This window comes from Gorilla gorilla, chromosome 8, assembly GCF_029281585.2.
Source record: "Gorilla gorilla gorilla isolate KB3781 chromosome 8, NHGRI_mGorGor1-v2.1_pri, whole genome shotgun sequence".
NCBI classification, from domain to species: Eukaryota; Metazoa; Chordata; class Mammalia; order Primates; family Hominidae; genus Gorilla; species Gorilla gorilla.
Window position 1 is genome coordinate 122,747,399 of NC_073232.2, and position 71,721 is coordinate 122,819,119.

The following is a 71,721-nucleotide window of genomic DNA, read 5'->3' on the forward strand; positions in this document are numbered from 1 at the left end:
CATGGGACTGAGGCTAGCCAGCTGGTGCTTGGCTAGAAAAGCTATCAGTTGATCAATGAATATTTGCAGAGAGCCTCCTGCAGGTTCACCCTAGGCCTAAAGTGAAGGCAGAATGCCTTGAAATCTGCTGCTGGGGAGTGTCCCGGGATGACCTGGTAGAGACCAGGCCTGTTGAATTCCCCAGCTGTCCTGAAGCCTCCTCCATGACACTTACTGGATAGTATAAAGTCTAACCCTGAATGACAGTTTGTGATTTCACACTGAAAAATGTCAATGACACACAGTGCGACATTCCAGTTTGCTGGTTAGCATGACCCTTCCTCCCTGAAGGCCACAGCTTTTCAAGGCATGGTCTGTAGACCCTCTGCAATAAACCATAACATGTTTGTGGAACAACGAATAAGATTCCTAGCCAGCCCAGACTTGCTGGTTTGGAATCTCTGCAGTGAGTCTTGGAATATGCGTTTATCTCAACAGTGTATCACTGGTACGACATCACACAACTAGTAATTGGTAGAGAAAGATTCAACCCAGACAGTTGGGCTCCAGAGCCTGTCCTCTTAACTTTTCCTCAGTGGTGGCTCTCAGTTCATCCAGGCTCACAGCCACCTGTCCCACTGGGAATGTCTGGAACAATCACCTCTCTAGTTTCCATTTGCACCCTTCCAACAAGCAGGTCCAGTCCCCCTTCTGGTAGCCACCTTTTTACTTTGGTTACATGTGATGAAATCTCTTGTGAATATGCAGGTATGTATGTCTCCCCCATAAGCTCAGAGGGCAGGAAGTTATTCGATTCACTTCTGCATCCCTGGAAGCCAGGGCAGGGCCTGGCCCAGACCAACATCAGTTTCTGTGGGTTGCAAGAAGTATATATTCATCCAACCAATACTTCTTGTGCCTATGACCTGCCAGGCCCTTTCTAGGCACTTGGAATTCAGCATTATAAAACCAAGCAAAAATCTCTTCCCTTAAGGAGCTTATATTCTATGGGGGAAACGTATCATATGAAATAATGGTTTCTGCAAGGTCTGCTAGGAAGTAAATGAAACAGATTGTAAGTGTATAGAGAAAGGTAAGAGCGCTGCGGACTGAAGCAGTCAGGGAGGGATTCCTGCAAGATGCTTCACTGGCATTGCCTTCTTTGTTGAAATCGACTACAAAGCCTCTTAAATGATTTTCTCCCTCACTCCCATGGCCAATGCCGAGGCCCTAATGTATCAGGCACTATTTGTATGTTCACAGCTCCTTGACTAGGGTCAGCAGGGAAGGTGTGGGGGTAGAGAAACGAGCCAGGAGGTGCAGAGAGACAATTAGTAGTGATGTTATTTCAAGCAAAATCGTTGTTCTGGAATTTGGTCCTGATCTGCTTTTCTCATGTTGCATTATCTTAAGCAAATTAATTAATCCTTTGAGCCACAGCATCTGCATCTGTAAAATGAAAACAAAAAACAAAAAAACAAAAAAAAACCTAACAATGAGGTTGGTGTGAAGATTAAATGCATAACTCAGGGAAAGGGGGACAGGTCAATGAATGGAAGGCATTGTTGCTATTTTGGTAAAAAACACTCTCAAATAGTCCTCAGCCAAGAAGAGGGGCATGGCAGAAAGAGCAGCACCCTGGGGACATCTAAAGCTCATTCAAACTTGGTGGACTCCTGGATCTTCAGTTCCCTGCTGTCGTTATTTTTATTTTTTATTTTTTGTTTTTTATTTGAGACAAGGTCTGGCTCTATTGCCCAGGCTCTAGTGCAGTGGTGTAGTCTCAGCTCACTGCAACCTCCAGCTCCCGGGCTCAAGCCATCCTCCCACCTCAGCCTCTCGAGTAGCTGGAACTACAAGCGCACACCACCATGCCCAGCAATTTTTGTATTTTTTGTAAAGACGGGGTTTTGCCATGTTGCCCAGGCTGGTCTTGAACTCGTGAGCTCAGGCAATCTGCCTGCCTTGGCCTCCCAAAGTGCTGGGATTAGAGGCATGAGCCACTGTGCTGGCCGTCCTGCTGGTGTTATCTTAAAGAAGTAATCTGATCCCTCTGAGCCTCAGTTTACCTATTCACAAATGGGGCTTACAGCTCCCTGCCAGGGTTATTGTAAGGTTTAAAACCACAGATAAAAAGTCTCTAATTTGGTGCTTGGGACTTAGTAGGAGCTAAATAAACATAATAAACATTTCCGTCCCTCTCCCATTTTCCTCCCCACCTAGCCTGGAGGCATCTGAGACAGCCTGATGGGAGTGTCCCTCAGAGTGACAGGGTCTTTGGACTTTCACTCAGGGCAGGCCCATCCAGCTCAGGCCCCACCCAAGTCCCTTAGGCCAAACTAAAGATTCTCTACTTAGGAGAGAAAGGCCAGCTGCCAAAGTTTGCCTGTAACAGGCAGAGAGGACAGGAATTAATCACGGGCCCTGCAGCTCACTCTGGGCCCTGAGGTGATTCGAAGCCTCTCAGATTTAAGTTCCAACTGTAGGCTGAATGCTCTCAGGATTCCAGTGCCAGCCTCTACCCTGGGCTCTGGCCAGTACAGCCTGCCTGCTGCCCACCTGTCTTTCCACCTGGACGTCCGTCAGGCCAATGTGTCCATTTCCTATTGCTTCCGTAACAAATGACCACAAACTTAGTGGCTTAAAACCAACCACACAAATGCATGATTTCACAGTTCTGGAGGTAAGAAGTCCTAATTGGGTTTTCTCTGGGCTAAAAGCAAGGTGTCAGCAAGATTGTGTCCCTTCTAGAGTCTCGATGGGAGAAACCATTTCCTTACCTTTCCCAGTTCCTAGAGGATGTCTTAATTCCTTACCTCGGGGTTCCTTTCCTTCACCTTCAAAGCCAGTTCAAAGCAATGGCAGGTTGCTTCCTTCTCACATCGAAGCACGCTGACTCTCCTGCCTCCCTTTTTCATTTATAAGGCCCCTTGTGTTTACATTGGGTCCTCCAGGATAATCTCCCATCTCAAAATTCTTGACTTAATCAGATTTGCCATGTGAGGTCATATATTCACACGTGCCATCTTTCGAGGACATTATTTGGCCCAGGAGCACACCAGAATGCTTGATTTCACCACCCAAACCTGTTCTTCCTCTATCTTCCCCATCTCAGAAAATGACACCCCCATCTACCTAATCCAAACCAGGGCATCCTTCGTGATTCCTCTTTCCCTCATGCCCCACCCCTGCCACATCCACTACATCTGAAGGTCTTGTCTGTCTACATCTCTCAGCTTCCTCTTCTATTATCTTTGTCCAAGACCCCATCACCTGTCACCACGACCATGGCAGTAATTTCCTAACTGGTCTCTGCCTCCACTCTGTCCTCCCTACAGTCCATTCTCCAAGCAGCTGGGGATCTTTCATCGTCACCCTGCATAAAACCCTCCACTGATTTCCCATCTCGGTTAGAACCAACTCTAATCTCTTCACCATGGTCTGTGAGGAAGGCCCTGCATAATCTGGCCTTGCCAACATCTCCCAGCTCATCTCTGACCTCTCTCTCTTGTCCACTAAATTCCAGCCATAGCTGCATCTGTGAATCCTCAGACAGGCCACAGTGGTCCTGTCTTAGGACTGGAATGCCCTTTCCCTGATTCAGACACAGCTGGCTCATTTTGATTAATCCGTTGTCAGTTCAGATGACACCTTCTCAGAGAGGCCCCTCTGGCCTCCAGTTCTATTTGTTCTCCATCTTCCCCAACCACCACAGTCAAGCTGGCTTTGCTAAGAGTTTGTATGTTACCTGTCTTCCCCACTAGAAGGAAGCCCTGGAGAGCAGGGAACTCATTTACCTTGTTTACCACAGAATTCCTAGTACCTGAGCCAGTGCCTGGCACACATTAGATGCTCAATAAATTAAATACCAATGAATGCAATTTAGAGAAAAAAAATTATTGTCCTTGATTTATATTCACAGAAGTCTGAGATCTGAATGCATATAAATCAGCCCTCCTTGAATTTATTGAGCCTACTATATGCTGCTTTACGGAAGACAGATGGTAAGAAGCCAGCCTTACTACTTCCAGGACCTCACAGCCCAGGAAGAAAGAATATGCCAAAAAGAAGGTAAAGTTGAGAACTCAAATACAAGGCCTTTCTGGTAAGCTCCACAGGGCACGGGGCTTAGAACCCTGGGTGCTAGCAGGGTGCAGTGGTTCATGCCTGTAATCTCAGCACTTTGCAAGGCTAAGACGGGAGGATTGCTTGAGGCCAGGAGTTCAAGACCAGACTGGGTAATGTCTGGTCCATAGTGAGACCCTGTCACTAAAAAAATAAAAATAAAAATAACTTAGCTGGGCATGGTAGTGCACACCTGTGGTCCCAGTTACTCGGAGGGATGGCCTGAGTCTTGGAATTCGAGGCTGTGGTGAGCTATGATCACGCCACTGCACTTCAGCCTGGGTGAATGCAAGAGCCCATCTCTTTAAAGAAAGTCCTTGATTGCCCAGTGGGTTAGGAAATAAATAAATAAATAAATAAATAAATAAATAAATAAATAAATAAATAAAAGAAGAATACCAGGCACAGTGGCTCACACCTGTAACCCCAGCACTTTGGGTGGATTACTTGAGCCCAGGAGTTTGAGACCAACCTGGGCAGCATGGTGAAACACCATCTCTACTGAAAAAAAAAGAAAAAAGAAAATTAGCTGGGCATGGTGGCAGGCACCTCTAATCCCAGCTACTCAGGAGGCCAAGGCATGAGAATTGCATGAACCTGGGAGGCGGAGGTTGCAATGAGCCGAGGTCGCGCCACTGCACTCCAGCCTGGGTGACAGAGACTCTGTCTTGAAAAAAAAAAAAATAAATAAAAAAAAGAACCCTGGGAGCTCACTAAGCTCCCCTCTGGAAGAGAAAGATACTGTTTAAGGGGATTGGGAATCCACAGACCAGGGAGAAGGGTCCAGAAAGAGCTCTCATGACTCTTTTTGAGAAGCAACCCCAGTTATTTCAAGAAAATACTGTCTGAGGAACACAAGCAGCCTAAGATCCAACTTTTGCCCCAAGTAGTTTGCAATCTAGCTGTGGGGACTAGCAGCAGAAAGCACAGGAGGGCATCTGAAGGGAGGCGGTGCAGGAAACTGCTGAAGAGCTTGAGTTTGGGGTCAGGCAAGCCTAGGTCTGTGTCTTAGCTCTACCACTGACTGCTGTGTCTCAGTTTCCTTATAAAAATCTTCCTCTTTGGCCGGGCGTGGTGGCTCACGCCTGTAATCCCAGCATTTTGGGAGGCTAAGGTGGGCGGATCACGAGGTCAGAAGTTCGAGACCCTCCTGGCCAACATGGTGAAACCCCCGTCTCTACTAAAAATACAAAAATTAGCTGGGTGTGGTGGCACATGCCTGTAATCCCAGCTACTTGGGAGGCTGAGACAGGAGAATTGCTTGAACCAGGGAGCCAGAGGTTGCAGCGAGCCGAGATCATGCCACAGCCCTCCACCCTGGCAACAGAGAGAGACCCCATCTCAAACAAACAAACAAACAAACAAACACAAAACTTCCTCCTTTGCCAGGTTGTTGTGAGACTTTTTCTTTTGTTTTTGTTGTTCTTTTTTGTAGAGATAGGGGTCTTGCTTTTGCTGCCCAGGATGGTCTCAAACTCCTGGCTTCAAGTGATCATCCCATCTCAGCCTCCCAAAGTGTTGGGATTACAGGCATGAGCTACTACACCCAGCCTGTTGTGAGACTTAAAGGAAGATTATGAATGTAAAGTGTTCAGCACAGAGTTTTGCACTCAGTAAATGGTCAATAAAAGGCAGCTATTGTGATTAAAATAAATAGATGGGACAGTGTATGGGGCTTTTAGTGTTTTTGAGATTCTAGGGACTGGAGGGGAGCTGTGTGGCCAAAATGTGTCTCAGTTATAGATAGGCCACAGGGCCAGTGAGTCCCCCGGTGGGGTCCCAAACAGATCACCCCAGGAGACTGAGGCAGAGAGTCTATGGTGTGACCAAGATAGATGTTTAACAAGCTTCCCCAGTGATAGGTCACTCAAGGTCGAGAACAACTGACTTCATGTGGCCATGCTTGGCAGGCCAGCCACCCCTGGTTTTTGCCTTTCAAAGCAGCAGCATTTGGACACCTTTCTCTTGGAAGCACCACACTGGGCTGGATGCCTGAACCCTGCCTTCCGTTTCCTGGAGCAGAGCTTTGCAAGGTGCAGAGAAACACCTGGTTTGCAGGTCCCAGGAGCTGTGTAAAATGCAGATTCTTGGACAGGATCCAGGCCTTCTGAATGAGAATCTGCAAGAATGTAAGGCTGGGTGCAGTGGATCATATCTGTAATCCCAGCACTTTGGGAGGCTGAGGCAAGTGGATTGCTTGAGCCCAGGAGTTCAAGATCAGCCTGGTCAACATGGTGAAACCCCATCTCTACCAAAAAAATACAAAAATTAGCTAGGCGTGCCTGTAGTCCCAGCTACCTGGGAGGCTGAGGTGGGAAGATCACTTGAGCCCAGGAGGTGCAGTGAGCCAAGTTAGTGCTATTACATTCTAGCCTAGGCGACAGAGCCAGACTATATATATATACATACACACACACATACATATATAGTGTATATAAAGTATATACCTATATAAAGAATATATGTATATATATAAAGAAAACATATACATACATAAATATACGTGTGTGTGTGTGTGTGTGTGTGTGTGTGTGTGTGTGTGTGTATGTGTATATATATATATGTAAAACAATCCAGAAGGATGTGGTCCAGAAATCTACAGAGGTGAGCTCCTGAGAACACTGGCTCTCTGCCCTTTGCTTGGACACATTTCCCTCATAATTTCACCACCTGCACTCTTTTGTCCTCCAAGGCCTAAACGCCACCTCTTCTGTGCCACTGGCTGCCATGGCTGAGCCAGTCCTTTTGCCCAGTGGCCCCCCTCTGTAACTGCACTTATGTCACCACATGGTGGGATGTGTGCGTATGCCATTTCCTCCCAGAACATCCTCCCTTCCCTACCTGCTTGCATTCATTCCCCCTCTAATCTCAGCAGGTGCTCCGTGAATGTTGGCGGTATCAATCTGGGGGTTAATCTTTCTCTCTTCTCCTATCCTTCATTACATTAAAAATTCTTAGAAGGCGACTCTCACCTGTAATCCCAGCACTTTGAGAGGCCGAGGCAGGTAGATGACTTGAGGTCAGGAGTTTGAGATCAGCCTGGCTAACATGAAGAAACCCCATCTCTACTTAAAATATAAAAATTAGCTGGGCGTGGTGGCGACCGCCTGTAGTTGCATCTACCTGGGAAGCTGAGACAGGAGAATCGCTTGAACCCAGGAGGTGGAGGTTACAATGAGCCGAGATTGTGCCATTGCACTCCAGCCTGGGTGACACAGTGAGACTCCGTCTAAAAAAATAATTCCTAGAAGGCAAGGTTTACATCCAAACACTAACCTTGCACTTCAACCAGCCTTCAGGAAACATTTGGTGAAATGAAACGTTGACTCCTCTGTTGTGATCAAGTCCAGACTATGTATGGTTCCTAGTAATTAAGGGAGGCTGGGCTGGTTATTCTCACAGAATCAAGATTAATGATCTCCCAGCAAAGCAGTGATTTTACCTGCTGATAGAGTCCTGCTTAATGACTAAAAATCACCTATCTTATACTTTCCAGCCCCTGAAGTGTGGCCCCTCCCAGAGGAAGCCAGAGGGAGTCAGCGCCTGGGACCAAGATCAAGGACCACCTGGTATTCCTCTCCCTATGACTTGGAAATTCCACCAGCTAAACACTGCCAACAACCAGTGGCTTCCCATCTGGCCTACAGTAAAAACCTAAGATCCTTAGGATGCCTACAGGGCTCTTGGTGATCTCCTTCTCCACACCCCCTCCTCCATCCCCCACCCCACTTCTTGTTATCTCTTTGACATCATCTCCTACAACTCTTTCTAAGTCTAGATTTGAGCTTCTCAAACTTGGCACTCTGGACGTTTTGGGAAGGATCATTCTTTGGAGAATGTGGAGACCATCCCGTGCATTGTAGGATGTTGAACAGCATCCTTGACTCTCATAGTGCACACTCCCATCCCAGCTGTGACAACCCAAAATGTTTCCAGACATGGCCAGATGTCCCCTGCGGGGAGAGGAGCAAAATGGCCCTGTGAGGACCACTGGTCTAGACCACTCCCGCCAGCCCTGCTGCCCTCCTTGCTGTTCACACTACTACTTCCGGGTCCTTGCACTTGCTCTTCCCTCTACAGGGGTCTCTCCTGCACTTCTTTCTGGTCTTTACTCAAATGTCACCTGCTCAGTGAGATCTTACCCAACCATCCTATTTAAAATTGCAACCCATCCTAATCATCCCTAAAACATTTCCCTCCTTAATTTTTCTCCATAGCATTTATCACTGTTAGGCATTCCACAAGTCTTACTCATTTTTAGTGTCTATTTACTTCCATCCAGTAGGATGTAGCTCTCTGAGGGTGAGATTTTGTTTGTTTGATGTTTTGTTTTGGTCTTCTCTGTCCACTGCTGTATCTCTGGACTTAGAACAATGACTGGCACACAAAAGGCACTCAATAAATATTCAATGGATGGGTGGATGGCTGGGACAGCTCAAATTCCTTTCTACCTCAGAAGCTGGTGGGTCAAGAGAGAAGATAAGCCTGTGTCACTTCTCCAGTGAATCCATGGTGTCATGGATTCGCTGAAGCCATGTGTGGGGGTGGACTCTATACTGGGCCTTTAAGCACTTTACCTCCTCCCACACCAGAGTTTTTTTTCTCTCTCTCTCTCCTTTTTCCTGTCTTTGTTTCTTTTCTTTTTCTTCTCTCCTCTCCTCTTCTCTTTTTCCTTTTCCTTCTCATAGTCTTGCTCTGTCACCCAGGCTGGAATACAATGGCATAATCATGGCTCACTGAAGCCTCAAACTCCTGGGCTCAAATGATCCTCCAGCCTCAGCCTCCAAAGTAGCTGGGACTACAGGTGTACACCACCACGTTCAGCTAATTTTTTTTCCCATCTTTTTAGAGACAGGGTCTCCTATGTTGCCCAGGCCGGTCTTGAACTCCTGGCCTCAAGTGGTCCTCCCACCTCAGCCTCTCAAGTAGCTGGAATTACAGGTGAGAGCCACTGTACCTGGCAAGAGTTTTATTTAATTGCCCTTCTTGAGAGAATAGTGGAAAATTATGTGGGACAGGGGCTTTCAGAGCTGGCTACGAAAAGCAGTCATTTCTTCTTCTCTTTCTTTCTTTCTTTCCCCTCTCACATTCTTTTTATAGCTGTATGTATCATGCATGTGCAACCTCATGTTACCCCTGCCCTTTGGTAAGAAGCCTATGTTTACATATATATATATTTTACTTATATAATAATAATCGTTTATCTTTTCTGAGTGCTTCCTGAATGCCAAGTATTGTGCTAAGTGTAGGGACCCCTTCATTTAACCCTCCAAACAACCCTATAAGTCTAGTTTTATTGTAATTGTCAACTGCTTCTGCAGATAAACTGCCATAGCTTCAGTATCTGATGCAGAAACACATAGACACATATCTGAATTTGAAGCCAAACAAGGCTGAGCATGGTGGCTCATGCCTGTAATCCCAACACTTTAGGAGGCCGAGGCAGGAGGATTGCTTGAGCTCAGGAGTTTGAGACCAGCCTGGCCATGCAGTGAAATCTTCTCTCTGCTTTTTTTTTTTTTTTTGAGATGGAGTTTCGCTCTTGTTTCCCAGGCTGGAGTGCAATGGTGTGATCTCAGCTCACTGTAACCTCCACCTCCTGGGTTCAAGCGATTCTCCTGCCTCAGCCTCCCGAGTAGCTGGGATTACAGGTATCCACCACGCCCAGCTAATTTTGTATTTTTAGTAGAGACGGGATTTCTCCATGTTGGTCAGGCTGGTCTTGAACTCCTGACCTCGTGATCCACCTGCCTCGGCCTCCCAAAGTGCTGGGATTACAGGCGTGAGCCACCACGCCCAGCTCATCTCTGCTTTAAAAACAAAAACAAAACGAAACAAAAAAAAATTAGCCAGCTGTGGTGGTATGTGCCTGTGGTCCCAGCTGCTCTGGCGGGTGAGGTAGAAAGAAGGCTCGAGCCTGGGAGATAGGGACTACAGTGAGCTATGATCACACCACTGCACTCCAGCCTGGGTGACACAGCAAGACCTTATCTGAAACAAACAAACAATAAAAAAGAACAAGATGGTTTGACTCTGGTATTCCTCTCATTCTTAACCACTACAATAACTGCCTCTCTTGAAAGATAAGCTCATATCAGACAGTCAGACACTAAAGAAGGTAAACAGGTAGAGCTCACCACACTCCCCCAAAGGAACAGCTGTTAGCTGATAACACTTATACCAGCAGAATTTTTATACCAGTAAAATGTATAGAAGTATATAAAAATATATGAACACATATACCCATGTAGTTAAGTGGGTTTTTAAAATTTTAATATTTATTTATTTTAGAGACAAGGTCTCATTCTGTTGCTTAGGCTGGAGTGCAGTAGAGCAATCACAGCTTACTGCAGCCTTGAATTCCTGGGCTCAAGCAATCCTCCCAACTCAGCCTCCCGAGTAGCCAGGAATATGCCTAGCTAATTATTTTTATTTTTATTTTTGTTGAGACGGGGTCTCACTGTGTTGACCAGATTGGTCTCAAAATCCTGGCCTCAAGCAATCCTCTTGCCTTGGCCTCCCAAAATGTTGGCATTACAGGAAGTGAGCCACAGCACCCAACTTAAGTGAGTTTTTTCTTTTTCCTACAATAGTAGTGTCAGACATTTTGTCTCCCTTAGTTTTTTCACTCTCCAATAATACATTTTGAACCAGATCTTTAAACTCCATTAAGTTGTTGCCTCTCTTCTTCTTCTTTTTTTTTTTTTTTTTTTTTTTTTTGGTGAGACAGAGATTTACTCTTGTTGCCCAGGCTGGGGTGCAATGGTGCGATCTCGGCTTACCGCATCCTCCGCCTCCCAGGTTCAAGCGATTCTCCTGCCTCAGTCTCCCGAGTAGCTGGGATTACAGGCATGTGCTACCACGCCCGGCTAATTTTGTGTTTTTAGTAGAGTCCCGGTTTGACCGTGTTGCCCAGGCTGATCTTGAACTCCTGACCTCAGGTGATCTGCCCACCTCAGCCTCTCAAAGTGCTGGGATTACAGGCGTGAGCCACTGCACCTGGCGTTGCCTCCCTTGTTAAAAGCCTTATGTGGATGTTCTGGCTGCTGGAGCGAAGCATGAAGGTAAACCTTGGGATGAACTGCCATTTTGCATAATGTGCTGGCTACAACAGCGGCTGGACAGGTTTAGACTCTTACTTGTTCAGGCGCTACCTTCAGTTGGGGTGTTTGTTTATTGTTTTTGTTTTTTAGCTTAGGTAGCTTCAAGGTACCAACCCACCGGCTGAGAAATGAATAGGTTCATCTCTCTAACAGATCAGAGGTGTTCAAAGAAAAGCTTTCCTGGCAGCCCCAGGTAATCCTGGAGATGGGGCTGAAGGAGCCCAGGGGCTCCTTAGATGCCTTAAGGATTGGACCCAGGATGCATCGCTCATTTTCCAGGTATGGACACTGTCCTAGGGGCCAAACTCCTGGTAGCAGTTCATTTAATCTATACAACTGTGCCAGGTAGGTCTCACTGCCTGGTCTTACAGATGAGAAACTGATGCTCAGAGATGTTAATAACTCACCCTGAATCTCACAGCTCATAAGGTGTAGAGCTGCATCTTTCTTACTTAGATCTCATGGAATCACAGCAGAAGGTTGGAGCTGTTTGAAGTCTTCTAACTCCAGCCCCTGATTCCATATAAATGAAGCACAGCAGCCTAGGGCTCTCACAAAGTTGGCTGCAGGCCACGCAGCAGGTGTGAAGAATTGTCTGAGGTTCCCCAGTTTTTCAAACTATATTTGCTATAAAAGACCTCCAGGAAAGGGGTAGAATTGAATGGAGTAGATTCTGCATCCTGAAGCCCCACAGGCATTAGAATAACTGTCTTCCTGAAGAGGATTTGCCCACAGCTCAACCGAATTAAGCTGTATGTCAATATGAATCAAGGGTGGGAACCATAATCTATAACTTCTCCCAAAGAGACAAGCCCTAGCCTGCTGATAGAGCTGGCCCTGGCAGAAAGTGGCAGGAATGAGGGATACTGTTAGAGAACTGAGACTTCAAACACTCCCACTCACACCAGCCCTCCGTTTTTTACCAGCAGGGACTTCTTTGATTCTAGAGCCTCTTAATTAAATCCCTCCATCCGCAATCTCCCAAAGCCAAAAATATAGTCACCCATAAGTACACTTTTTCCCTAGTCCAGTCTTTTCGGTTAAAAACAAACATCAAGGCTGAGCGTGGTGGCTCATGCCTGTAATCCCAGCACTTTGGGAGACCGAGGTGGGCAGATCACAAGGTCAGGAGTTCAAGACCAGCCTGGCCCACATGGTGAAACTCCGTCTCTACTAAAAATACAAAAATTAGCTGGGCATGGTGGTGGGCGCCTGTAATCCCAGCTACTCGGGAAGCTGAGGCAGGAGAATTGCTTGAACCCGGGAGGTGGAGGTTGCAGTGAGCCGAGATTATGCCATTGCACTCCAGCCTGGGCAACAAGAGCGAAAAACTCCGTCTCAAAAAAAAAAACAAACAAAAAACCATCAAAACCCTTTGCCCAAACGGGTGTAACAGGGATGCTCCTTGCAGGATTGACTGTATTCGTGAAGAGTTAGAAACTTGCTAAATGTCCTTCAAGGGGAGATCCGAGTAAATAAATTGTGCCAAATCTGAACTGTGGGGTAGTCTGAGCACCCCCCACCCCTAGAAAAGAATAAATTGCATCCAAAGATAACCAGGTCACCAAGACCTACTAGTAACTGCATCAAACCAAGTTGCAGAATAAGCACAATAAATAACTAAAAATTAGGAAAGAATACAGAAAGGGTATCACAACTTCATAAGGAAAAATTTGAAAAACACAGAAAAATTGGAAGTAGAATCACTCCTCCCTCCACCACCCATTTCTGAAAAGGAATCATTGTTAATATTTAATGCATTTCTCTCAGTTTCCTTGCTGGATGTGGTCCTGTCATAGAAAGTGGTGGTCAGAACACACTGGAGTGTGACCAGGGCTGAATCACACGCAGCTTTTTCACCCCCTACCTAGGTGAGCTTCAGTCTCCAAATCTGTTACATGGAAGTGATTCCACGCTCCAGGGTTGTGGTATGGATTAAATGAAACCAAGTATGGAAAGCACCCAGCCTGGTCCCTAGGAAATAAGATTAATATATGACAGCTATTGTTCCATTTCCCTTAACGTTTTTACATAATTGATTCTGAATGTTCTTCGGAGTCTTTAAAAACATCACATCGAATGGCTAGTTTTGAATGGCTAGATTCTAGTGTCTTTGCCATTCTCTTAGGAGAAATGTTTGGGCTGCTTCCATTTTTACTTTCTTATAAATAGCTCTGTGATGAACACTGTTGTGAATATAGCTTTACCTCCCCCGCATTTTGAAGATTTTCCTTAAGATCATTTCCCAGAAGTGGAATTACTAGGCCAAAGGGTAATAAACATTTTTAGACTTCATATGCATAATGCCTGATTGCACAAAGCAGGTGTTACTTTCCATACTTACCTCCGCCCTGCCCCCACCTTTTTACCATTCCCCAAACCTCCCTGCCCCCTCACCCTCCCTGGAAATGACACCTGGCTGCTTCCTACCTCCCACTTCCTGTGCTTCCGCCTCCCCTGTCTCCTTCAGCTACAGAGCCCTTCCCCCTCCCTCTGCCAGAGTAAATCCTCCCTGGTTTTCAACCCTCATACACCTTTCCCCAGCCCTTCCTGAGGTCAGGAATGAAATCTTGGGCTTCTCTCCCTTCCCTACTCCACCTAGGAATTTCACGTATTCATTGAGCAAAACATCCTACTAGGGACAGGCTAGGGAATGTGGCTGCGGGGCTTTAGGAGCTGACTCTTTGGTCAGGGGGAGAGAGGGAAACATAAATAATCAAATGTAAACACGAAAGTCAGGGGCATTGACAAGTTCATAACAGAGAAGAGAGAAGGGAGGGTCAGCTCAGCCTCATGAGTGATACTTGTTGGTGCTGTGTGACTCTGAGCACGTCACTTAGCCTCTATGAACCTGGGTGCCCCATCTGTACTCATCTCTTCACTGGGAAGCAGAGGTTAAGTAAGTTATTCAGGTGAACTTGCTTAGCCAGACGTATGCAGCAGGTGCTCAATAAATGTGTGTTCATGGTGAGGACTTAGTATAGACTTGTGGGTTAATACACAGACTGGGGCTGGACTGGGAGGGTGCTTGTGGCCAAGAGGCTCACTTATCTCAGGGGTCTGTTCTTCCCGTTTGGGGACTAGGCTGCTGCATGCTCATTTCTTCCACCAAGAGGCAGGTTTCCTGCAGGGTCTGGTTGCTTGGGTCTCAAGTCCCTAGAGTCCAGAGAGACATGCCAAAGGGATGGAATTGGGGGTGAGGGGGAGATGACATGTGCTTACAAGGAAGTGAGTTTACTCATGAATCATCTTTGCCTCTGTGTGTTGAAGTGGTGGGATAGAATGTGCACAATGCCTCCTTTTAACACCATTTTTCTGGACATGCCGCAGACTTGCTCCTGTTCATGCTGCAAATCACTCTGCCTTAACAAGGAGAACTTTGCACGAGGCCCAGAGAACAGAGCCTTCTGGGAGTGATGTCACCCGAGGTTCGAGGAATGCCAAGGGCACCAGGCTGGGCCGTTCAGTTATTCATCCTCCCCATGGTCAAGGCAGGCTCAGAGCAGCCCCATCCCTGCCACAGATGAAGTTCAAGGCTATGGCCAAGGTCAGGCTTGCTAAGTGTCTTTTGGTGGTGGGGATGGAGCAGGGACTATAACCCTCAAATTTCAGCAATTTAAAGCTGAGAGAACCTTTAGTCACCATCTAATTCAAACTTCTCCCCTCTTTTTGTAGAGGGGAAACTGAGGCTCAGAAAGTTTGAGAGACTTACCTAAGCTTACACAGCTCATGGCACAAATTATAAAGCTAGGACTTGAACCTTGGTCTCCTGATTCCTAGCACATTGCTCTTTTCAAACCCCACAGGTACGATCCATCTAGGGTTACCTCTCAACCCACCCCACATCCTATAAACCCATAAATCACTGTAATATTGACAATGAGCTACTATTTATGATAAGTACCTGACATAAGCACCAGGCTAAATGCTTAGGATGTATTGTCTAATTCAAGCCTTTCAACACCTCCAGGAATTTAAGCACTAGAACCCCCTGCTACTCAATGTGTGGTCTACGGACCAGTAGAATCAGCATGACCAGGGAGCTAGTTGGAAATACAGTCTCACCCCCAGAATAGGAACCTGCATTTCAAAGGCTCCTTGGGATTTTATGCACAATAAGGTTTGAGAAGTGCTGCCATAACAATCCCACTTTAGAAGACAGGAAACTGATGCATAGAGAGGGGAAATAACTCCCACCGCAGATCAAGTGGTAAAACTCCGGTGGGACCTTGGGCAAAGCCCTTGCTCTGAACCCTTGAGATTTCGGAAATTTCCCCCCACTAGTTCTAGGCCAGGAAGGATAGGATTTCAGACCCCCAGGAGCAAGGAAGTTACTGGAAAAAGACTATCATGAGCATTTTACAAGGTATTTTCCCGTCTATTACTTTGTTTCTACTTTACAACTTAATAATTATCCTAACTTAAGAGGAAACTGTAATTCGGAAGCATTTAAGCCATGTTTCCAACGCTGGCTGCACTGCTGTTCATTTCTAGAGCCTTCCCCTTTACTCCAGAACCCACTTACTGTTTCCCCAGGCAGCCTTGGAGGCAGAAAAGGCAACTGTAGGTGATGCATAGATAAAAGTCTCCCATTTGAATTGTCATATATTTTACTTTCCACTACCAAACAAACAAACAAAATAATAACAAAAACAAAAAAACTGAACTAGATTAATAAACCACAGATATTAGTGCCTAAGAATAAGAGGTTTGGGGCTTTTTTTTTTTTTTTTTTGAGATAGAGTTTTGCTCCTGTTGCCCAGGCTGGAGTGCAATAGTGTGGATCTCTGGTCTCTGCAACCTCTGCCTCCCGGGTTCAAGTGATTCTCTTGTCTCAGCCTCCCCAGTAGCTGGGATTACAGGCGTGCACCACCACACCCAGCTAATTTTGTATTGTTTAGTAGAGATGGGGTTTCTCTGCTTTGGTCAGGCTGGTCACGAACTCCGGACCTCAGGTGATTCGCCCGCCTCGGTGGCGTGAGCCACCACTCCCGGTGGATGATTTTTTTTTTCTTTTAATGAGTCTCTATAAAGTCAATTTTGGGAATGATAAAGGAGGTGATAATACGATAGCAAAACCCGTGAGGGTGGTAAGAAACTGGAGTCTGGGAAATGCCTCCAGATACCAAAGTAGAGAAAAGGAGAGAAAGGAAAGGAAACCAGCCAGGGGCTCTCTACCCAGAGGCTACTTACATTCAATGTATAGTTCTCTCCCAGTGGCCCACCCAGGCTCTTACTATGGAGAAAATACAATGCTCACTTGATGGCACAGACTTCCCATTTAACAAATAAAGACCTTAAAAAAAAAAGAAAAAGAAAAAAGAGGCCAGCACAGTGGCTCACGCCTGTAATCCCAGCATTTCCAGAGGCCAAGACAGGAGGACTGCTTGAGGTCAGGAATTTGAGACCAGCCCAGGCAACACAGGGAGACTTCATGTCTACCAAAAAAACTTAAAAATTAGTGGAGCTGTGGTCCCAGCTACTCAGGAGGCTGAGGTGAGAGGAATGCTTGAGTCTGGGAGGCTGCGGTGAGCCGCGATCACGCCACTGCACTCCAGCCTGGGCAACAGAACAAGACCCTGTCTCAAAAGAAGAAAAGAAAAGGACCAAGTTGTACTAGCCATTTGTCTTCCTGGCCAGAATCTCTAGGGCAAAACAGGAGAGAAGACAAATATTACCCTAAACTCCTCCCACCCCAGCCTACTTCCCGCCTGAGCACCATCCAAATTGGAGTCAAAGCAGCACAGAAAGGAAGTGCTGCCTGGGGAGGCCGAAGCTGGGGGATAAAACCCTACTCCTATGCTCCAGGGATAGCCGGTGGCTACTCAAGGGAGAGGGAAGACCCGCATCTCTTTCCTTTCAGGTGTTTGCCCTCTTCCATCTCTTGCTTTCTCTAATGCTGTCCAGGACACTTAGTGGCACCACTTTTTATGTTTTATATATTTTTAAAGTTTATTTTATTTTATTTTATTTTAAGATGTGGTCTTGCTTTGTCATCCAGGCTGGAGAGCAGTGGCGTGATCATGGCTCGCTGCAGCCTCAAACTCCTGAGCTCAAGCAATCCTCTTGCCTCAGCCTCCCAGGTAGCTGAGGCTACAGGCACACACCATCATGCCAGGCTAGCAACTATTTTTTGTAGGACCTTTGAACTTTGAAGAAATGGACATTCTCTGCTATACCCCCGGTGTCATTCAGGGATCACAAGTAAAGAGTTATGGAAAATAAGCAAAAAGTCTTCTAAGAATCTGGAAAACAGACATTGTAAGGAACAAGGACTGTTATTTTAGAAAACAGAAAGTGAGGAAGGGATAAGATTACCATCTTCAATATTTCAAAGAGGGTCTAGATTTACATTGCATTTTTCCAGACCTGAAAGCAAAAGGTAGAAGACACACAGAAGTCCGTTTCAGCTATGTGACCTTGGCCAACTGTAAAACAGGGACAAAAGATAGTACTTACATCATAGGGTAGTCATGAGGATTAAGTGCTAAGGACATACCTAGCATCTCGTAAAATCCCAGGATACACTTGTTTCCTTTTTTGGCCTCATTCAAAAATGTCTCATGAGGCAGTCAGCTCCCCTTCTGGCAAATTTCAAGGTAGAATCATAATTCCTTACTGCCAAAATTCTGAGCTTTGGTGCTGCCCATGACTTTTCATTAAAAAATAATAATAATAATGGTTCACATGGAGCCCTTGCCATGCTCCAGGCACGCAGAGAAGGGCTTTATGTAGGTACTTTTTAATCTTCTCATCAGCCCTATGAGGTAGGGAGGTAGGTATTATTATCACCCTTGTTAGTTTTTTTGTTTTGTTTTGTTTTCCAGATGAGAGAATCATTGCTCACAGAGGTGAAGTAACTTTTCCAAGGTCACACAATCAGTAAGTGGCAGGCAAGGACTGAAATCCAAGTTGTTACCCTCCAAAGTCCCTGCTCTGAGAACTGGAGGAATTCTTTATCAAATCTAAAATCCTCTTTTAGGCCTGTCTGCTTTAATATTCCGGTCTTTATTGATCCTTCTCTTCTCTAAAACTTCAGCTGTCAGTATAAAAATCAAGGAATTTAGCACTTGTTATTGTGTGAACAGCTTCTTGTCTCTCCTGCACTGTAAGTGGGTCTAGGGATTTTTATTCTTTAAATATCCCCCATACTCAGTAGATCTTTGGGAGAACAAGCTCATAGGCTTCTAATAATTCTTTCTTTGACTGCCAGCTGAATTAGACAGAAGGTAAGTCCTGCTGCCGTGTCGTGCCTAACCCCATCTTTATTTCCTGTGCTGTTAGAGAACAGTCTTTTCTTGGCTGGAACAAATACTACAGCCTGCTCAACTAGCTAATATGTATTGAGTTCTTAATATGTTCCAAGGACTGCTCTAAGTATTTTATATATATTAACTCACTGAATCTTAAATACCCTATGAGCTAAGTCCTATTTTTATCCCCATTTTACAAAAGAGGAAACTGAATGTACCAGTGCATCAGTATTTGACTGAGTAAATGAATGACTGCTTTGCTGATGGATAGTATTATTAGCAACAACCCTACAAATATGATGTTATGTTTGCATCATGCAATACAGCTTTATGTACCTTATGTCACTGTCACTCATGATTAGCAAATAGGCACGAACATCCCTATTTTATAGAAGAGGAAACCATGACTCTAAGAGGGTGAGTGATTCTCAACAGTCACATGCCATCTGTACCCTTCAGTAAACAAGGTATTTGGTCCATTCCAGGATCGGGGGCAAGAGAGATGGGAGGGCCTCGGTGAGAAACACTCATATTCACAAAAGGTACTAGATAGATAGACAGATAAATAAATAAATAGAGATAAAAGCTAGTAATAGCAGAGATTTGATGGGAATCCAGATCTTTGATTCCTAGTCCAGTGCTCTTTCTTTTATGTAAGGTGATGGGAAGCAAGTCTTAGGTCCAGATCTGGCAGCTGCTTTGATTTAGGATCTTAAGCCAGAAGCAGCAGCACCCTAAACAAAAAGCATCATTTTAACTTCTCTGCATTTCCCACATTTTCAACAATGACCATGCCCTACTTTCATAATTAAAAACAAACAAATAAACAGAGGGGGCAAAATGCATCCTTCTGAGTGGGCTGGGGCTTGTAGAGGGATTCTTGGGTTTGCTCTAGGATGTCTTTGGGCCCCTGCACTTGTGGGCACTCTGATTTATCCCCACAGGCCACCTGGACCACCTTATGGGCTGAGGAGGGCTTGATGGGCGGAGGGAAGCAGAGCTGAGGAGCTGGGGAGGAGCTGGAAAGGACTGCTGGAAGGTTCCACTGAAGCTACAATGAGTAGAACTGGACATGAGAGTTTCCAGGATTCTGTAGACCTGTGAACTCCCTGAATTGTAAGCTGCATGGTGTGTGTGCAGTTTCCAAGGAGAGGGCCCATAATTTTTGCAAAAGGGCACCCCATGACCTTCCAAAAGGTAACCCCAGATTATAACAACAATGATCCAAGACATGAGGGTTAGGACGACTGGTCAAACAAGGGCCAAGAACCCTGAAACACTTCTTGCCCCTCTGAAAATAACTGGTGAGGGGCAAGATTAATGAATAGGACAAGGTCCTGCCTCAGGGACTCACAATATTAATTTAGATTTTGCTTTTTTCCCTGAGCCAATTCTCACCCTCATTCCAAAGTATTTGGGACACAGGCAAGAGATTAGTTGCTCCATTAAGCCCTTCCAGTCTCAGACACTCTCCTCTTCCTCCTAGACCTGTGGCTGATGGACTCCAGGTCCTGAATCTATGGACTGTGCACCCCCAGTTTTCTGTTTCGCCTTTTACCCAGTGTCTAGGGCCCTGATTTGTGCTGTTACCAACTTTTTCCCCAGGTGCCTCCTAAAAAGCGGGCCACTCTCATGTCTCAGCAAGCACTGAATTCCATTCCACCAACACTGATTCAGCCCTCACCATGTGAGGGTGTTGTGAAGGAGACACAGATGGTCAGATAAGGCCCCTAAGTCTAGCCTGGGAGACTGCAGGTTAATGGCAGGACAGATAACACTCACGGACCAGGCTAGGGGGGAAGGGAAGTGAGAACCCCTAGGAGGGTGACAGCTAACAGGCTGGGGGATTAAGGGGTGGCATCCTGAATGTGCGACAGTAGCTCCAGAGCTGTATGAAGGTGGAGAAGGATTGCTTTATAAAGAATGGGGGCGGTGTGGGGAGGGGTGATGAGAAGGAAGGTGAGAAACGTTAGAGGTGGGTTGTGGCCAATTGGCCAGACCGAGGACCTTAGTGTTCACTAAGGAATTTGGATTTTATCAAGACAGTGCGTAGGTGGCATTGAAAATTTTTGAGCAGAGGAGGTGGGCTCTGTGCTTAGACATAAGCTTAAGACCACACTGCAGAGGATGAGAGAGCAAGGAGGGGGCTTTGAGACTGGGATACAGGATGCTAATGTAGGGTCCAGTGGGGATGGGGGATAATGGGGCCCTTTAACTACAGCGATAGGCAGGACCACCTACAGAGTTTGTGGGGCCCAGTGCGAAAGGAAAATGCAGGGTCTCTTGCACAAAATTATTAACAATTTAGTAACAACAGAGCATTAAAACAAGTGGGGGTCCCTTCTAAGTACAGGGCCCCGTTTGGCTGCACAGGTCACATACCTGCAAAGCTGGCCTTGGCCATGGGACAAGACAGGATGAGTCAGATGAGAGCTCTGGGAAGCAGGGTCCCAGGACTTAGTAATCTGTTGGATATGGGATGTGAGGAAGCAATCCAGCTGACAGATGACCCTCCTACACCGGGTGCCAGGCCACCCTTCTGCTTTCCGGGCACCTTCCTTGGTGTGACCAACTCTAGCTTATTAATATGAATAAACTTCACCCACTCCTCCTTTTCCTGCTACCCTCACCCCAGACCTGCTCCTGTAGAGTCCCTATCTAAAGGTTAAAAACTATGGTGTTGGCCGGGCGTGGTGGCTCATGGGTCATACCTGTAATCCCAGCACTTTGGGAGGCCAAGGTGGGCGGAGCACAAGGTCAGGAGTTCAAGACCAGCCCGATGAACATGGTGAAACCCTGTCTCTACTAAAAATACAAAAATTAGCTGGGCGTGGTGGTGCGTGCCTGCAATCCCAGCTACTCAGGAGGTTGAGGCAGAAGAATTGCTTGAACCTGGGAGCCGAGATCATGCCACTGCACTCCCGCCTGGGCGACAGAGCAAGACTCTGTCCTAAAAAAAGAAAAAGAAAAATGCTAACCGGGTGTGGTGGCTCATGTCTGTAATCCCAGCACTTTAGGAGGCTGAGGTGGGAGGATTACTTGAGGCCAGGAGTTTGAGACCACCCTGGCCGACATAGTGAGAACCTATCTTTTTTTTTTTTTTTTTTTTTTGAGACCGAGTTTCGCTTTTGTTGCCCAGGCTGGAGTGCAATGGCGCGATCTCGGCTCACTGCAACCTCTGCCTCCCAGGTTCAAGCGATTCTCCTGCCTCAGCCTCCCGAGTAGCTGAGATTACAGGCATGCGCCACCATGCTCGGCTAATTTTTTTGTATTGTTAGTAGAGACGGGGTTTCTCCATGTTGGTCAGGCTGGTCTCGAACTCCCGTCCTCAGGTGATCCGCCTGCCTCCGCCTCCCAAAGTGCTAGGATTACAGGCGTGAGCCACCGCGCCCGGCCCGAGAACCTATCTAAAAAAAAAAAAAATCCGGAAACAAAAAAATCTTTGGTGTCAGTCTCCAGTTCTCTCTCCCCATCTCACCCCTCCCAGCATCTCACTTCCTCAATGTGCTCCCATTCCTATGGCCTCCCCATAGCTGCTGTCACTGCCAAGTTCTGGCAAGTCCATATCAGCTCATGTCTAGATTACCCATGAAATCCTCCCATCCATCCCCCCGGCTCCGGACCCCACCCCCACTCTCAAATAAAGCACCGATCCCGCACAGAGCCGCCTCAGCGATGTTCCCAACTGCTATCCGGATCTTGTCACCTCGTTGGGGACTGCCCGGCCAAAGACTAAGACCCAAATGACTCAAAACAGCACAAGGCCCTCTGTTGCCTGACCCTGCTTAATCTGCTAATAAATACCAGAAGGGCCTTAGTCTCCCACATACCTCCAGTACGCACCATGCTGGGTTTTGCGTTTTTTGTTTTCTTTACCCCAAGCAGTTTCCTCTGCCTGGAATCTCCCCTCCTGCTTCGCAGCCTGGCTTACAATTCATTCCTCGGAGTTGGCCTCAGCTCTCGTCTCCTCGGGAGGCCTTCTCCAGCCCACGCCCCACCGTGCCACACCCCTGCTGGGCGCTCTTCCCCACGGACTACAGGCCTTCCCCTTCCCTCTGGGCTGGGGGCAGCTGGGGCTGAGTATAATAAGTCTTACTCACGTTGGTGCCGCCAGCCCCAAAACAAAGCCTGGCTGGCCCACGTGGGTGCTCCGCGTACGTGTGTGGCTCTAGGCGGAGATGCCGGGGGTGGAAAGAGCCAGTAACAGAAACAGAACGTGCTGGAGGAAAAGCAGCCTGCAGGGAAAGCTGGCACAGATAACCACAAAAAGAAAGAAGGTCCCCGCATCACGTCTTCACCAAGACCCCACTGGCAAGGCGAGGACAGCGCCTTTGGGTGAATGCATCTGTGACCCAGAGGCAATGCCGGCTGTCCTGGTGTCTGATTTGATTGCATCTGATTTCAGAATTTGACCTCTGCTTCCTTCTGAAAACCTCATTCCCTTATGTCAGTTGTCAACAAGCCCTTGTCTAGTGCGGGCAGACTGTTTTCCATCAAGCAGTCCCAGCCAGGCTAACAATAAAATGGTTGGCAGTGAGCTTGGGGGCAGAAACCTGTTTCCATCCATGTGTCCCCGAAGCTAGCAAAGCCCTGGCACACGGCTGACCCTCAATAAATGCTTGCTGAATGGGTGAATTGTGTCTGCTTCCCCAGGAATAGGGGTGGGAGGCCTGAAGCCCCTGGGGACCGGTGGGGGCAGACAGCCTGAGATTAAACTTGATCCATAGATAATCCCCCAAATCCAGAAGCCACCTGGACAACAGTTGGCTGAACTGAGCTCCATCGTGGGATACATGCTGATGGTACTGCTAAGTTCACCAAGGGTCTCCCCGAGACCAGAAAACAGCTCCTCAAAATACAACTTATTATTCTAATCATTATTGGAGAGTGACAGAGAAAAGAGCGTCAATCCTTTGAGGGCAGAATCCATTTAGGGAGATTAAATGGCTTTTCTCACCGCCGACCCCCAACCCCCGTTTTTACTTTTACAAACTTTATTATGAAAAATATCAAACATACAGAAAAGTGGAGAAAACAGTATAACGAATCCGGCCACCCATCACCCAGCCTCAGCGATGACCAACCCGCGCCCGACCTCGCCAGTCATCTATACCCCACCCCTCGAGGCAAATCTCCGACGTCCTCTCCTTACACGCGCAGACCTCGGTAGCGACGGGAATCCGTTCCGGACTCCTCTGGGGCCCTGGCCGGCTCCCTCGGCCCTGCTCAGCGCGGCGCGGGCGGGTTCTCAGCCCACGTCCGTGAAGCTGAAGGCCGGATCGTGCGGCGCTGCCCCGCCCCCCACGGCGCTTCCTCCTCGGTCCGCACCGCGCGGGTCACCGCGGCCCCGGAGCGCCTCGGACACTCGGCCGGCAGCCGCGGGTGATGCGCGAGTGAGTCCCTCAGCGAAGCGCGGAGGAGAGAACGAGGAGGCGCCTTCCACTTCCTCTCGCTCTAACGCCGGCGCCCGCCCCGCGCGTCCCCCGCCCCCGCTGCCCCGCCCCCGGCAGGGCGTGGCCACGGCCCGAGGGGCGGGGAAACACCCATATTTGGCCTTATATGGGCAGCCGCGTCACGGACCGCACTCATTCACATAAAACGCTGCGCGGCCGGCGGAATCCCCGGCTTTTAGGGCGGCGAGCGGCCGGGCTGGGTATCGAGCGAGCGGGGCGGGAACGCGGAGTTGCGCCGCCGCTCGGGCGCCGGGCTCCGTCGCGGCCGCAGCCCCGCGGGTCGCCCTCCCGTGCCTCGCCCGCGGACACCCTGGCCGTGGACACCCTGGCCGTGGGCACCCGCGGGGCGCGCGGCGCGGGGCCGCTGGCCGGCGGCGGCGGCGGCATGAAGGTCACGTCGCTCGACGGGCGCCAGCTGCGCAAGATGCTCCGCAAGGAGACGGCGGCGCGCTGCGTGGTGCTCGACTGCCGGCCCTATCTGGCCTTCGCTGCCTCGAACGTGCGCGGCTCGCTCAACGTCAACCTCAACTCGGTGGTGCTGCGGCGGGCCCGGGGCGGCGCGGTGTCGGCGCGCTACGTGCTGCCCGACGAGGCGGCGCGCGCGCGGCTCCTGCAGGAGGGCGGCGGCGGCGTCGCGGCCGTGGTGGTGCTGGACCAGGGCAGCCGCCACTGGCAGAAGCTGCGAGAGGAGAGCGCCGCGCGTGTCGTGCTCACCTCGCTGCTCGCTTGCCTGCCCGCCGGCCCGCGGGTCTACTTCCTCAAAGGTGAGCGCTCGGGGTCCCTGCCACGCTCGCCCCTCCGGCGCCCCCGGGTCCCCTCCCTGCGCCGGGGCGCCCTCCTACACCCTGGGACCGGGAGAGTCACCACCTGCCGGAGTCTGCACCCTGGGGCTTGTTGTGCGCTTGGGAGGGCACTGCAAATGTCAGCACTCAGAGCTCCCCCTCTTCCCCACCCGCGTTCCTCGAAAGCGCCCGGCAGCGGGTCTGCCCGCTGGGCTGGGTGGAGTTGGTTATGCTGCGGGGGCTGCTGCTGCTTAGTTTGGGGGCCGTCGGCTCGTGCTGGGCACGAGCCCCCTTTCCAGACGCGAGCTTCGCCGCTGTCGCTGGGGTCAGGGCTCGGGGCCTTCCTGATAGACTGATCCGGCGGGATCAGCAGGTCGCGATCCTCTCCCCCCTGGTGTGGCGCCGTGGTGCCCCCCTTCCTCCCGCCTAGCCAGCTGTGTCTTCACCGACCCCTCTTGCCTTTTTGACCTGGCGAGTCCCTTCCCTTTCCATTTCATTTTATTGCTTTTTATTGTTTCCCTCCGGCCTCTTCTCCCCTCCTAGGTCTTTTCTCTAGCTCAGTTTGGAGCTCACATCCTTTCCACCCTTTTCACCTACTCTCTCCTCCGCCCCAGGATTATCCCTGGGACCCATCCTGAGCTGAGCCTACAGCCAGCCAGCCGCGAAATAGAGGTGTGCGGGGGCAGGGTGGTGTGGAGATTCTGCGGCCTTTGATTTGACACCTCCCGGAGCTACCGCCACAGGCCTGCCCATTTCACCTGCCGGGAAGATAACTTTGGCTTCTGGTGGTGGGTGGGTGATTGACTCTCAAAATCCAAAGCATTGGTTTTTTCTGGGTTACTTCCTATGACTGCTCCTGCTTTGTGTTTGAGTCCTTTGTAACCTCAAATGACACCCGGGGAGACCTGACCCACATGTAGAGATGAGGGCTTAGCCCCAGCAGGGCCCCAAGGCCGTGCCAGCCCTGGCGCGGACACCTTGGGATGTAACAGTGATGGGGATCAGAGCTCGGTGCAGAGAGCCGGCGCCGAGTTAGGAGCCTGTTTTAAAGCCATGTAACTTGAGTTTCACACAGTCCGGGCCAGGAAGATTCTGGAGACAGTTCCCCTCTCTGCTAGCACCTCCTGCTGACTGGTCCCCTGTTGATTTCCTGTTGGAGAGATAACAGAGGTAGATGGTAATCGTCCTTCTTCTAACAGCCTAGCCCCCAGGGGATAGAGGGTTGGCCTTCTGGCTCTGCAGAGGTTTCGGCGTGCCTCCTGATTTCTTTCTCTTCCTAATATGGTTTTTATCTCCTGTGGTTTGGAGAAGTTTCTGCCTCAGTAGTATGAAAGAGGTTCCAGGAGACCCTCCCTGGTCCCCCCTCTCCTCCCCATGCTTCTCTAAGTTGGCCCTGCTGACAGTTTAGAAGTTGTCGCCACAAAGTAGGCAGCTCTGTAGACTCACATCTCAGGAAAGCTGTGTTAAAATGTTTTTTAAAAGAAGGGAACATATACACAGGTACAAATTTGAACAGCATGAAGGCCCTGTGATGAGAGGCGGGTCTTCTGCATATCTTAGAAGCCAGTTCCACTCCCCAGAGACAGTCGTCAACTATTTCTTGTTTACCTTTAGATAATTTTTCGTAAGTATCTTAGAAATAGATTGATTTTGTATAGTCCCTGTCCTGCCTCTTGTATCTATCTAGATCTTGGAGACTTGTCCATATCTGATCATACATGTGTGTTTCACATTGAACCGGTCTCCTGTAATGACCATTAGGTTGCGTCCCGCCTCACTGCTCCAAGCAATGCGGTAGATGTCCTTCTCCATGTGCTCTTGCGTGTGCTGTGCCTTTCAGTAAATCATGAGAATTGCCAGGTCAAGAATTACATGCATTTTAAGTTTCAGTAGAAACTGCTTCATGCCTACCCTTATAACACTACTAAACTTCAAATTGTTGCCAGAGAAAATTTTTATTTCTTTACGTAATTCATGTGTAGATAGGAGTTCAGGTTTTAATCTGGTGGCATCTCAGATCTTGGCGGGGGCAATGCCTTTTGACACTTTCCATAATCCCCTGTCTCCCAAACAACCACTAAAATGAAATGGTGATGACTGAATTGCGTGGTCAGTGCTTATTTATATATAGTTTCTGTGCTCTCTCTGTTCCCTGGTAATGTGGTGGTGATTGAAAGCAGACTCACTCCAAAAGAAGTAGCTCTAAGAATTGCCATGGCTTTTGCCACTCGAGTGAGGCACCAGCGAGGAATGTTCTGTCTCTCCACACCTCTGATGGGAGTGGGTGAAAGACTGAGACCATTTAATCTGGAGGATTCCTCTGAATCCCAGCTTGAAGAGGCAGGACCCTGTTTATCTGTCCCTCAACTAAATTTTGTCAACAGCATGCAGGATCCAGCCCACACCCGAACCTCTTATCTGAACTGATAGCCAACTCTGAAGTAATATATTTAAAGCCAAAAGATGGGGTAGCCTGAAGATTCCTATGTCCCCAACCTTCGTCCTGAAGTTTGGGAGGGCCCAGGTCATTCTGAACTCCAAATTCCCATCCAAATCCTTGTTTGTCTCCTGGAACCCATAATGTCGAGGTCCAGGCACGGGAAGTGATCAGGTGGTTTACTGACTAGGGATGCCTCTTCCAAGGAAGCTGTGGGTCATTGTGAGCCTGCGTCATTCTCTCTTGACTGCTGGAAGGGAAGGGGCCCAGGGGCTATGGCAGAGCATGGGAAGCTAAGCTGCCTATAGCACCATCTTGCACCTCTGCCGTGGCCTCCCGTTGTGGTGGGGAGCATGGTCATTGAGGAGGACCAGGAGCTCATGGGCAGGCGCAATGGGCTGCTCGTGAGGTGACCACAGGGGAGATCTGGGTGTACTAAGTGGGGGCGGGGCAGTTCCAGCGAGCTGAGAGGAAGCAGTAATGGCAAGATGACTCATTCTAGGAATTGGCTGCAGCTTCTGGGAGGGAGTTGGAGACTGCCTTGTAATCCATTAACCATTTGTCTACTGCAGGGCTTTAAAAGAGCCAGCATCACAACACCCAAAGTCAGAAAAGAAAAAGGGGGTTCTTTGGAAAATTCATGGTCTCAGAATGCATGTTTAATGGATTTGACTCCCGGTGAATTCTCTGGGCCAGAAAAAGACAAGTGGGCTTTCTGGAGGCCCTAGGAAATGTCTCAGGTTGCTCTCTGGGTTACCAGCAAAGGAGTTTCCCAAGCAAGGCTGGCCTGTTGCACCTGGCAGCCCTCGGCATTCTGAGGGTTCCAAGGCCACCTTTTCATTCGGTTCTTCCCCACTGAAATGGGCCCAAGAAGGCTTACTTATATTTGCAAGTCTCCGTGACTTGCTCAGAGGGTCGTTTTTACCTTATTATATCCATTTGGAGAGGTGTAAATGTAATATTAAGGATTCTGAGAGTCCCACATGCCGTAAGTTGACTTATTGATTGGGAGGGGGGGTGCAGGAGGAGTAGGAGAGAAGTAAGAAAAGTGGGGATAAGAAGATAGGGTGGGCCGGGCGCGGTGGCTCACGCCTGTAATCCCAGCACTTTGGGAGGCCGAGGCGGGCGGATCACGAGGTCAGGAGATCGAGACCATCCTGGCTAACACGGTGAAACCCCGTCTCTACTAAAAATACAAAAAATTAGCCGGGCGTGGTAGTGGGCGCCTGTAGTCCCAGCTACTCGGGAGGCTGAGGCAGGAGAATGGCGTGAACCCGGGAGGTGGAGCTTGCAGTGAGCCGAGATCGCGCCACTGCACTCCAGCCTGGGCGACAAAGCAAGACTCCGTCTCAAAAAAAAAAAAAAAAAAAAAAAAAAAAAAAAAAAAAAAAAGAAGATAGGGTGGTCATGAAGGGGACAGAGACAGTTTTTGCTCATGAGGGCTGAGAATTAAATTCAGAAGTCTTTATTCTTTCAGTTGATTTAGAAGGTAATTAACTGGATTGATGACTCCAAATTGGACCTAGAAAGGATTGTCAGCAGTGTTCTTAGCACCTTGGGAGTGAGAAGCAGTGAGGCTGTTTTACTGCCCTGAGTTGAAATGAAACCTCGTATCAGCCCCCATTTCCTTATAAATGGAGGAGGTTCCAGCTAGAATCCTGCTTAGAGCAGATGGGCTGGGGAAGAAGCCACTTCAGGAGCCTGTCTTCTCGCCAATTAATGAAATTTTGGGTAATCACACCTTCCTTTTAGATAAACAAGAGAGAAAATAGCCTTTGTTTTCTGGAGGGATTTGGTTAATATTTGCCAGATGCTAGACACTTTCTTTCACAGTTTAATCTGCTTCTGATAGACACAAAAAGTTAATCATTGCCTCTGAAAGAGTTCTTTTTAGAGGTTTGTATGTGTGTACAGCCCCTTTCTATTCTAAATCTGTTTGCTGGTTTTGCTCAATTTTTAATGACCAGAATCTGTACTGGCTTATTTTTTTTCTTAACTGTGTAACACTCAGAGTATTGATTAACTATGGGTATTTTCTGACAGCGTGAGAAATTGATGCTTACCATCTGTCTCACCTTTTTGTTTGTTTTTGTAGGGGGTTATGAGACTTTCTACTCGGAATATCCCGAGTGTTGCGTGGATGTAAAACCCATTTCACAAGAGAAGATTGAGAGTGAGAGAAACCTCATCAGCCAGTGTGGAAAACCAGTGGTAAATGTCAGCTACAGGCCAGCTTATGACCAGGTAGGTGATGTGATGGGGAAGAGGTATCCTGAGTGGTATTCTGGGCTCCTGTCTCCCTTCCTTCCTCAGCACCTGACTGTTCTCTCCCCACTCAGCAATGATGGTTAGTTCTTTTGTGGATCAGGGTGTTGGCAAAATCCCCTGGCTTTAGGGAGCTTCTGTTGCTTGCCAGCTTGAGCTTCCATCCAAGAGTAAATGGGCTTCCTTCCAGCAAACAAGCTGACAAGAGCAAACCAGCCACAGGATGCTTGGCAGCTTCTGGGGAAAAGGGGAAGTGAAAGATACATTATTGTCATCTGGCTTTGGAGGTTCAGAGAAGCTTTGAAATACTGGTCTAGGTTTCCCTGAAGACATTTCAGAGTTGACTTTCAGGCTTCCTGTGTTGCTTTTCTTTGTAATTGTCCATGCTCTGCAGTTTCTGCAAACCATCCCGGTACCTGTCAAGGTGTGTCTTGTTGGTATGTTTAACTGAAACTGGTGTTGGTGGGGGTGCTACAGAGAAAGTCCTGTTTGGGTGGCTAAGTAGGCTCCTCTAAGGGGTTCTTATGCTTACAATTCCACAGATAACTGAAACCAGAGGAAATCAAAAGATACTAGAGGGCTTCATGTTTCTGTAAACTAGTGAGTTTTTGTTTTTCTTCTAAAAATGAGTGCTTTGTGATAACTCATTAAAGGGAAAAATAAAGTGGAAGGGGGTTACGTAGCACCATCCAGGAAGATGAAAAAGCAGGTGAGAATCCAAATCTGGCAGAAACCAGAGATCAAAACCTAACCATTTTACGGAAGGGAAAAGAAGTGTTCTGTGACAAGTGAGATGATTGATTTTGCAGAGTCCTGCAGCTGGTTCAAGGCAGCATCAGGCTCAGAACCCCTTTCTCTCAGCTCCCTGTTCTGATTATTTCAGGACCTTGTTCTGTTTTCCACATGGCCTCTAATCTAGACACCTGACCTGGTGGGAGTAACCTTTCAGACTTTTCACATAAACCAAGAACATACCCAAATCATAAGAAGAAAGATTGCTAGATGCTAAAATGCCAGCTCCCTGCCATGAACAAAACCCTGTCCCTGGGGATAAACTTCGAAGTAAAGCCAGATGACCTTTTCTTGAACGGGCTCCTTGGTCAGGAATCCTATTAGCTTGTCCAGATGCCAGGGTTAGGATTTTGTTTGTTTTCCTTTAATAAACATCCTTACAGTATATGACGAGCCCGTGGCTTTCAAGCTGTGGACATCTGGCCTAGCTAGATTTCTACTTTTGTTTGTTTGTTTGGGTTGTGTTTTCCCCCCATTTCTCAGAAAGTGAAAGAGAAATAAGAATTGGCAGAATGTTGCGAAAGCACGGCACATCTTTGGCCAAGTGAGGGGTGAGAAAGCCCTGATGTGTCTTCAAGATTCATCTGGGGAACCCCCTAATGCTACTTCTTAGAAATGCTTCTGCATTTAGAGCAGCCAGATGAGGTTGTGTTAACTTTTGGGGTTTCTGAAGGCCTTTGGCTTCTTCCTCTTGGTCTAAACAGAAGTTCAAAAAGGGAAAGAAATGTAGTTTCAGGGGTGTGTTGGGCTGAGCTCCAAAAGAAACTGGATAGGATCCCAGGTCTGGTGTATCAGCAATTTCCAGGCACTCAGGAGAGGAAGAGATCTTGAGTCAACCATCCAGCCTGCTCCTTAAAGGGCGAGCCTGTTAGTGTCCATTGGTGGGGACCCATAAGTCATCAGTGGCCACGTGAATCTGGACTTGGAACTCTGACTCCTTTCCAAAGAACTTTGTACCACCTCTGCTGTTTTCCTGGTTTCTAGCTGGTGGGGATGCTGTGCCCAGGGAGTGGGTCCAACTCAGGTCAGGACTAGACCTGCTTGGATTGCCTAAAAACCTGTGTCTTCCCCATGGAGAGAAGCCATGTTCTGTTCATTCTTCAATCTCTATGACAGTGGCAGCTATGTAACGTGCCAGGTTTTAATGCATTCATTATCCCATTTACACCTTACCAATTATCCAGAGAGGATAGGTATTATCCCCAGTTTAGAGACAAAGGGTCGTCGGTTAAAGAAGCTATCCAAGATCACATCAGGTAGTAAGCATGGAGCTCTGGAACTTAACCAAGAGCTCCGCTGTCTGACGCCCAAGCCCAAGTTGTTAACCACTGCACCACTTTGCCACCAGGAAGGCTGCTCTGTACGCATGGAAGTTTGGGAGGTTTCGAGGAGGTGATGCAGATGGACATTTTATCTCTAGAGGAAGAGAGGAAAGAGGGAATTTTTTCCTTCCTGTCTTTACCTGAAATACTTACTTTCTCATATCGATCACTATTGAAATGGAGTCAGACAAGGCCTTGCATCTCATGCCACGCGATCAGTTTTGGGTTTCAGCCCAGCTCTACCACTGACTAGCTCTGACTTGGACAAGTTATTAAATGCATCTGAGCCTCAAGTTGCCCATCCGTAAAATGGGAATAATGTTACCTACCTCACAGATTTTGTGAAATTGGTATGATGTAGGCACATCTGAGGGGTTAAGCCCCCAGAGGCCAGCCATAGTAGATGCTGATAAAAATACCAGTTGTTATTACCGTATGTAAAATCTTGTGTAATTTTCTTTCAGGTGACTGAACTGGCCTTTGCTTAAACACTTGACTTCTCAGGAAACAAAAAGCTAACGCCGGGTGTGGGGTAAACTGAGAATTGCCTGTGGCTGGCCCCTGTCCCACGCACCCTTCCCTGTTAGGGATCTGGCTGAGAGTTTCCAGTCCGTTCTTATTCCAGAGCAGGAAATGGAAACACAGGAAGCAGATGGTTGGCATGGGAAAGGCTCCCAAAGACACAGCCACTGTCACCCAGCCCCTTGTTTCCCTCTCAGTCTCTAAGGGCTCCCATTTTTCCAACCATCACTAGCTTTTCTGCCACCTTTAGAGCCCTGTAAATGCTGTGACTGCCAGAGTCTAACCAGCGGTTCATTTTAGTTTTGCCTCAAGGTGGATGGTCTCTGGTTCCCCCTTGACTAGAAATCTGGGGTGTGGGTAGCCTCCCAAAAGGATGGCTCTGTAAGCGGGTCTCACCAGCACCTTCAACAAAACCCCGTGTGAAGAAGGTCAGAGGCGGGGAAGCCCCTCTGCTTGTGGCCTGACAACATTTTTTATCTAAAGATTCTGAGTAGGTAGTGGTTATTTTCATTTCTAAAAAGCATACTTTTTTGTGGAGGTGGAGGTGCATTTTAACATCTCTAAAACCTGGGTGCATCTTAGGATCAACAGTGTCTTAGGTTTGATGAAATACACTATATAGGCTAGGCTTGGTAGCTCATGCCTATAATCCCAGCACTTCAGGAGGCTGAGGTAGGAAGATCGCTTGAGGCCAGGAGTTGAAGACCATTCTGGGCAACATAGCAAGAACTCATCTCTACCAAAAAAATTATAAAATTAGCCAGGCATGGTGGTACATACCTGTAGTCCCAGCTACTTGGGAGACTGAGACGGTAGGATCTCTTCAGCGTAGATCATAGCTACAGTGAGCTATGATTGTGCCGCTGCACTGCAGCCTGGGTGACTTTCCAAAAAGGAAAAAAAAAATACACTATGTAAAATGTCAAGGCTGTAAAGGAGGACACACACCATGTTGAGTCCTGGTCCATTTTATCTGTAAAGAAAGCAAGACTGTCCCAAGGCATAGGAGATTGCCCTGGTACTCTCAGGGCAGCTGTAACTTCAACACAGGCCCGTCAGTTTTTCCCATGTTACCACATGGCTTCTCATCCTTGTCAGCGCAGGAAGGCTGTCTGCATATCCTACCTCCTGGATATGTGCAAAAAAGTGAACTCTTTGCTGTGTGGATTTTGCTGTCATTGAGTCACAAGGCAGTCACATAAGGTAGAGAGTTGGCCAGGATGGAGATACAACCACACTTGGTTGAACTGCCCTGGCTCTGAACTCCACGTGGAAACCAGAAAGGGAACCACCCATCTTAAGAAACAAATAGGTCGGAGTTGTTTTTTCCTCTCTCAAATGAACAAGCTAATCCAATATTTCCTGATTGTCCTTTGTCCCTGCTTCCAGGGTGGCCCAGTTGAAATCCTTCCCTTCCTCTACCTTGGAAGTGCCTACCATGCATCCAAGTGCGAGTTCCTCGCCAACCTGCACATCACAGCCCTGCTGAATGTCTCCCGACGGACCTCCGAGGCCTGCACGACCCACCTGCACTACAAATGGATCCCTGTGGAAGACAGCCACACGGCTGACATTAGCTCCCACTTTCAAGAAGCAATAGACTTCATTGGTAGGTTTAGCCATTCCCCTTCAGTTATTTTGGGAGCCCCTTTGGGGCATGTGTTCTTGACTTTTGATGCCCTGAAGGAAGCTACCTTCACTGAAAGAAAAGTGTCTTGTATATACCGCTGCTAAGAGTTGGAGCCAACATGGGATGCAGCTACCAAAAAGGTGGAAGGGAGGATTTAAGTTGCTATGAATAGGAGCTTTAATTTGCAAGATAAATGAATTAATATAATTTTATGGCAGTACTCACTGTCGATCTTGTTATTGTTTCTAGCTGGGCAGGAGCTGAGTGCATCCCTGCGTAATGCTCCACACAAGGAAAGCAGGGGGAAGAACCTCCCTAACTGTGCTTGTACGTAGGTTGGGTTTATTTTTAAAAGCAAACAGAAGGATTCAGAGAGCACTACTTACGCACTGAGCCCCAAGGGTCCCCAGCAGCTTTCCATACTCTTGGTGAACGGCTTGGGGTAATTTGTTTTGCATTTTCAGCTAATTTTGGATTAAAGATAGCACTTGACTCAAGCTCCATGCTGTATGCACAGAAAAGTTGGCATCTTTTGCCTGCTTTCTGCATTCTTGTTAGGCAGTTATTTATTCCATTGCGTAGACCTGAAAACCGAGGCCTTGGCCTCTGGTCCCTCTGCCAGGAAAGGGCTGTGGCCTTAGGGTTTCCAGGTCCTCTGTGTTGCCTGGATTGTTCTCCCATTTGGCATCTTTTCCTCCCCCATCCATCTTCCTAGGAGGCTGGCCTGACTTTTTTCTGTTTCAAATTTGCAAGTACCAGTCTCTAACCTTGTGGTCATGCCCCGCTTTCCAGCTCCCATCTTCCTCTTTAACATACGTAGTTGCTGAAACTGACGCGTGATTTTCCTGTATCTTGTTCCGAGGGATGTTGGCGGAGGAAAGGCAGGTGTTAGCACAGCAATAATTACTTAGTGCAGGTAGCAATTAAAGGTCCCCCTTGGGCCACATAGTGGCCCTCTGTTCACCACACAATTTCTGCTCCCCAGGAAACCCTGACGAGAAACTCGTCAGAGGCAAAAGGCCGAGCCTGTCCTGCTTGTCCCCTGAGCCTCTGGGCTGAGATGATTCCTTTGGAGCTTGAAAGGCAGCCAAATGATGGGTTCAGGGTGGGAAACCCTTGACTTGTTCTCCCTGTCCCTGGGAATGCCTTGCCCTTCTCAGCCTGTTATTTAATTACCTGGGTAGCTACTTCATGAGGTCATGAAACACACCCTCATCCAGTTCTCAGAACCCTCCCTCCCCATGCTGTGTGTGTATTGTGTCTGTGTACGCACAATCCACAAACCCACAGCAGTTTGAAAGCACAGGATGCTTTTTCTCCGATTGCTTGCCCTGCTAATGGAAGGAGAGACTGGGTCTCCCCAGTGAGCCATGTGCTGAATATACGCTGAGCCCTTCCAAGGGAAGAGGGCCATGTGGAAGGCAGGCTCCGAGGTGTCGAGTGGGCTCCAGAGGCAATACACTCTGGATGGACCCTTTGCATTCTTGGATGTGGCACTAGGCCAGTTAAAAGCTAAACTTTGAAGGAGGCCAACAGAGGAGCGAAGGGAAATAGGAGCCCGACTCTGTAATTCTAGGGACTTGGGGGTCTCCCCTTTGAACTAATTTAAAGAGACTGTTTTGTTGTTTCTTTTGAGTCAGACTGAATTGGAGGACACCCCTATTGAACTGCTTTGGGGTATGCTGTGGGGTTTTTGTTCAGATGGGGAAACTCTAGGATTCCTCCCTGATGCCTCAGAAATTTTATCTTTTAGATCTTGCAGATTGATTTGCATACTTTGACCTTGGGGCAGGGAAGTGGAGGGTGGTAAGGGGAATGACTTTTTGTTTTGGCCCTTCAAAATCGTAAATGTTTTTGCGTATTGTAGCCTGCGTAGTGCCAGCTACATCTAACTTCCTGTGATGTAATTGTTTCCTCACTAGCAAGAGAGGGAATTGGAAAGACTGTATTTTTTGTGGATTTGATGTGTACGTATCTTTAACCTTTCACCCCTTCCCATTTTTAATAGTTGTAGCTGGTTTTCTGGGGGCAGGGGCTGGGAGGTAGAGCAGGAAGGGAGGCATCCTCCCCTTTTTGTCATATTGAGCTAAAGAATGCTAACTGATGGTGGTAGCTTTATAGCAGCGACTCCCATTGTTGAGCAAGATGGAATTTGTGAAAGCCATTTATATCCTCCGTCTAGTAGGCGTCACTTAGCCAGGGCTATAATTAGTGGCCATGCGCTATTTATTGTGTGTTTGGTGGTGAGAACCCTGGGAGCTGAGCCAAGCATCCTGCCCTGGCACAGCCGGACAGGGTGCCCAGAGAGACCGGAAGGCCTCTACCAGGATCGGGGTTAGGTTGTTACCCTTAGAATCAGACCTGGAGAGACAAGAGTTGCTTCTCCAAGTCAGTCTTTGAGCCTGGGATGCTCTCCTTAGAAAAATGTATGTGCCCAATAAAAATGTGCACAATTTCAAGGATTTTCCAATGCCCTCTTGGAACCATCAGTGGAACCTAGGTTAAGATGGCATCCCCAGGAAGGGACTGCTCCAGGTCCGTCGCCTCCGGAGGCAGAATCTGCAAGTATCCGGGGAACTGTAAAGCTGCTGTAAGGAATATAAAGGTCCTACTTGGGGATAGTCTTTGCTGGGACCCCAAAAGCTCTGTCCTCACCAGTGGGGATTAAAGACTGGCAGAAGTGTAGCGTAGGGCCGTGGCTCTTAGGCAGGCACAACAGTTTCATATCTAGGTTACTCCAGTGTTTGATTCTTGTGTTTTGCCATTGCCCTTAGATTCTAATCCCAACTCACTCCCACCATCTTTTCTTCCTTCCAGACTGTGTCAGGGAAAAGGGAGGCAAGGTCCTGGTCCACTGTGAGGCTGGGATCTCCCGTTCACCCACCATCTGCATGGCTTACCTTATGAAGACCAATCAGTTCCGCCTGAAGGAGGCCTTCGATTACATCAAGCAGAGGAGGAGCATGGTCTCGCCCAACTTTGGCTTCATGGGCCAGCTCCTGCAGTACGAATCTGAGATCCTGCCCTCCACGCCCAATCCCCAGCCTCCCTCCTGCCAAGGGGAGGCAGCAGGCTCTTCACTGATAGGCCATTTGCAGACACTGAGCCCTGACATGCAGGGTGCCTACTGCACATTCCCTGCCTCGGTGCTGGCACCGGTGCCTACCCACTCAACAGTCTCAGAGCTCAGCAGAAGCCCTGTGGCAACGGCCACATCCTGCTAAAACTGGGATGGAGGAATCAGCCCAGCCCCAAGAGCAACTGTGATTTTTGGTTTTAAGACTCATGGACATTTCATACCTGTGCAATACTGAAGACCTCATTCTGTCATGCTGCCCCAGTGAGATAGTGAGTGGTCACCAGGCTTGCAAATGAACTTCAGACGGACCTCAGGGTAGGTTATCGGGACTGAAGGAAGGCCAAGCCATTAAGGGAGCACAGCATGTGCTGACTACTGTACTTCCAGACCCCTGCCCTCTTGGGACTGCCCAGTCCTTGCACCTCAGAGTTCGCCTTTTCATTTCAAGCATAAGGCAATAAATACCTGCAGCAACGTGGGAGAAAGAAGTTGCTGGACCAGGAGAAAAGGCAGTTACGAAGCCAATTCATTTTGAAGGAAGCACAATTTCCACCTTATTTTTTGAACTTTGGCAGTTTCAATGTCTGTCTCTTTTGCTTCAGGGCATAAGCTGATCACCGTCTAGTTGGGAAAGTAACCCTACAGGGTTTGTAGGGACATGATCAGCATCCTGATTTGAACCCTGAAATGTTGTGTAGATACCCTCTTGGGTCCAATGAGGCAGTTGGTTGAAGTAGCAAGATATTGGCTTTTCTGGATTTTTTTTGCCATGGGTTCTTCACTGACCTTGGACTTTGGCATGATTCTTAGTCATACTTGAACTTGTCTCATTCCACCTCTTCTCAGAGCAACTCTTCCTTTGTGAAAAGAGTTCTTCAGATCATAGACCAAAAAAGTCATACCTTCGAGGTGGTAGCAGTAGATTCCAGGAGGAAAAGGGTACTTGCTAGGTATCCTGGGTCAGTGGTGTTGAAAACTGGTTTCCTCAGCTTCCTGTCCTTCTGTGTGCTTATGTCTCTTGTGACAATTGTTTTCCTCCCTGCCCCTGGAGGTTGTCTTCAAGCTGTGGACTTCTGGGATTTGCAGATTTTGCAATGTGGTACTACTTTTTTTTTCTTTTTGTCTGTTAGTTATTTCTCCAGGGGAAAAGGCAATAATTTTCTAAGACCCGTGTGAATGTGAAGAAAAGCAGTATGTTACTGGTTGTTGTTGTTGTTCTTGTTTTTTATAGTGTAAAATAAAAATAGTAAAAGGAGAAAAGCACTTCTTCATGTTGTTGGTGAATTGGCATAAGGTAGGAATACCCTTGGGTGGGGACCCAGCCTGCTTCATTGGGATTTATTTGTAAATGAACAACAGGGTGATGGTGGTGGAGGTGCAGCTATAGGCATGACGATACAGAATGTTGCTTTCCAACTGAGGGGTTTCCCTAAGCTAACCGGCAAGAGAATTCCTTAGTGCAGGCCTCATAGGGAGGTGGTGAGAGTATCTGCCCACTCAGGGCCCTTCACTGCCATCGCACTAGGCAAAGAGCTCTACTTGAACCTCAGATTCCTCACCTGTGAAGAGTGAGCTGAGTTAGATGATCCCAAGAGTCCCTTAAAGCATAAGGCCCTTGGTTCCAGTAAGCCTGAGTGCCAAGCTTGTGGCCAGCTTCCTGCCTCCAGTGCCTGGCATATGGCAGACTCAGAAAAGGCTGGGTAAGTGGCCAAGGGATGGAGAAGTGAATGAGGTGAAAGTTTGCCCTGCCAGCCTGCCTGACCCCCTCTTTCCACTCTTGCAACTGATTCTAGATAATTCCCCAGGAGTTCCAAGGTAAATCCCTCAATGAGTAGGTTTAAATCCAAGGCTGAATCGACTTGCTTTGTGAGTAACTTCCTCTGCGTAGGTGAAGGAAGGAAGGGGCAGTTGTCAGCTTCTCCCCATGATTGGCTCTGCCTGGGCTCCAGCCTAACTCCTGGGGCCTGTTCCTAATCTGAGGGAACAGGGAGCTGGTTGGGGTTTATGCCATCCCAGTCAGCTGATAAATAACAGGGATTCCAGCCATACTTCTCAATGCTGGAGGGTCCAAAGGGTGTCCAGTTCTCCCGACATGCATTGTGTCAACAAATAGCAAGATGGTGGCGGAGCACAGGCAGCCCAGCTCTCTAAATTCCTCACCTCAAAGGCTTTGTGTGAGGTCTTTCTCTCCACCTGTCTTTCCTTTCCCCAACTCTGTTCAGAGGTTCCTTGGAAAGTCCACAGATGAGACGGTCACCCAGGGTTAGGATGCTGAATTTCTTTCAGCCCACTCCCCTCATCTGTGTAACCAAACAGCTTCCACAGTGAAGAGCACTAGACCAGATGGTGAAGTTGTGGGTTCTAGCCCTTGCCCTTCCCCCAGCTCTCCAGTGGTTTGGAGCTAATCTCCAACCTCTGTGGACTAGATTTCTCCAGGGCTCTATCTAGCTGGTGCCTAATCCCTCATGGTGTCCCATCTCTGAGCCTCTGACCAGCCTTGGAGTGTGTCCCTGAAGCCTGCCCATTGTGTGGGCCTATGCAGGTGCTGAGTGGCTAAAGGAACCTTGGGTAGGGAGAGCCAGGGAGTAGGAAGCTGGATGCAGGCTGGGGTGATGTGCTAAGCTCAGCCCACTTGCTGACATTTGCTTTATTTCATTAAAGTCTTTCTCTGAAGGGTGAGTAAGTCCTCTAAATCAGGCATATGAGGATTGCTCATCGGCGGGTGAGTCACTGGAGGGTAAGCCAAGTGAAGCCCCACAGCTGGGGATGGCTCTAGAACCCTCACTCCACTTAATAGTCTCTTCATTAATTACATCTCCATTCTTGCCAAGACCGACTCTACACTGGCTTCCAGTGCCAGATGGGGAATTCAAGCTGATGGCATTTAAATCCTTCATCCCCAGGTTTTGAGAAACACCTCTGTCGGTCTCCAAGCATCATCGCACATAGAGATGTGTTCAGGAGAAGAAAGATGTTAGTTCTCTCTTTCCCAGCTGTACCTGTAGGAAGCCCCCTCAGATCCACCCTAGCTAATGAGCTAGGCCTGATGGGGCAGGAGTTGTGTGAGCAGTCTCTAACCAGGATCCAGTGTGCTGGCAGGAGTCCTGGGTACTGTGGATCTTCACTGTGTGAGGCCCTCAGGAAAGTGCCTCACCAATTTCAATACTCTGAACAGCTCTATCTCTTTGAGTTACTGGTAGTTCTTCTGAACACCATAAAGCTCATGACTGCTCCTGTTTCCCTTCCTTGCTAAGGCCACCAGGCAGCTCAGAACTAAACTCTTAGCCCACTTCTGGCAGTTTTGTAGGAACTTAACATGAATTTTGGGTGTTGATTCCACCGTTTAAAGTTTCCCATCTTTATTTTTCTTTTACTTCCATTTCCTCATCATTCTTAAAAAGAACAGCAAAACTTTTACACCCTCTTTAAATAGACTCCAATACATTTATGGAATGAAATAGGGTATAAATATATAGAGAGTAGCCTGTGCATCCTCAGTGTTACTATTGTTCAACTCACTCTGAAGGGTTCATCCATAAGACTGGGTTCCTTTACCTTTTCAGTGAGTCTGCCAAGTCCTGTATTACTTCTGAAATAGATTCTGTACAGAGCCCAAACCTCATAGCTGGGGCCCTGGATCCTTGCCTCAGAATCAGTAGGACTGCCCTATACTTTCAGCCTTGTATTCTGCTGCCGGTACCATTCTATGGAGAGTGTTGGCGCTGATGGACGGATGCTCAAAGCTACAGCGCAGGCCCTCCTGACCCCTAACCACTGGATGGGATGGAGGGGACTCCCATGCTTAGATAACCATCACCCTTCCATCCACTTGACAACCCCTCCTAGAACCTGGAACTCAGGGGAAAACAGCCAAACAGCCATATGGCCCCACCTTCATGGGTCCATGAGTACTGATGACTGTTCACTGGCTTTCTGTCCCTGCCTGGAGCCGACCTCCTTAGTCGGACCAATGTCGTTAGCCCCACACAATCCCCTTCTCCAGCTCCCCTCTTCTAGGCTCTAGCTTCATCTTCTATCTGTGGTTCAGCACAACCTCGTACCCAAGCTCCTCAGATTTGCCAGCCTGTGGTTATGGCTGTGTTACTGTGCCAGCAATCCACACCCTACTCAGCCCATCCCTTAGCCTCTCTTGCATTGTTCATTAACTTTTTTTTTTTTTTTTTTTTTTTTTTTAGAGGGAGTCTTGCCCTGTCGCCCAGGCTGGAGCACAGTGGCGCCATCTCAGCTCACTGCAACCTCCACCTCCTGGGTTCAAGCAATTCTCCTGCCTCAGCCTCCCAAGTAGCTGGGATTACAGGCATGTGCCACCATGCCTGGCTAATTTTTGTATTTTTAGTAGAGACAGGGTTTCTCCATGTTGGCCAGGCTGGTTTTAAACTCCTGACCTCAGGTGATACACCCGCCTTGGCCTTCCAAAGTGCTGGAATTACAGGTGTGAGCCACCACGCCTGGCCGTTCGTTAACTTTTTTATGAATACCCCACCTCCACCTCCCACCTCAGAGTTCAAAAAGAAATGAGCTCTTATTGAGCCCTAGTCTTTTCTGGGCTATTTGGTTAGCATCAGAAATGTTTATAAAGCACCTACTGTGTGCCACAGACCAACCTAGGCACACAGGCATCATGTCTGATTCTCATCACAGCCTTGTATAATTTTTTTTTTGTCTCGCTCTGTCACACAGGCTGAAGTGCAGTGGCACTATCTCGGCTCACTGCAGCCTCTGCCTCCTGGATTCAAGCAATTATCTGCCTCAGCCTCCCGAGTAGCTGGGATTACAGGCGCCCACCACCACACCCAGCTAATTTTTGTATTTTTAGTAGAGACAAGGTTTTACCATGTTGGCCAGGCTGGTCTTGAACTCCTGACCTTGTGATCCACCCGCCTCAGCCTCCCAAAGTGCTGGGATTACAGGCGTGAGCCACCACGCCTGCCTATAAATGTTTTTATATCTCATTTGTACAGATGCACAAACTGAACCTCAGAAATATTAAGTAACTTGCCCAAAGTCACACAGTTAGCAAAAGGTAGAGCTCGAATGAAGCTATTTCACTGATCTTGTACCCCTCTGAACACCTGGGGTATATAATAGGTACTTCTGTCCATTGGGCTTTTGTTTGCAAGGAAGTCTCCTCAGTCTACATTAAGGAAAAGTGTTTGTGGATAAATGCAAATAGCACTGAATCCCCCGTTACACTCCATTCCAGCCACATTGGCTTTCTGACAATCCCTTAAACATGCCAACCTCCCTCCTGCCTCAGGACCTTTGCACATGCTGGTCCCTCTGACTGGAATCTTTCTCCTATAAATTCCCCCTCCAACCGATTAACTCATACTGGTTTTTCGCCTCTCAGTTCAAAATTCACCTTCCCAGGAAAGCCCTCCCAGACTAGGTCAGATGTCCCTATTGGCTCTCTCATAGTCTTCTATATCTTCATATTTCATCAAAGTTTAAAAATTTTTCATTCCTCTGTGATTATTTTATTAACATCATCTCCTTCAGACTAGAAGCACCGGGAGAACAGAGATTACATTGCATTTCAAGAGTAACCAAGCACAGGGTCTGACTTATCCTAGGTATTCAATGAGTACTGGTTGAGTGAAGGAGTGAAGAAGTGACAAACAGAATGAAACGCTGGTCAGAAGCAGAAGCTGTTCTCTCCGTTTCTCTCAGAGCCCCTATGACCCTCCAAACGTGAGTTCCTTTATCCTGGGCCTATTTGCCAGTTCCTCCCCAATCCTGGAGGAAGCAGATTCCCAGCCTTAGCTAATTACTGCTACCTTATTGGTCAGAGGCCATGGTACCCCCTCACCTCGTTGGTCACTGGTCAGCCTACGGCTGGGCTGCCCTTGGGTCAGATGCCCACCCTGGGATCAATCGGTTTCCTCTAAGTTCAGAGACCTGCCTCGCTCAGACTCTGAGACTTGAGCGTTCCATAAGAAGTCCCCAGAAAACTGCCATGAAGAAAAACCCTGCCGAACACTTGAGCCCAGGAGGTTGAGGCTGCAGTGAACCATGATCACACCACTGCACTCTAACCTGGGCGATAGAGCGAGGCCTTGTCTCAAAATAAATAATAAAACAACCCTTCCCTGCTTGCCCCAAAGTGAGCAATTGTGGTAACTAAATTTTATTTTGTTTTCTTTTTTTATTTTTTATGTATTTATTTTTGAGATGGAGTCCTGCTCTGTCATCGAGGCTGGAGTGCAGTGGCACAATCTTGGCTGACTGCAGCCTCCGCCTCCCAGGTTCAGGTGATTCTCATGCCTCAGCCTCCCGAGTAGCTGGGATTACAGGCGTGTAGCACCATGCCTGGCCTTTTTTTTTTTTTTTTCGGTATTTTTAGTAGAGACGAGGTTTCACCATGTTAGCCAGTCTGGTCTCGAACTCCCGACCTCAAGTGATACACCTGCCTTGGCCTCCCAAAGTGCTGGGATTACAGGTGTAAGCCACTGTGCCCGGCCATGGTAACTGAAATTTAAATCCTGGTTCATTTGTACTAGTAGGTCCGATCCCTTCCCACTATTCCATCACCCATCCCCAGTACACACCCGTTCACTTACGAAGTTTACAGAAACCAAGAAGCCACCAAACAGGGGCTTAAAGCAGGCCCTTGAAGTATCTGTGCATTTTTCATTCTGGGCTTCTTCCAGAGGTGAGGAGAAAATGTATTGCTTAAAAGGAACTAACCTCCCAAATGGTGAAGCCTCAAGTATGTCACCATGGTAGAAAGATGAAAAACTATCCCCACAAGGAAACAACAGTGGACTTAGAATCAGGAAGCATGGCTTCTGGTGCCAGACATGAGGGAACCCTACTGTCTGGGACCCACAAGGGAAGCTGCTCCCAAAGGCAACCTGTATGTACGTGAGTGTAAGTGTGAAGGTTGTAGAAGGAGGAGGGGGAGCCAGGAGCAGGTCCTGTAATGCCCTAGAGTTGCCAGACTGCAAGTAATTTCAAAAGTTCACATAGTTCTATCTCCTGCTTCAGAAGAACCATCCCCAAACTAGGCCAGAATGACCTGTTTTCTATAGAAAAGCAGGGGAGAGAGATAACGTATTGAGCATTTACTATGGTCCAGCTGTGTGCTGGGTGCTTTGCATATGTTCTCTCACTTAAGATCTGCAAGAACCCTGCAAGATGGATATTGTTAGCCCTGTTTTACAGATGACCTATCCTGCCCAAGGCTACATAGCTAGAGTCTGTGAATTTTAGAGCCAGGATACCCAACTTGCAATGGACTTCCAGGGCTATACTCTTTCCCATAGACCAGGGTTCCCCAACCCCTGGGCTGGAGACTGGATACCAGTCAGAGGCCTGTTAGGAACTGGGCCGCACAGCAGTAGGTGAGCGGTGGGCAAGTGAGAATTACTACCTGAGTCCCGCCTCCTGTCAGATCAGGGGCGGCATTAGATTCTCATAGGAGTTCAAACGCTATTGTGAATTGTACATTCGAGGGATCTAGGTTGTGCGCTCCTTATGAGATCTTATGCCTGATCTGAGGTGGAACAGTTTCATCCCGAAACCATTCACCAGCCCCGAACCCCGTCTGTGGGAAAATTGTCTTCCACAAAACTGGTCCCTGGTGCCAAAAAGGTTGGAGACCGCTGATCTAGACTACAGTGTGTTCCAGAAAAGGAAATTTAACAGCTTCTCAGTATGTGTCTCCATGTCTATACCCCTTAAATGTGGTTATGAAATCTGTTAGGCCAGGTGTGGTGGCGCATCCCTGTAGCACTTTGGGAGGCCAAGGCAGGGGGATTACTTGACAGACACCAAGAGTTTGAGACCAGCCTGGGCAACATAGTGACACCTCATCTCTATAAAGAATTAAATTTTAATTCTACAAAGAATTTTTAAAAATTAGGCATAGTAGCACACACCTGTAATCTCGGCTACTTGGGAGGCTAAGGTGGGAGAATGGCTTGATCACGCCACTGCACTCCAGCCTAGGCAACAGAGCAAGACTCTATAACACTGAGCATTGAGGATTGGACAAGCAGAAGTGGGATTTCTATGGGAAAGGCTGTTGTGGGAAGGATTCAAGCCTCGGAGACTTTGCACAACTCCCTCCCTCTGTCTCATTGCTTCCCCTCATCACCCTGCTCATTTATAGCTGTCCTTTGGTCTCACTCTTTATTCCCCTCCTCAGCCTTCTTGGATTTCAGGATTCCATATTACATGTCTTTCTGGTACCTATACCTTTCCTTCACAGTACTATCATGTGGGAATTAAATAATGATGCCTGTAATTTTTAAAAATCTGCTTTATTGAGGTATAATTTTCCTACAATAAAAATTTACTCATTTTACCTTACAGTATAAAGTAAATTAAGTAAACAATATTAACTCTTCTGATCTATGAATGTGGATGTCTTTCCATTTATTCAAGTCTTCTTTAGTTTCTCAACAATATTTTGTAGTTTTCAGTGTACAAGTCTTTCACTTCCATTGTCAAATTATTCCTAAATATTTTTGGATGTTACTGTAAATGGATTAATTCATTTACATGTAATTTCATACATAAATTGATTTTTGAGTGTTGATCAAACCCTGCATTTCTGGGATAAATCTCACTTTACCATGACTTTTTTCGTTTGTTTGTTTGTTTGTTTTTTGAGACAGGGTCTCGCTCTGTCACCCAGGCTGGAGTGCAGTGGTGAGATCAGGGCTCCCTGCAGCCTCCACTTCCCGGGTTCAAGAGATTCTCCTGCCTCAGCCTCCCTAGCTGGGACTACAGGCGTACGCCACCATGCCCGGCTATTTCTTTTGTATTTTTAGTAGAGACAGGGTTTCGCCACGTTGGCCAGGCTGGTCTCAAACTCCAAGAATCAAGTGATTCACCCTCCTCGGCTTCCCAAAGTGCTGGGGTTACAGGCGTGAGCCACCGTGCCCGGCCTATCTTTTTAACTTATTTCTGGGTTTGATATGCTGATATTTTGTTAAAGATTTTTGTACTTATGGTTGTGAGGAATATTTGTCTTTGGTCTTTTTTTTGTGATGTATTTGTCTGGTTTTGGTATCAGGATAATGCTGCCCCCATGAAATGATTAAGAGTTCTTTCCTCTTCCAAGTTTTTGTAAGAGATTGTATAGAATTGGTAGTATTTCTTCCATAAATATTTGAGAACTTACCAAGAAGTCATTTGGGACTGAGCTTTTCTTTTTGTGAAGCTTTTTAGCTATAAATTTGATTTTTTATAGATAGATAAATAGAGATAGAGAGCTATTCCAGTTACTTAGTGTTTCCTTGAGTGAGCTTTTTTCTTTTCTTTCTTTCTTTTTGAGATGGAGTCTTGCTCTGTCACCCAGGTTGGAGTGCAGTGGCACGATCTCAGCTCACTGAAACCTCTGCCTGCTGGATTCAAGCAATTCTCCTGCCTCAGGCTTCCAAGTAGCTGGGATTACAGGCATGCGTCATGATGCCTGGCTATTTTTTGTATTTTTTTTTTAGTAGAGATGGGGTTTCACCATGTTGGCCAGGCTGATCTCCAACTCCCGACCACAAGTGATCCGCCCACCTTGGCCTCCCAAAGTGCTGGGATTATAGGTATGTGCCACTGCACCCAGCCTCCTTGAGTAAGCTTTGGTAATTTGTGTCTTTCAAATAATTTGTTCATTTCACTGAAGTTGCTGAATTTGTTTAACATAAAGTTTTTAATATTTCCTTGTTATCCTTGGAGGTCTTAGGATCTATATTGATGTTCTCTGTCTCATTCCTGGTAATGGTAATTCTTGTCTTTTCTGTTTTTTTCTCCTGATAAGTCTGGATAGAAATTTGCCAATTAACTAGCACTTGGTTTCATTGATTATTCTGTATTGTCTATTTTCTACTTACTAATTTTCAGTCTTTATTTTTTCCTTCTTCCTGTTTACTTTGGGTTTAATTTGCTCTTCTTTTTAATAGTTTCTTATTTATTTATTTATTTATTTATTTGAGACGGAGTCTCGCTCTGTCACCCAGGCTGGAGTGCAGTGGCGTGATCTCGGCTCACTGCAAGCTCTGCCTCCCTGGTTCACACCATTCTCCTGCCTCAGCCTAGCTGGGATTACAAGCGCCCGCCACCACACCCGGCTAATATTTTTTGTATTTTTAGTAGAGACGGGGTTTCACCGTTTTAGGCAGGATGGTCTCGAACTCCTGACCTTGTGATCCGCCTGCCTCGGCCTCCCAAAGTGCTGAGGTTACAGGCATGAGCCACCGAGCCTGGCCCCCTTTAATAGTTTCTTAAGGTGGAAACTTATCATTCATTTTCTACTTTCTTCTTTTATAATATAAGCACTCAAAGGTAAAACTTTTCCTCTAAGCCCCCATACATTTTGATATGTATATTTTCATTTTTATTCAGTTCAAACTATGTTCTAATTTCCCGTATAATCTCTTTTTTGATCTACCTGATTAATTACAAAAATTGAGGCATTTTCCAGGTATCATTCTGTTGCTGATGTCTAATTTAATTCCGTGGTGATTAGGGAACGTAATTTGTGTGATTTCAGTACCTTCAAATTTACTGAGACTAATTTGATGGCTCAAAACATAGTCTGTCTTGGTGAGTATTTCATGTGCCCATGGAAAACAAATGTATAATATTCTGGTTTAGGGTAGAATGTTATGAAATGTCAATGAGGCCAAGCTGATTGATGATGTGGTTCAAGTCTTCTATACACTTACTGATTTTATGTCTACTTTTCCATCGATTACCAAGAAAGGAGTATCTTCAACCAAAATTGGGATTTGCCTATCTCTCCTTGCAGTTATATCAGTTTTTGTTTCGTGTATTCTGAAGTTGTTAGGTGCAGCAATGTTTAGGGTTGGTGTGTCCTCCTGATAAATTGACCCCTTTATGATTATGAAATACCCTTCTCTTATTTAAACATTTTTTTAAAACTTTTTTTTAGTTTTTTGAAACGGGATCTCACTATGTTGCCTGGGCTGGTCTTGAAGTCCTAGGCTCAAGTGATCCCCTGCCTCGGCCTCCCAAAGTGCTGGGATTACAAGTGTGAGCCATTGTGCCTGGCCTGAAATGTCCTTCTTTGTCCCTGGTAATATTCCTTGTTCTGTTGTCTATATTGCCTGATATTAATATTGCTACTCTTTTTTTCATTTTATTTTGTTATTTTATTTTATGAGACAGAGTCTTGCTCTGTTGTCCAGGCTACAGTGCAGTGGTGAGATCACAGCTCATTGCAGCCTCTGCCTCCTGGGCTCAAGCCGTCCTCCCTTCACATCCCAAGACCTGGGATTACAGGCACACATCACAGTGCCAGGCTAATTTAAAACAAAATTTGTAGTGATGAGGTCTCACTATATTGCCTAGGCTGATCCTGAACTCCTGGGCTCAAGCAATCCTCCTACCTTGGCCTGATGATAGGCACGAGCCAACCATGCCTAGCCCTTATATTAATAAATTGAGGTCGGGCACGGTGGCTCACGCCCGTAATCCCAGCACTTTGGGAGCCTGAGGCGGGTGGATTGCCTGAGGACAGGAGTTCGAGACCAGCCTGACCAACATGGTGAAACCCTGTCTCTACTAAAAATGCAAAAAAATTAGCCGGGCGTGGTGGCATGTGCCTGTAATCCCAGCTACTCAGAAGGCTGAGGCAGGGGAATCGCTCGAAGCAGGGAGGTGGAGGTTGCAGTGAGCCGAGATCGGGCCACTGCACTCCAGCCTGGGTGACAGAGCGAGACTCCATCTCAAAAGAAAAAAAAAATTGATTGGAAAATGAAGAAAAATGTTTCTTCACCCTTGATTTGTATAATAAGTGGCTGGCCCAAGTAATATGAGGATGGCCTCACTGTGGCGTCTTGGGGGTGACTTCCAGTGAGAGTACTGAACAGTCCCTGAGTCTCTGGCTGCTTACAGCTCCATCCTGGGCCACATGTCCTCCTTTGGATGATGATGATGTCTCTTAGTTACTGTACTTTGTTGGGCTTCCTTCTGAGTCCCCTTTCCCTATAGATGTCTGCAGCCAAGGACAGCTATCATATGACCTTAAACTCCTTTTAAAGTTTACAAGGACATTGGCCTTTATGCCAGAGCATTAATAATCGTGATGGCTCACATTTATTGAGCCCTTTCTATATGCCAAGCACCTTGTTAAGCCCTTTGTGTGCATTTTCTCTTAATTCTCACTGCAACCTGATGAGGTAGATACCACTCTTATCTCCTTTTTACAGATAAGAACATGGAGGCTAAAAAGTTTATGTAAATTGCCCAAAGGTACAGCAAGATCAATAAGCGAACATCAGGGCCAACCACTCCTCACTACTGAACTCTGCTGTCTCGTCAGTGGCCTGCCCAGGGACACTTTGCTGCTCTCTTAACACACACCCCTTCGCCAATGTTATACACCCAGAGAACCACTGGATCTAGGGCCGCATCACTCCCTGTTCCGTTCTGCACATCAGTTCATGTAGCTGAAGTGCACATACATTGTTGATCAGTGTGGTTTGGTGGTAAGAGCACTGGACTGGGAGTCAGGGGACTTGGCTGTCATCCTGGCTCTGTGGTTTACCAGTCATAGCACTTTAGGCATGTTATTCAATGTCTCTGGGTGTGTAGTTTCTCAATGCTGAAGGTAAGGGGATTGAATTAGATAACCTCAAAGGCACCTTCAAGAACCAACATCCTATGAGTCTATGAATTAGTGGCCTTGCTGATAGGGAGCTAATCATTACCTAACCTGGCAGGGCATTTAAGATTTATTTACTTTAACAGTATTTATCAAAACCACAGAGCTTAGCTGCTCATTTTATGTTCATATATCTTCTCTGGCTTCCTGTTTATCCCAAAGGTTGTCTTTTCAAACTGCCCTTTGGGCTTATAAAAACTCCTTTGTGTTCATAACATGTTATTAAGTGAACAAAAGCAGGTTACAAAACTGTATGTATCTCATTTTATTAACAACAGATTGTGTGTATGCTAGTGTATATATATTATATATATACACACACACAAGTATATATACACAAGTATATACATGATACGTATATTGTAATATATATACTATAATATATAAAATATAGGTGCCTCTACTTATTTTACATTTATGATTACTTACATAGTCTGAAAAGATATATATCAAAATATTAGAATGACATTTTCTGGTTGGTGCAATAACTGGTGATTTTAATTTTATTTTTTATACTTTTTTTGTCCTTTATAATTTTTGCCCAGGGGAATTGCTTATATTTTTAATACTTATTGCTTATAAGTAATGAACTCACAAACTGATAGGAAATATCTCCTTTGGATTCAGAACTTCCCTGCCCCTTTAACTTTGTCTCTGGCATCTTCTCCTGGGTTGGCTACCTGACTTTCTGTCTTATATTAGAAGACAGTGGGACACAGAGTAATCTAATCCCTGCGGGGTTGTCCTCTCCAGGCCCAGCTTTTAGTTACCCCCTCTTCCCCCACTTCCATTCACTTGTTTTCCTGTTCTTTTCTGTCCTTTTGTGTCAACATGGTCTTCCCTTTTTCAGTTCTTCCTCTACAATCACTCTTGAGTACTCTTTCATTCATTCATCATAAATTATGGACAAATCAGAACAACAGTGGAATGAGAATAACAACAGTAAGTTGTTTAGAGTTGAAGACTGTTACAAGTCCTGAATCTGCCCTAGGTAGAGCAAGATGATGTGAAAAATTCTTGGAAAATTATAAAGGCTGGATCAGTGAGAATTGTCATTGCCAAGACCCTATGCTGAGCCCCATGGGGGAAATGTCGGTGAGGAGCCTCTGTTCCCAAGGAGCTTAGAGAGTAGAAGTGGAAACGCAAAGGGGGAGGGCAGGGAGGGATGCAGAGATAATCTCCATAGACATGGAAATTACTAGATTCTGCAGAGGAGGAAGAAGGATGAGTCAAGTATCACCATGGGGTTGGGGACCAGGTAACTGAGAAAAGTGGTGTCATGAATCCATTTATCAATCCATCTATCCATTCATTCCACAAATACACACTGAGCATCTGCCATCAGCCTGGTACTATCAGAGGTGCTAGAGATGTAACAGTGAAGAAAACAGGTAACAACCCCCGACCTACCCCATTTTGTTTACATTCTATGAGATGACAGAGAAAAAGGAAGCAAACAAGTACATAAACAAAATCATTTCCGAAGGTGACAAGTGCTATGAGAAAAATAGAATTGGATAGTGTGTCAGAGAGCACCAGGGGAGGTGACATTGGTGCTGATGTGTCATTAGCTGAAATAGAAGTCAGGGGCTGGTCTGAGGAGGAAGATGATGATTCCCTGTTAGAGCTGCTGACTCAGAGAGGCTAAGATTTACCTTCTGGTGAGATATTTTAACCTCCTCTCAAACTCTACATCCTATCAATCTCTGGCTGGGAAACTTCCAGTGGGTTTTCACTGCCCTCTGGACAAAAATCCCAGTTATTTAACTTGGCGTTCAAGGGCCTCCACAATCTTGCCCAGTCTGCTTTCCTGCCCCCATCCCCAGGTGAACCTTCAATTCTGGCTGTGATGGGCTCCTCACAGTCTCCACCTAGGCTACATCCCTTTGTGCCTCCTTACCTGGGTCCTAGGAGAGTCTCCTGAACTCTCCAGTCCACAGCCGTCCTGCTCTTCTCAGGACCCATGCCTCTTTTTCTGCCTGCTTGCCCTCTTAGATTGTTTAAGTGTCTTATAAGCAAGGGCCCAACTCTCCAATAAGAATGCAGTCTCCTCGAGTGATAGGCTGGCCCCTTCAGGATCCTCTCTTCATTGGATTTGCTCCATACACTTGCCCAGAATTGCACTGAGGGGCTTTACAGATAAGTATCTTCTTGTATGAAATGAAGAAGGAGAGACAAAACGGAAAGAACCCAGAAGACAAAAGAGCTTCCCACCCAAATTCAGGAGTCAGATGACAGAATTCAGCCGTGGTCAAAAGTGTTTGGAAGCTGGCCAGGTGTGGTGGCTCAAGTCTGTAATCCCAGCACTTTGGGAGGCCAAGGGGCAAAGATCACTTGAGGCCAGCAGTTCGAGACCAGCCTGAACAACACAGTGAGACTCCCATATCGACATTAGTTAAAAAATAATTTTTAAAACATAAAAAATTACAAAAATGTGTTCTGAAGCAATTAGCAAAGAATTGATTCATTTTGCTGGAGGAATCAGCAATTGGAATGAATTCTATTTGCCTTGAGCATATAGGGATAAACCTGCCTAACACTGGTGAGCAGAGCAATGGCCTGAGACCAGAAGTCCTAGAATTCCTCCCAGCCCTCTATCCAAAAGAAAGACAGAGTCCTGGGCTCCAAGATGATGGCACAATCAGGAACTGGCCCAGAGTAATCCATTACCCTTCTCTCCAAGGCTTCCTTCCTCTGCTTCCTAGGCTTTGTCACAATTTCCTCCATTTAATCTGTGGGGGGATGGAACACCTGTTTACCCATCTGAAATGCAGGATGATAGGAGATCACCTGCCCTCTGCTCTTCCCTCCTTCCCTGTCAGGACTGAGTCAATACCAATGTTCAACTTCTGGTGCTTAGAAGTCAGGATGTTCAGGTGGTGGGAGGTTAGGTGAGGGACACGTGATTGTCATGACGGGCATTTGGGATGAAAGTCAGAACCATAAACACATATTCATTATGACTCTCCTTCTGCCGGGTCTTTCATCTGGGGAATCTCAAAGCCCTGGACAAATGGTAATTAATTTTCACAACAGCTTCCACAAGAGGATGCAGTGGTGTCTGCCAAAGGCCCGTGGGTATTTTCCCAGTATTCTTCCCTCAACCTTTCCTGCTCACTCCCAGCCCCTGCCAGCCCCAAGGTGACGATGAAGGGTGGGTAGGATGCCTGGGCTAAAGACTCCTTCCTGGGACCTCTCTGTCCAGAAGGCTACAGGGGCAGATGGAGACTCCTCCCAACTAGCCTCCTGCCCCTACACCCTACCCTACTCTCCCAGAGCGTGACTAAGAGTGAACCAGGCAGGAGTGGGAGCATTTCCTGCCTCCACTGGCAGGCTGGGACCAGACAACAAGTTAGTTGACTCAGGAGGAACCACATGGCTCCAAAAATACATCTGCCTCTGCCCGGTTCCATCTCATGCTCCCTTCGCCCTTTAGATACAGTCACTTGCTCCTTCCCCCAATCCCACCCCTGGGGAGCCACTTGAAGTCATTTTTGCCCTTAATTGTGATTATAAAAGAACTATAAGTGCATCATAGGAAACCTAGAGAATGTAGAAAAATACAAACAAGCATTTGAATAATCCTATAATTCCACTACTCCCAAAATAACCACTGCTGAAGTCTTGTTATATTTCCTTTGTATTTTTCTGTCCTCTGAGTTTCATTTATTTATTTATTTATTTATTTTTGAGACGGAGTCTTGCTTTGTCGCCCAGGCTGGAGTGCAGTGGCGTGATCACCTTGGCGCACTGCAAATTCCGCCTCCCGGGTTCACGCCATTCTCTCGCCTCAGCCTCTGGAGTAGCTGGGACTACAGGCGCCCGCCACCACACCTGGCTAATTTTTTGTATTTTTGATAGAGATGGGGTTTCACCGTGTTAGACAAGATGGTCTCTATCTCCTGACCTCGTGATCCACTCGCCTTGGCCTCCCAAAGTGCTGGGATTAGAGGCGTGAGCCACTGTGCCCGGCCCTTTGAGTTTCATTTAAATATTAATATATACTCACAGCAAAACCACAATTATACATACATATATGTATGTATACATGTGTGTGTATATATTATATATACGTATATATTATATATAGTATATATAATATATATATATAATATATATATGCTCAAATAGAACAAAAAGTTATAAAGTGAAAAGTCAAAGTCCACCTCCAACTTTCTACTCCCATGCAGGGGGAATCCATGGTTAAGAGTTTCTTGTGTATCTTCCAGAAATTGTCTATTACATGTTCAAGCATGCAAATGTTATTCATTTTACATGGCTGAGGTCATACTGTATGAACAATTTGGTCTTTTCTTCACTTTACATGAATATATGAGCACTTTCTATGCCATTAAAAATTATTGGTTGAACTATTTTTATAGGCCAAATAACATTTTATCTTATTGATATGCCATAGTTTATTTAACCTTTCCCTCTTGCTGGACATTTACTCAGGAGAGGAGCAGGAAGAAGGAATTGAGTCAAGATGAAGTGTTGGAGGAGGAAGGGGGCTAGCCTGTACTGAGGGCCTACTGTGTGCCAACCACTTTTCACATCTTCCCAATTGCTTGGTTTTAGAGTTAGGCACTGTCCCCATTCTTCAGATGAGAAAGCTGAGGTTCAGAGAGGTTAAGGAGGAATTTGCTCATATGTAAGAGAGCCAGGGTTTGAAGCAAGATTTATCAACTCCAAAGCCCATGGCTGTTCTATTTTGCCAAGATGCTTCGGAAAAGTCCCAGGGTTCATGGTTGCACACTGCTTGGCATGGGGATGGGGAGAGCCCTTCTGGCATTCCTTCTCTCATTCACTCTAATAACATTTATATGCCTGGCATCAAGAATTTGGGTGAAAAAGCTGCAGTCCTTGTCCTCTAGAAGTTCACAGTCACATGGGGGTGGACATGAAAACAAGCTCTCACCACCTAGAGGAACATGCAAGGTACAAGGGGGTCCAACCAGAGTTTCCACTCCCAGACTCCAAAGGTCGAGAGGCTTCCTGGGGGAGGAGACCCTAGGCTGAGTCAGTCCTCTGGCACCGGTCAGGAAGTGCCAGGGAGGCCTGAAACGCCTCTGCGTCCTCTCCTCCCCAGATCCAGTCTATGCTCCAGTCACTGGAGCCTGGGTTGGTTCCTCCCTGACCCAGGTTTCGCCTCAGCTTCCTGCCTTTCGCAAGATGGTTTTCCAGGCTCCCACGACAGTAGGGTGGGCAGTGGGCCGCCAATTTCTGAGAAAATCTTCAAGAACATGTTTCTGGTTTGTTTTCCAGAAGTTCAGGAAATGTTTATCATACTTTTGGGGAAGAGTGGGCAGCACGGGAGGTTTGGGTCAATGCTTCGGGCTCTGGATGGACGGATCGGGATTGGGGTCCTGCTCCTGCCATTTGCTCTGGGACTGCTGGAAAGTCACCGAGAGTTGTCAGAACCCTGGGTAACAAGCCATAGAAAATGGACCCTGACTATCTTAAACAAAGAAGGGAATCCACTGCAATAGAATTGGCAGAGGTTCAGGAGGGAACAGTCTTGAGAAAGGGGCAGAAACTTAAGCAGCTCTCCAGGCCTGGAGCAGCAGGAGGCAGAAAACCATCATTTGAGCTGGAAGAGTCTAGTCATGACGCTGCTGCCACTGCAGCCAGATATCACAGCAAATGGAGTGCTAACCCCCCAGCATGCAGTGGGTCCAGGAGCCAGGCCTCAGGCAGGTGCATCTGATGGACTGAGCCTTGGTCATGCACTCATACCCATTGCCAGGAAACAGGACGGGGAGGATTTGCCTTTGGGCTTCAGTGGTATGAGGCAGGTGCTCCTCCCTCCAAGTCAATACCCAAGGGGTGTTCTGCCCCCTGGATGAGGGGCTTTAGAACCTGTACAGCCAAAAACTCAATGCCTACGACATGGCCTAATCTCTCAGAGCCTTTATAAAACACAGACAATAATCATATCTATTTCACAGGATTACTACGAGGGTTTTTTTAAAAAGCAAATAAAGTGCTTAGTGTCGAACACCCCATAAATTCTCAGTAAATGTTAATTTACTACTACTACTATTAATATTGTTATTACTAGTGTTATTCACTTTCTCTCTTTTCAAATAAAATCCAGATAGTTTTCACTTTAAAAGTAATAGATGTCATACATAGAAAAGTTGAAAAATGCAGAAAAGTTGAAAGAAGAAAAGAAATCACCTAACACCCACAGAAAACCACTGTCAGCATTTTGGTATTTCCTGCCAATCTATTTTCTATGTACTGGTGTTGGTTGTTTTGTTCTTTCTTCCTTTTTTCCTTTCAAACAGCTGTGATCATGTGTACAGTTGTGTACCCTACCTTGTAGTATATGCATTTCTTTTTTGGGGGAGAGGGGGACTTTCCCTCTGTCACCTAGGCTGGAGTATAGTGATGCAATCTTGACTCACTGCAACCTCTGCCTCCTAGGCTCAAGCGATCCTCCCACCTCAGCCTCTTGAGTAGCTGGGACTACAGATGCACACCACCATGTCCGGCTAACTTTTTGTAGAGATGGGGTTTCACCATGTTGGCCAGGCCGGTCTTGAACTCCTGAGCTCAAGAGATCCGCCTGCCTCGGCCTCCCAAAGTGCTGGAATACAGGCATGAGCCTGTAATTATTCTTAACGGCTGCGAAATATCCTGTGGAATGGATAGTGTTGTTTCCACTGTTTGGCGGGTGTGTGTTGGGCGGCGGAGTTCATATGCATTTATAAATTATGAGCGTTTTTTTCAAAAACGTTTTCTGATTCTGGAATGCTTCTTTGAATACTGATGAATGCTTAACTGACATCAGTTAAGCACTTTGTTCCGAAGGGCCCTTAGGAAGCCATTAGCCATTTCCTAAAATTCTCACAATTCCGATGCAGGTGGGGGGTGGGGCATGGCCCACATGGATGCCTATCACCTCATTGTGTTTTGAGGGGGGCATTCTCACTGCTGCTGTGAACGTGAGAGTCCCATAGTCCCGTGACGCCTTGACACCACTCGTCTGCCCACAGCTTTCTCACGTTCCCAATTTGCTCAACCACCGATTAGGCTGGGGTGGTTTATCCTGCCTGTGAAATTACCTGCCATTAGTGTAGTGGAAAGTGCCCCAGCTCTGCCTCTTGCCAGCTTAGGACTTGAGGCAATTTTCTTACATTTCTCAACCTCTTCTGTAAAGTGAAGAGTCATGTCTATCTTCCAGGATTAAAGAGAGAGGGATACATGCGCCTAGATAGTAAGCTTTTCTTCTTTCTTCCTCGACGGTTCTATAGTCTCGTCCTCTCCCTTACTCCCACCCCCCAGCCCCGCCCCACCCCCGACCAGCCTCCCTGCCTCTTCAGGTCCCAGGCTGGGTTCCAGGAAGTGGCTCGCGCCTGACGCTGGCTCCCAGCGCCTGGGGTATCAGGTGACCCGGCTCCCCACCGAGGTGACTAAAATCCCAGTGATGCTGATTATTTGGATTTCCTGGGCAGGGCCGGGCACCCGCCGCTGGTGGGGCTTTGGATGCAACAATAATTAGTATTTTGACGATGCGATTCCGATCGCCCCACCAAGTAGGAGGTCCCACCCTGAGTAGGGAGCCCCGTGGGAACTGACCCGGCCACATTCCCAACTGCAGCGATTGTGAAATGGGCGCCCGGGCCCAGCCAGGGCGGGCTCCGAGGGAGGAGCGGGGCGGGGCGCGCAGAGGATGCTCCAGGAGGGCGGAGCGCTCACCCTTGCTCCGGGATCTCCTGGCTCGGGACAACCAACGTGGTCCTGAATCCACCCTGGACCTGCCCAGGATCTCAGGCTGGGCGGCCTGGCTCTGCTCTGGCCACGGATGCGGGAGTGAAGTGACCAGGGCAGAAAGGACATCTGAGGGGGCACAGGGAAATGAAATCGTCCTTTCCCCTTCCACTCACCCCTCCCGGCCCTTCCAAAGCACCATTAGAAATTGAAAGGTGCAAGGCCAGGAAAGACGCAGGGGCCAGTGCAGAGTCTCCTTTCATGGAGGTCCAAGGAGAAGTGAATTGCTCTACCCCAGGTTTCTATGAGAAATAACCAGGCTGGGCAAGGTGGCTCACACCTGTAATCTCAGCACTTTGGCAGGACCAGGCAGGAGGATTGCTTGATCCCAGGAGTTCGAGACCAGCCTGAGCAACATATGAGACCCTGTCTCTATTAAAACAAACAAACAAACAAAAAAGAAACAAACTTTAAAAATTAGCCGGTTGTGGCAGTGCAAGCCTGTAGTCCCTGCTACTGGAGAGGCTGGGTTGGGAGGATTGCTTGAGCCTTAGGAGGTCAAGGCTGCAGTGTGCCGTGATTGCACTACTGCAATCCAGCCTGGGCGACAGAGCAAGACCCTGTCTCAATTTTAAAAAAAGAAAAAGAAGGAAAGAAATAGCCAAACAAAGAGAACAGCTGGAGCTTTAGAAAGCACTGTCCCTAACACTGTGTGATTTCAATGACTCCAAAAGACTCTCTGACCCCCAGGTTCTCCTGTGACTCACCTGAAATTCCTCCACAGGCCGGACGCGGTGGCTCAAGCCTGTAATCCCAACACTTTGGGGGGCCGAGGCAGGCGGATCACGAGGTCAGGAGATCGAGACCATCCTGGCTAACATGGTGAAACCCCGTCTCTACTAAAAATACAAAAAATTAGCCGGGCATGGTGGCGGGCACCTGTAGTCCCAGCTACTCAGGAGGCTGAGGCAGGAGAATGGCATGAACCCGGGAGGCGGAGCTTGCAGTGAGCTGAGATCGCGCCACTGCACTCCAGCCTGGGCGACAGAGCGAGACTCTGTTTCAAAAAAAAAAAAAAAGAAAAAAGAAATTCCTCCACACATCCTTTACTTTAAGGTTTTGATGCCAAGTAAAAACTTGCCTCAGCTTCCACAGGCAAGGATCAATCCTGTGACGGAAAGAGGGGAAGAGAGTGTATAAAACCTCAAGGTGGCAGGAGCCCTCCTATGGCCTCCCAAGTACAGCTGTATTCTGTTTTTAAGGCACTTGTACTGCAATCTCCAGTGGCCTTTGAAACAATGCTGTGAGCTGGGGGTACTGTTAGCTGTCATTCCCATTCAACAGAGCAGGAAATGAAGGCTCAGAGAGGTTAAGTAACTTGCCCAAGGACACACAGTAAGTGCCCACGTACAGTTGAAATCATGGCACTCAGCTGCTTCCCACAGCCCAGCATTAACAGTGTGGTGTTCGTATTTTGGTCAACTAGTTTTTTTAAAGTATGAAACAAGTCTTTGGCTAAAGTTCTTATTTTTTCTTTCTTTTAGAAAATATTTTGTAGAGACAGGGTCTCACTATGTTGCCCAGGCTGATCTCGAACTCCTGGTCTCAAGCAATCCTCCCAGTTCAGCCTCCCAAAATGCTGGGATTAACAGGCATGAGCAACCATGCCTGGCCCTTTGGCTCAGGTTTTGAGAAGACTTTTAGTAATACAAGCTGAGGCAAGTAATACAAGGCAGAACACTTACTGTCTCTCATAAGCTTCACAACAGCCCTAAGCAAATAGCACCCTGTTTTACAGGAGTAAAAACCCAAGGCTCAGAGATTTATTGCATCCACTCAGTTGTGAGTACCTCCAGGGTAAGGAATGAAGTCGTGTCCATCTTTCTATGTATGATCCATAACTTTATCTATGAATGTTCGTTGAGTATTTGCAGAGAGAGCCGTGCCAGATCATCTAATAAGGCCTGTGTGTTTTACAGATGAAAAAACTGAGGCCTGCAACAGGTAAGGGATATGACTGGATCACATAATTATGGCAGAACCTGGACCTCAGATCTCCCAATTCTGTCTGCTGTCCTTTCCGGACAGTCACTCATTTATCCAACTACAGGAACTGAGCTGACATACCTCCATATGCTGGGCTCTAAGAACAAAAACAGTAGGGAGAGGATAGGGACACACTTGCTTTGAAGGAGGGTTCCAAAAACCTCAGTATTCAAAACACATGATATTTTATTTTACTTTATTTTCGAGACATGGTCTCACTTTGTCACCCAGGCTGGAGTGCAGTGTCGCAATCACAACTCATTGCAGCCTCGACCTTCTGGGCCCAAGTGATCCTCCCGCCTCTATCTCCCAGGTAGCTGGTACTATAGGCACATGCCACCATGCCCAGCTAATTTTTTTATTTTCTGTAGAGATGGAGTTTTGCCATGTTGCCCAGGCTGTTTTCAAACTCCTGATCTCAAGCAATTCACCCACCTTAGCCTCCCAAAGTGCTGGGATTACAGGTGTGAATCACTGCGCCTGGCCCAAAATAACATAATATTGTAATGCAATATTTTAAAAAATCAAATTAGGAAATGATATCCCACAGGCCTGCAGCCTAGTTTTTTTTTTTAATTTTAAATTTAAATTTTACTTTAACATCTGCATGCACAAGGCAAGTTGCAGCCTGTTTTTATAAATAAAGTTTTATTAAGAGTAAATCTCAGTCCTTGTTTTGAGGAGCCACAGTTTACTCTGGGGAGACAGACTTGAATAGGGTATATGTAATTCTCTGTGATTATCCTCAGGCAGCAAGCAGGGGCTGAGGGGAAGCCTTTGAAGCAGGGAGGGAAATGTGCAGAGTCCCAGCTGTGTGGGCTCATTGCAGCAAAACTCGTTGGTGTAGGAAAAACAGGGGCAGGAGCCAAGGGAGGAAGTGGTGAGTGACCAGGTCTCAGAGATTAGGGGGAGGACATGGGGACGGTGGAGAGATCACCAGGCTGAGAATGTCCCATAAAGGTTTTGGACTTGACACCATAGACATGGCTAACTCCGGCTGACACTGAAACTGGGGAAATCAAACACAAACCGAGGGGTATTTAAAATATATTTAGAAATATATTTCTATATATTATAAAATATATTTCTATATATTATAAAATATATTCAGAAATACATTTAAAACCACAATGATAGAAAGTAATAAAAGAAGCTGAACCTGGTGGCTCACGCTTGTAATCCCAGCACTTTGGGAGGGCAAGATAGGTGGATCACATGAGGTCAGGAGTTCAAGACCAGCCTGGCCAGCATGGTGAAACCCCGTCTCTGCTAAAAATACAAAAAGTAGCCGGGCATGGTGGCGCGCTTCTGTAGTCCCAGCTACTCTGGAAGCTGAGGAATGACAGTCACTTGAACCTGGGAGGCGGAGGTTATAGTGAGCTGAGATCGTGCCACTGCACTCCAGCCTGGAGGACACAGCAAGACTCTGTCTCAAAAAAAAAAAAAAAAAAAAAAAAAAAGAAAGAAAGAAAGAAAGAAAAAGAAATCAAGTCATAAAAGACTACTGAACCTTAAAAAATGATAATAATAATAATAATAGGAAAGAAAAAAAATCTCACAATGAATGTGTTTGGCTGGTTGGTCCCTCCATGTACTGGGGACATTTGCCCACCTGTAGTCCTTTGCCCCCAGCCTTGTGCTCTGGAGGTCTCACCCGTGACTGGACCCTTCCTAAAGGTAAAAGCTGCCCCAAGCTGCTACTGCCTTGGTTGAACTGCTGGAAGCCAGGGAAACCCTCGGCAGGACATAAGCTGCCAAGGAATTCTCTTCATTTCTTGAGAATATTATAGGATGCATATTTAAAGATATCCCATGTAAATCACTTAGAAGAGAGGCTGGCAGAAAATAAATACTCAGAAAACTTTCTGTTATTATGTTCTGTTTATTATTAAAGTACTTTTTATAATTTTCTAGAAAGAGTTATGGTTTGAAAGACCCTTCCTTATGTTTAAAGGACACTGTCGCCTTCTCCATATGTCTGTGGCAATTGTTGATGGTTGTAGAAGTATCTGCCAGATCAGGATGTGGGCTGACAGCTGAGAGGGTGTGATGTTTGGGAGAGATTAAAGTCCTGTGGGGAGGTTTAATCCAGGAGGCCTTCCCGGAGGTGGAGGAGAGTTGAGGGCAGAGTTTTAAAAGGATACTGTTGACAAGATGAATGGAAGCATTACGAATGGCATGACATCTGGAAAATGGAGCAATTTTGCCTACCTGGTGTGAGAATTAACTGATATATCACAAACGTAAAATGATTGGCACATAACAAGGACCCAGTGAAGGTCGATGATGAAGAAGGAGGAGGAGGGGAGGGGGCAGAGAAAAAGAGAAAGGGGCTGAGCAGGAGACCCTTGTTCTAGGTACAGCTGTGCCTCTGGTTAGCTATGTGAGACCTTGGGGACATCATGCCCCTCTTGACACCTCAGATTTCTTTTCTTTTCTTTCTTCCTTTTTTTTGAGATGGAGTTTCGCTCTTGTTGCCCAGGCTGGAGTGCAATGGCATGATCTTGCCTCACTGCAACCTCCGGCTCCTAGGTTCAATCGATTCTCCTGCCTCAGCCTCCTGAGTAGCTGAGATTACAGGCGCTTGCCACCATGCCTGGCTAATCTTTGTATTTTTAGTGGAGACGGGGTTTCACCATTTTGGCCAGACTGGTCTCGAACTCCTGACCTCAGGTGATCTACCCACCTCTGCCTCCCAAAGTGCTGGGATCACAGGCATGAGCCACCGTGCCCAGCTTCTTTTCTTTAAAATGGATGACTTACGCCTAAGGTTTCCACCTCTGAGAGTCTCTGATTATAAATATAAAATAATGACAGTCTCTGGGCGCAGTAGATCATGCTTGTAATCCCAGCACTTTGGGAGGCAGGTGGATCACCTGAGATCAGGAGTTCGCGACCAGCCTGGCCAACATGGTGAAACCCCGTCTCTACTAAAAATACAAAAAATTAGCCGGGCATGGTGGCGGGCGCCTTTAATCCCAGCCACTCCGGAGGCTGAGGCAGGAGAATCACTTGAACCTGGGTGGCAAAGGTTTCAGTGAGCTGAGATCACGCCATTGCACCCCAGCCTAGGCAACAAGAGTGAAACTCTATCTCAAAGAATATATATAAATAAATAAATAAACATAAGATAAAATGACAGTCATTGTTTATTGCCACTTACTTTATACCAGTCTCTCTTATAAGCCATGTACATGTAACATCTCATTTGATTTTCTCAGTGACCCCATTCATGGATTCCAGTAGTATTCTCATTATATTGTTAAGAAAACAGAGGCTCAGAGAAGTAAGGTAACCTGTCCAAATGGTTGATCGAGTAAGCAAGGTTCCCGACTGCAGGAAGGCAGAGAGATGCTGCCTCCTGGGGGCTGTCCCTTTCTACAGAGAAGCATTTTCTTCATGACTGAGATCGGGGGTGGCCCCAGTTCCCTGGAGACACCAGTGTTGCAGGAGGCTACTCTTCTTCCTGATTTCACTGCCCAGTTCTGTGGCAGCTCCAACCCATAACTTGAATGTCCCCCCACCCACACACACACCCCCACCTCAGCACAGTGACTTTCCCCCAAGGCTGTGTCACGCTTAACAGATGACACTCAGGGAAAGGCTCTGTGGTTGAATCACAGTGACCACTTCCTGTTCCACTCAGGGTCCCTTGTTCTCCAGAGCCCTCACTCTGCCATGCCCTATTTAGTAAATGCCACAAAGTTTATGACTCCTGGACTGCTAGGGGGGCTTAGTCACCCCTTCCTAGACCCTGATTCTACTAGACTTAGAAGCATCAACTCTCAGTTTCTGCACCATTTCACTACCTTGCAACAGGAGCCTGGTGGGACACCCCGTTTGTCCCGGGGCTGCACAAGTAGGCAAAAGGACGATCTCCATTCCTCTAGACTGGTGATGTAAGGCTGACTGGACAGGTGGGCAGACGTCCAAACCTCAGCCATGAAGTAAGGGAGGTAGTCACTGACCCGGTGGGCTCCTCAGAGGCACCTACTCACTGGATGTTGTTGTCTCCAAGCACATGGGTCAGAACACCAAGTGGAAAGAAATGCCAAGGGGGTTATATGTCTTTGAGGGAAACCCCAATTCTCTTTCATTTGCTCAGAAATGCCTTCCTGGAGGCTGACAGCTGTAGCTAATGTTGAGTCTGAGAGCCGAGGGAGTCATTAGATACTGGGGGCCATCCGGAAGAGGAGACTTCCTCTGGGTAAATACACAGAGCAAAATCTAGGACCATCATGGCTGGATTAAGATCTTTAGCAGTACTCAACCTCTAAAGATTATGCTACAAGTATTTCTTGCCCCACATAAACCCTCATAGATAACATAAAATAAAACAATCTAAATCCTAAAAATAAGTGTGTCCTTATGAAAATATCAATGATGTTACTTATGAAAATGGAAAAAAAAATCTAAAATTCATATGGAACCCAGGAGACTCCAAATAGCCAAAGCAATTTGGAACAAAAAGAACAAAGCTGAAGGCATCACACTACCTGACTTCAAAATTTACTACAAAGCTATAGTATGGTACTGGCATAAAAAGAGACACATAGATCACTGGAACAGAATAGAGAACTCAGATATAAATCGACACATTTGTAGCCAACTCATTTCGACAAAGGTGCCAGGAGCAAACACTAAGGATCATCCCTTTAATAAATGGTGCTGGGAAAACTGTATGCAGAAAAATGAAACCAGACCCCTATCTCTCCCCATACACAAAAATCAAAACAAAGTGGATTAAATACTTAAATCTAAGACATGAAACTATGAAACTATTAGAAGAAAACATTGGGGAAGTGTTCCAAGCATTGGTCTGGGCAAAGATTTTCCGTGTAATCTTTTCCTGTAACCTCAAAAGCAACAGGAAACCAAAGCAAAAGTAGACAAATGGGATTACATTAAGCTAAAAAGCTTTTGTACAGCAAAGGAAATTATCGACAAAGTGAAGAGACAACCTACAGAATGGGAGAAGATACCTGCAACAATCCACCTGACAGAACATATAAAAAGCTCAAACAACTCAATAGGAAAAAAACAAATAATCCCATTTAAAAATGGGCAAAATAGGCCAGGCACGGTGGGTCACACCTGTAATCTCAGCACTTTGGGAGGCCGAGGTGGGTGGATCACGAGGTCAGGAGATCGAGACCATCCTGGCTAACACAGTGAAACCCTGTCTCTACTAAAAATACAAAAAATTAGCCGAGCGTGGTGGCGGGCACCTGCAGTCCCAGCTACTCTGGAGGCTGAGGCAGTAGAATGGCGTGAACCCGGGAGGCAGAGCTTGCAGTGAGCCGAGATGGCACCACTGCACTCCAGCCTGGGTGAGAGAGCGAGACTCCGTCTTAAAAAAAAAAAAAAAAAAAAAAAAGGGCAAAATATCTGAATAGACATTTCTCAAAAGAAGGCATACAAATGGCCAACAGGTATGTGCTCAACATCATTAATTATGAGAGAAATGCAAATCAAAACAATGAAATATCATCTCACTCCAGTTAAAGTGGCTTTTATTTATTTAAAAAAAAAAGCAATAACAGATGCTAGCAAGGATATAGAGAAAGGTGAATCCTCATACACTGCTAGTGGGAATGCACATGAGAACAGCCACTATGGAAAATAGTATGGAGGTTCCTCAAAAAACTAAAAATAGAATTACCATATGATCCAGGAATTCCACTGCTAGGTGTGCATCCAAAAGGAAGGAAATCAATATATGGAAGAGATATCTGCACTCCCATGCTTCCTGCAGCACTATTCACCATAACCAACATATGGCATCAACCTAAGTGCCCATCAACAGATGAATGGATGAAGAAAATATGGTACATACACCCAATGGAATATTATTCAGCCATAAAAAGAATGAAATCCTGTCATTTGCAGCAACATAGATGGAACTGGAGGACATTATGTTAAGCGAAATAAGCCAGGCACAGAAAAACAAACACTGCATGATCTCACTCAAATGTTGGAGCTACAAAAGTGGATCTCATAAAGAGAGAGTAGATTGGTGGTTACTAGAGGCTGGGAAGGCAAAGGGAACTGGGGATGAAGAGAAATTGATTAATGGGTACAAATATACCATTTGATAGAATACATAAGACCTAGTGTTTGATACATAAGGAGGGCAACTATAATTTATTATAATCTATTGTACATTTCAAAATAGCTAGAAGAGAATCATTCGAATGCTTCCAGCGTAAGGAAAAGATAAACATTTAAGGTGATGGACATCACAAGTACACTGATTTATCTTTATAAATTACGTGAATGTGTGAAATTATCACATGTCCCAAAACTATTTACATGTTATACATTAATATGTAAATATCATAGATTAATACACAATAAAAAGTTTAAAAAAGAAAAAATAAATAAAAACAAGCATAAGGAAGTCCAGTAATGTTCTGATTATTTCCATAATGACCACTTCAGTCCTTTTTTATCAGTGTCTTTTTTTCTCACTTTCTGTTGCCTCCACTTTGCTGGTGCCATTGCCCCGTATGGTCTACCCGTTGGATAATCCTGCAGTGAATAGAAGTGACTGGACCACATGTGTTGGCTAATATAGGGAAGATCTTTCTAATGATTTATGTTGTGTGACCACTAAGTGGGCTTCCCAGGGAGGAAGTGCCCAGTCACTCTTGTGTTCTCACAGAGGCCAGAAGTCCCTACGATGGGGACAAGATGTGTGAGAATCTGGAAAGAAAGTGGCTTACCCTATAAAGTCTTTTCTGGTCTGATGATGCTAGGGTGGGCATTCCAAGTACTTTGGAAGGAACTGCAAAGGCCTGCTCCAGGCTGGGGGGAGTCACAGGCTGTGGGATGGGCCTCTGGGGTCTTTTTGGGGACTTTGAGGAGAAGAGTTACCCTTTTCTCCAGGAAGGCAAGCTTACCCCTGCCTTGGAGGTCTTGGACCAGCCCTGCAGCTACATCTGGAAAACCAGCCACATTGTCACAAGATAGCACCAGGGATGACTGGATTAGGACCAACTGGGGGGCACCAAGGGCATTTTAGCCACCAATCAGAGCACTCTGTGTTCAGTCCCATTTACACATATGTTCCCCTGTGCTCAACTATGAGCTCCTTGAAAGGCACGACTGCCTTATTGGTTCTTGTATCCCTGGTGCTGGCCCTTGGGTGAATTAATTCAATGAATAAAGTCAGGAAGAATGAAATGGCGTATTTCTTTAAGGCAGTATATAAATGCACATTCTATAAATAATAAATAAAATGCCTTCCAGTTGTTTAGTGACTTTGCACAAGGATACTCAGGATATTGGTTATGTGTTCACTTCTGGAGAGGCAGGCCAGAGGACGAGGGTCTTGGGTGAGAGGGACACTATTCATCACTTAATGCCATTTTTATCATGTATATGTATTAGTTATAGAAACTAAAATAAAAACACTGGGGTTAAAAAGTTCCCAAAGTGCTTCCAGCAACACAGTAGGTGATTTAAGTGGCGTAACAGAGTACTGGATGTTGCAAGTGTGTGATGCTTCTTAGAAGAGGCTCTTGACCTTTCTCTCAGATTTATAGACTTTCAGTTTACAAACCCTTTGCATAGCACTGAAATGTTTACTTTCCAGTATAGAGCTCAGGAAACTCATCAATTAAAATGAAACTTAGGCTGGTGATAAGGGCAGGCAAGAACACTATCCGCCAAGAGAGGAGTCAGAGAAACAACTCTGTTTCATTTTGGGTGCAACAATTGACAGCCACAAAAGGAACCAAGAGCTATTGGCAAAAGATTATATTGTATTCACCTTTTTTTTTCTTTTCTTTCTTTTTTTTTTTTTTTTTTAAGAAAGTGAGACAAATACTGCTTAGTTAAAATCAGCTCTTCCAGGCTGGGCAATGTGCCTCATGCCTGTAACCCCAGCACTTTGGGAGGCCAAGGCACGAGTTCAAGACCAGCCTGGGTGACACAGAGATCCCATCCCTACAGATAATTTAAAAATTAGCCAGGTGGTGTGGTGTACACCTGTGGTCTCAGCTACTTGGCACAGTAGCAGAGACCACAGTAGCTGAGGTGGAGGTCCAGGCTGCAGTGAGCCATGATCGCACCACTGCACTCCAGCCCGAGCGACAGAACAAGACCCTGTCTCAAAAATAAAATAAAATAAAAAAATCAGCTACTCCAGATAAGCCATATACCTTGAGATAGGGCAGTTAAGTGAAGAGAGTTAACTGTTGGGCCCAGCTAAGTTCTAAATTCCCGGAAGCCTTTCTTAAAGTCTACAAAGTAGACTTCACCAATGCCAAGAAGTTTGCAATCCATGGGGAAGAGAGGAGTTCCACTTCAAGGAGCAGTGAGGGGCCACAGAGTTTTCCTGAGGTCCTCTCACAGACTCCACGGCTAAACCCATATTCCCTTTGGCCATCTGTGTTAACACAGGACAGGTTGACTTTGGGACATCAAAGTCATCAAACTGTCTGGACCTTGATTTCATCAAAGTCAATTGGAAATTAAAATTCCCACACTTTGTTTTGTATCCTGATTGAGATGCTGTTTACGGGAATCTATACATATGTTAAAATGCATAGAACCATACATCAGAAGAAAACAAGTCAAACGTTCCTATATGATCATTTAAAAACTTAAAAAAAATCGTATGCTTAAGGATCATGTGAGAATTAAGTAAGAAGCTCCTTACACAGCATCCTTGTTTACCTGTTTATTTATCTCTGTCATCCAATACAAAGCCTAGCCTACAGCAGACATTCACCAAGTAATGTATTTGTTGGATGAATGAATGAATGAATGAATATGGAAAAGAGCAGAGTGCTGACCCCAAACAGGCACTCAATAGTTGTCCATTTCTGTCCCCTTCCCTTTAGTCATTTTGGGTAACAGGACATAGTGCAGATGTTCAGAAAATACTAACAGCTTGCTCATGTCTCTGATCACCCAGGCAACTTTTGACTTAAAGGGAAAGAAAAGGCAACTTCTGGCAGCCTGCTTTGATTAATAATAAATAGGAGCTGTATCATGCTTTAATATGATCCTTACAACAACACACAAAGTTAGGCCGTGGTACCTCTTCCTGCTTTATAGATTAGGAAAATGAGGCCTGAGGAGTTTAAGCCACCTCCTTAAATCTCTCAATGTTAAGTGCTGGAGCCAGGAATCCAACCCAAAGTACAATGGAGATATAGATAGATATCGTTCGATTTATCTATCTATATATATATGTAGATAGATGTGTCTATATTGATCTATAGATAGATATAGTATTAGTTCATTCTTGCACTGCTATAAAGAAATCCCTGGGCCGGGCGTGGTGGCTCGTGCCTGTAATCCCAGCACTTTGGGAGGCTGAGGCAGGTGGATCACCTGAGGTCAGGAGTTCAAGACCAGCCTGGCCAAAACGGTGAAACCCTGTCTCTACTAAAAATACAAAAATATTAGCCAGGCGTGATGGTGGGCACCTGTATTCCCAGCTACTCGGGAGGCTGAGGCAGGAGAATCGCTTGAACTCGAGAGGTGGAGGTTGCAGTGAGCCGAGATTGTGCCATTGCACTCTAGCCTGGGCAACAAGAGAGAAACTCCATCACACACACACACACACACACACACACACACACACACACACACACACAAAAGAAATCCCTGAGACTCGGTAATTTGTAAAGAAAAGAGGTTTAATTGGCTCACAATTCCACAGGCTATACAGGAAGCGTGGCTGCATCTGCTTCTGGGGTGGCCTCGGGGAGCTTTTATTTATGCCAGAAGGCAAAGTGGGAGCAGGCATCTTACATGGCAGGAGCAGGACCGAGAGAGAGGGGGAGGTTGCTGTACACTTTTAAACAACCAGATCTCACGAGAACTCCTATCGCGACAACAGCTCCGGGGTGTTAAACCATGGGAAAACACCCCCACGATGCAATCCTCCCACGAGGCCTCACCTCCAATGTTGGGGATTACATTTCAACATGAGATTTTGGTGGGGACACAGATCCAAACTATATCATATATATTTATATATCCATACAAATACATATAATATATAAAAATACACATGTATTATGTGTGTATATAATACATATTATGAATAAGACATATACACATGTAACAGACATGTATATTACACATGTATGTATACATATATACATACATAATAAATACAAGAATATTTTATATAAATACACATGTATTATGTATGTGTATATAATACATTGTTTATACATGCACACACAACACACACATATATATTCTGCCAAATTTGCACGAGGAAACAAAGGGTACCTGTGGGCTCAACAGAAGCAATTTCTTCTAGGTTTCCCCACAGGCAGGGGCAGGGAGAGTTACCTGGCTGATTTCCTATGACCACAGATTAATTCAGCCCACATTGACGGAATATCTTCTCCATGCCAAGCACCGTGCTAAGTGGTGTGGGTACCAAGTTCCGTCAGACATGTACCTTTCCTTGGTCAACTTGAGCATTGGAAACTGAACATTCCTCCCAATGCCCTGGGTTAACATATGCTGGGGCATCATCCAGCTGCTGGTATGTACCAAAGATACAGCTTCTTTCAAATGACCCACTCCCTTCACTGGAGGCCAGAGTGAAGGAGGCTGAGCAGGAAACCAGCCAGGCTAGCCGGAGCCCACAAGCATGGCCTCGGATCTGGCTCTATGTTAATCCATCAGTTCCTACAGCCCTAATCAGATCCTGAGAGACCAATTTATTCTAAATAATCAACAAGAATGGGAATAATGAAACAGGAAATGAATGTGTTAGTTTATAAGCCAATTCCTTGAGTCCAGCAGCAACAAGATTACTGCTGCTGCACTATTGTTCTCTCCTGATGGATGAGGCAAGTTGAGACCACTGTATAAGCAAAAGGTTGCTCAGAACGTAGAAAGACCACAAAGGGATCTGGGAATTATTTAGAGGGAGGCTAGTGGTATAGTAAAAAGAGGGTGGTCAGATGAAATTGGCTGGAAATCATGGCTCCAGTACTTACTAACTATGTGACTTTGGGCAAGTTACCTAAAAGTCTGTGTCAGTTTCTCCACAAATAAAATGGGCACCATAACACCTAACTCACACAGCTGTTTTAAAGAGTAAATGAGATAACGTATGGAAAAGTCCAGGCACAAACTAGATATCACCAAATGCTCACTTCCTTTCAATTATTTTTATAGATAATTTTCAACTGCAAGGTGATACATCATGTTAATTACTGAATATGGAAAACGTTTGATAAGCCAAAAGGAAAAAACTAAAATCTCCCACAATTCCATCAGCCAGAGATAACTGTTAGTAGCTTTTTCGTATTTGTCCCTCCAGGCCTTTTTATGTGTTATTATTTTTAAAAACAAAAACAGGATCCTACTCCCATGGTGTCTTAAAACCCACTCTTTTAACTTATGACCATATATTAACATCATCTCATATCTTCACATCCTCTACAGCATAATTAAAAAGAAAAAGTGGGACACAGTGACCCACAATATGGCAATATAATTTTTTTTTTTTTTTTTTTGACAGAGTCTCGCTCTGTCACCCAGGCTAGAATGCAGTGCTGCAATCTTGGCTCACTGCAGCCTCTGACTCCCAGGTTCAAGCGATTCTCCTGACTCGGCCTCCTGAGTAGCTAGGATTACAGGCATGTGCCCCCACACCCGGCTAACTTTTGTATTTTTAGTAGAGACGGGGTTTCACCAAGTTGGCCAGACTGGTCTTGAACTCCTGACCTCAACTGATCTGCCTTCCTCACTCTCTCAAAGTGCTGGGATTTACAGGCATGAGGCACCATGCCCAGCCTTATCATTTATTTTTTCAGACAGGGGCTCACTCTGTCACTCAGGCTGGAGTGCAGTGGCATGATCACACCTCACTGCAGCCTCAACCTCCAGGGCTCAGGTGATGCTCCCATCTCAGCCTCCCAGGTAGCTGGGACTACAGGCATCATCACACTCAGTTAATTTTTTAATTTTTTTTTTTGTAGAGGCAGGCTCTCTCCATGTTGCCCAGGTTGGTCTTGAACTCCTGGGCTCAAAGGAATCCACCTGCCTCGGCCTCCTGAAGTGCTGGGACTACAGGCATGAGGTACTGAGCCTGGTCGTCATATTTTATTTAACCAACCTCATATTGTTGAGCAGTGTCTCCATTATAAACAATGCAAAAATGAACATCTTAGCAGCTGAGCAACTTTCTTTCTTCCTTCCTTCCTTCTTTTTTTTAGACAGAGTCTTGCTCTGAAGCCCAGGCTGGAGTGCAATGGCATGATCTCAGCTCACTGCAAACTCCGCCTCCAGGGTTCAAGTGATTCTCCTGCCTCAGCCTCCGAGTAGCTGGGACTACAGGAGAGCGCCATCACGCCCAGCCAATTTTTGTGTTTTTAGTAGAGACGGGGTTTTACCACGTTGGCCAGCACTCCTGACCTCAGGTGATCCACCCACCTGGGCCTCCCAAAGTGCTGGGATTACAGGCGTAAGCCACGGCACCCGGCCCTGAGCTCAGCAACTTTCACTACTCCCCAGTGATTAATTTCCTGAAGGAGACCGGGCGCGGTGGCTCACGCCTGTAATCCCAGCACTCTGGGAGGCC

At 46.6% G+C, this 71,721-nt stretch overlaps 1 protein-coding gene across 1 annotated transcript; it reads left to right on the forward strand.

The window, feature by feature from the left end:
- Window positions 1-24,052: 24,052 nt before the first annotated feature.
- Window positions 24,053-38,005, forward strand: DUSP5 (dual specificity phosphatase 5). The gene is made up of 4 exons (XM_004050091.5): window positions 24,053-24,677; window positions 29,228-29,376; window positions 33,423-33,642; window positions 36,481-38,005. Exons 1-4 carry the CDS (start codon window positions 24,299-24,301, stop codon window positions 36,885-36,887), a joined length of 1,155 nt encoding a protein of 384 aa, XP_004050139.4. The 5' UTR covers window positions 24,053-24,298; the 3' UTR covers window positions 36,888-38,005.
- The last annotated feature ends 33,716 nt before the right edge of the window (window positions 38,006-71,721 follow it).

What these genes read in the sequence shown, in the direction of transcription:
- DUSP5 (XM_004050091.5), top strand. Translation starts at nt 24,299, where the DNA reads ATGAAGGTCACGTCGCTCGACGGGCGCCAGCTGCGCAAGATGCTCCGC. An exon ending in ACAGGCCAGCTTATGACCAG is followed by an intron (nt 29,377 to 33,422) that starts GTAGGTGATGTG and finishes CCCTGCTTCCAG; the next exon opens with GGTGGCCCAGTTGAAATCCT. An exon ending in AGAAGCAATAGACTTCATTG is followed by an intron (nt 33,643 to 36,480) that starts GTAGGTTTAGCC and finishes TCTTCCTTCCAG; the next exon opens with ACTGTGTCAGGGAAAAGGGA.